Source organism: Oncorhynchus clarkii, chromosome 8, assembly GCF_045791955.1.
Source record: "Oncorhynchus clarkii lewisi isolate Uvic-CL-2024 chromosome 8, UVic_Ocla_1.0, whole genome shotgun sequence".
NCBI lineage: Eukaryota > Metazoa > Chordata > Actinopteri > Salmoniformes > Salmonidae > Oncorhynchus > Oncorhynchus clarkii.
Window position 1 is genome coordinate 13368241 of NC_092154.1, and position 60948 is coordinate 13429188.

At 43.6% G+C, this 60948-nt stretch overlaps 2 protein-coding genes across 2 annotated transcripts; both read left to right on the forward strand.

Annotated features, from left to right (window-relative positions):
• The first annotated feature begins 7762 nt into the window (after positions 1–7762).
• On the forward strand, positions 7763–25894 carry LOC139414964 (apolipoprotein B-100-like). Its single transcript, XM_071162627.1, has 29 exons — positions 7763–7817; positions 9251–9292; positions 9412–9524; positions 9631–9776; positions 9925–10072; positions 10702–10854; positions 11073–11197; positions 11296–11381; positions 11474–11915; positions 12015–12129; positions 12224–12370; positions 12467–12678; positions 12794–12989; positions 13106–13285; positions 13413–13616; positions 13760–13927; positions 14050–14255; positions 14343–14525; positions 14637–14767; positions 14875–15085; positions 15185–15357; positions 15528–15691; positions 17126–17235; positions 17349–17722; positions 17840–23851; positions 23935–24046; positions 24208–24231; positions 24594–24780; positions 24908–25894. Exons 1-29 carry the CDS (start codon positions 7763–7765, stop codon positions 25892–25894), a joined length of 11406 nt encoding a protein of 3801 aa, XP_071018728.1.
• A 14938-nt stretch (positions 25895–40832) lies between these two features.
• LOC139414965 (apolipoprotein B-100-like) lies at positions 40833–56598 on the forward strand. Its single transcript, XM_071162628.1, has 26 exons — positions 40833–41020; positions 41374–41418; positions 42462–42574; positions 42707–42852; positions 43084–43231; positions 43682–43834; positions 44361–44485; positions 44618–44703; positions 44827–45277; positions 45402–45519; positions 45644–45790; positions 46033–46274; positions 46383–46605; positions 46717–46890; positions 46990–47193; positions 47394–47561; positions 47832–48037; positions 48146–48328; positions 48440–48570; positions 48672–48873; positions 48994–49166; positions 49306–49481; positions 49601–49716; positions 49854–50227; positions 50480–55161; positions 55291–56598. Exons 1-26 carry the CDS (start codon positions 40966–40968, stop codon positions 56380–56382), a joined length of 9933 nt encoding a protein of 3310 aa, XP_071018729.1. The 5' UTR covers positions 40833–40965; the 3' UTR covers positions 56383–56598.
• Positions 56599–60948: the final 4350 nt, after the last annotated feature.

Here is a 60948-nt window from a genome sequence, read left to right on the forward strand (position 1 = left end):
TAAGGCAAAATGCCAAGGGGGGTGAATACTTTCGCAAGCCACTGTACACACCCTGGAGGTGTGTTGGGTGATTGTCCTGATGAAAAAAAAATGATAGTCCCACTAAGCGCAAACCAGATGGGATGGTGTATCGCTGCAGAATGTTGTGGTAGCCATGCTGGTTAAGTGTGCCTTGAATTCTAAATAAATCACTGACAGTGTCTCCAGCAAAGCACACCCACATCATCACACCTCCTCCTCCATGCTTCATGGTAGAAACCACACATGCAGAGATCATCCGTTCATCTACTCGGCGTCATACAAAGACACAGCGGTTGGAACCAAAAATCTCAAATTTGGACTCATCAGACCAACGGACAGATTTCCACCGGTCTAATGTCCATTGCTTGTGTTTCTTGGCCCAAGAAAGTCTCTTCTTCTTATTGGTGTCCTTTAGTGGTGGTTTCTTTGCAGAAATTCGACCATGAAAGCCTGATTCACGCAGTCTCCTCTGAACAGTTGATGTTGAGATGTGTCTGTTACTTGAACTCTGTGAAGCATTTATTTGGGTTGCAAACTGAGGTGCAGTTATCACTAATGAACGTATCCTCTGCAGCAGAGGTAACTCTGGGTCTTACTTTCCTGTGGTGGTCCTCATGAGAGCCAGTTTCATCATAGCAGAGGTAACTCTGGGTCTTCCTTTCCCGTGGTGGTCCTCATGAGGGCCAGGTTCATCATAGCAGAGGTAACTCTGGGTCTTCCTTTCCTGTGGCGGTCCTCATGAGAGCCAGTTTCATCATAGCAGAGGTAACTCTGGGTCTTCCTTTCCCGTGGTGGTCCTCATGAGGGCCAGGTTCATCATAGCAGAGGTAACTCTGTGTCTTCCTTTCCCGTGGGGGTCCTCATGAGAGCCAGTTTCATCATAGCAGAGGTAACTCTGGGTCTTCCTTTCCCGTGGTGGTCCTCATGAGGGCCAGGTTCATCATAGCAGAGGTAACTCTGTATCTTCCTTTCCCGTGGGGGTCCTCATGAGAGCCAGTTTCATCATAGCAGAGGTAACTCTGGGTCTTCCTTTCCCGTGGTGGTCCTCATGAGGGCCAGGTTCATCATAGCAGAGGTAACTCTGGGTCTTCCTTTCCTGTGGCGGTCCTCATTAGAGCCAGGTTCATCATAGCAGAGGTAACTCCGTGTCTTCCTTTCCTGTGGCGGTCCTCATTAGAGCAAGTTTCATCATAGCAGAGGTAACTCTGTGTCTTCCTTTCCCGTGGTGGTCCTCATGAGGGCCAGGTTCATCATAGCAGAGGTAACTCTGGGTCTTCCTTTCCTGTGGCGGTCCTCATTAGAGCCAGGTTCATCATAGCAGAGGTAACTCTGGGCCTTCCTTTCCTGTGGCGGTCCTCATTAGAGCCAGGTTCATCATAGCAGAGGTAACTCTGGGCCTTGCTTTCCTGTGGTGGTCCTCATTAGAGCCAGTTTCATCATAGCAGAGGTAACTCTGGGTCTTCCTTTCCCGTGGTGGTCCTCATTAGAGCCAGGTTCATCATAGCAGAGGTAACTCTGGGTCTTCCTTTCCTGTGGTGGTCCTCATTAGAGCCAGGTTCATCATAGCAGAGGTAACTCTGGGTCTTCCTTTCCCGTGGCGGTCCTCATTAGAGCCAGGTTCATCATAGCAGAGGTAACTCTGGGTCTTCCTTTCCCGTGGCGGTCCTCATTAGAGCCAGGTTCATCATAGCAGAGGTAACTCTGGGTCTTCCTTTCCCGTGGCGGTCCTCGTGAGAGCCAGTTTCATCATAGCAGAGGTAACTCTGGGTCTTCCTTTCATGTGGTGGTCCTCATTAGAGCCAGGTTCATCATAGCAGAGGCAACTCTGGGTCTTCCTTTCCCGTGGCGGTCCTCATGAGAGCCAGTTTCATCATAGCAGAGGTAACTCTGGGTCTTCCTTTCCTGTGGTGGTCCTCATTAGAGCCAGTTTCATCATAGCAGAGGTAACTCTGGGTCTTTCCCGTGGTGGTCCTCATTAGAACCAGGTTCATCATAGCATAGGTAACTCTGGGTCTTTCCCGCGGTGGTCCTCATTAGAGCCAGGTTCATCATAGCAGAGGTAACTCTGGGTCTTTCCCGTGGCGGTCCTCATTAGAGCCAGTTTCATCATAGCAGAGGTTACTCTGGGTCTTCCTTTCCTGTGGTGGTCCTCATTAGAGCCAGGTTCATCATAGCAGAGGTAACTCTGGGTCTTCCTTTCCCGTGGTGGTCCTCATGAGGGCCAGGTTCATCATAGCAGAGGTAACTCTGGGTCTTTCCTGTGGAGGTCCTCATTAGAACCAGGTTCATCATAGCAGAGGTAACTCTGGGTCTTTCCTGTGGAGGTCCTCATTAGAACCAGGTTCATCATAGCAGAGGTAACTCTGGGTCTTTCCTGTGGAGGTCCTCATTAGAACCAGGTTCATCATAGCAGAGGTAACTCTGGGTCTTCCTTTCCTGTGGAGGTCCTCATTAGAACCAGGTTCATCATAGCAGAGGTAACTCTGGGTCTTCCTTTCCCGTGGCGGTCCTCATTAGAGCCAGGTTCATCATAGCAGAGGTAACTCTGGGTCTTCCTTTCCTGTGGTGGTCCTCATTAGAGCCAGGTTCATCATAGCAGAGGTAACTCTGGGTCTTCCTTTCCCGTGGTGGTCCTCATGAGGGCCAGGTTCATCATAGCAGAGGTAACTCTGGGTCTTTCCTGTGGAGGTCCTCATTAGAACCAGGTTCATCATAGCAGAGGTAACTCTGGGTCTTTCCTGTGGAGGTCCTCATTAGAACCAGGTTCATCATAGCAGAGGTAACTCTGGGTCTTCCTTTCCTGTGGTGGTCCTCATTAGAACCAGGTTCATCATAGCAGAGGTAACTCTGGGTCTTTCCTGTGGTGGTCCTCATTAGAGCCAGGTTCATCATAGCAGAGGTAACTCTGGGTCTTCCTCTCCTGTGGCGGTCCTCATTAGAGCCAGGTTCATCATAGCAGAGGTAACTCTGGGTCTTTCCTGTGGAGGTCCTCATTAGAACCAGGTTCATCATAGCAGAGGTAACTCTGGGTTTTCCTTTCCTGTGGTGGTCCTCATTAGAACCAGGTTCATCATAGCAGAGGTAACTCTGGGTCTTTCCTGTGGTGGTCCTCATGAGAGCCAGGTTCATCATAGCAGAGGTAACTCTGGGTCTTTCCTGTGGTGGTCCTCATGAGAGCCAGGTTCATCATAGCAGAGGTAACTCTGGGTCTTTCCTGTGGTGGTCCTCATGAGAGCCAGGTTCATCATAGCAGAGGTAACTCTGGGTCTTTCCTGTGGTGGTCCTCATGAGAGCCAGGTTCATCATAGCACTTCATGGTTTTTGTGACTGTACTTTCAAAGTTCTTGAAATTTTCTGGATTGACTGACCTTCATGTCTTAAAGTAATGATGTACTGTCATTTATCTTTGCTTATTTGAGCTGTTCTTGCCATAATATGGACTCGGTCTGTTACCAAATAGGGATATCGTCTGAATACCACCCCTAACTTGTCACAACACAACTGATCGACTCAAACGCATTAAGAAAGAAGGAAATTCCACAAATGAACTTTTAACAAGGCACATATGTTAATTGAAATGTATTCCATATTCTGCGATGTAGAAAATAGTAAAAATAAAGAAAAACCCTGGAATGAGAAGGTGTGTCCAGACTTTTGACTGATTCTGTATGCCATAACTTATTCATTGCTGTGATGTTACACAGCAACACTGTATGTTGCTGTATGTCTGAGACAAAAGCTTTCTCAGGGACAATAACGTTTATCTTATCTTATTAGCAACCAGGTTAATAATGGACATGGTTGACAAAAAAGTACTGTAAAATGCTCAGGTGCATATCTGTGATGTGGACTTGTTGCCATCTAGTGGTTTAAATTTAAATGATGCTCTTTTGAGAAATAAAATATGGAGAGGAATTAAAGGTGCCTCTCAAAGCACAACTGCTTTCCTCATTTCAAGAGACAATATACGTACCACTCTTTGTGACCTGAAAATGTTGGCATCATATTATCAGAAAATTGTTTCCATTTGTTGTGTCTACATCAGTGATACATTAGTTACATTCTGTACAAATTAGCACACATTTAAACATTTCAAAAATTGTTAGTTAATGTTTTCTTATTTGGTGTGCAGTAGCCTAAATCAGAGATATAACGACTGAGAATGAATGGAGACTGTGCGTGCACAGTTGTTATAGACTTGAAAAATGTGTCTACCAAACGGTCTAATAGTGGCTCCGCCTATCTCCACCCAGTAAGTAATGATAATGGGGACACTACCCACTGGGCACAGACGTCAATTCAATGTCTATTCCACATTTGTTCAATGTAATTTCATTGAAATGGCGTGGAAACAACGTTGATTCAACCAGTGTGTGCTCAGTGAGTAGATTTTAACACTGCCATTGATGCACGGTCATGTGTGGCCTAGGCGTACTGTATAGGACCAATTATGAAGAAGAGGGTTGTGATGTGCTGCTGAGTGTCTCAGGGAAGTTAAACTCCTCCATGTACGGAATGAATGAAGTATCACGAGTCGTCTGAAATATTTTATACTTAAACAGCTCAAATGCAATATGTGAAAGAATGGCATTGGCTATGTTAATTTAGAACATTGGAGATGCAGGTAGCCTAGTGGTTAGAGAGTTGGACTAGTAACCGAAAGGTTGCAAGATCAAATCCCCGAGCTGATGAGGTAAAAATCTGTCGCTCTGCCCCTGAACAAGGCAATTATGACATTGAGTTAAAATGATACTATATCATTTTGGGATTATGTATTGCCTAATTTTTGGCTCAATCCCCTTCTAATTAACCCACTGTTCCTAGGTCGTCCTTGAAAATAATAATTTGTTCTTTTTTTTCTAGTTAAACAAAGGAAAAATAAAAATGATTTTCAATAGGTACAGTCTGCCTATCTTAATCCAATGCAGACATTGAGATTTGTAGATGTGAGAACATGTTCCCTGTGCTAAGCAGATATCACATCACACGAGTGCTCAAGACAAAAACAGTGATAAATCAGTGCTCCTTTGAAGAGTTTGTTGATAACGATACACACATGCCCAATTACATCACTTGTTATCAATACACAGGAAATATCAGTATAATACCCTGCAAAGGAATTATTACTTTTTTGGCTCTGAACTCTCATCTCCATATTGAATGAAGAGAGGCTGATTATAGATAATGTAGACCTATAAGCTAGTAGACCTATGTTTGAATTCTCAGTTTGAATTTATATGCAAGTCAGCTTTTTGTTAGTCAAGAAAATGATGCAATAAAGCCTGTTTTTGGACTTCACCCTTGCCTGTAGCTGTGTACCCAGACCCACTTCGCTCCAGTCAGTGGCAGGGGCCAGGCCTTGCTACACTTGCCTAATGCATTAAGTATATTATGTCCATGCATAAGTTCATAGATACATACACAGTGGTGACCTATTTGTTTCTTGTGAATGTGATATCCCTCTGAATATCCTAAGATGGGAGTAATTGATAGTCATAACATGATCTGCTTAATTAACTAATTCAACTAAACAAGTGGAAGTATTTACTCTTCTTAAGCACATAAATATGTTCTAAAATGCAATATCTGAACAAAAAGGAGACAAGTAAATGTGTATCAATAAAATGTTTAGTAATAGGTTATGTATTGCTTTTATATATTATGTCAATGCTACAGTGCCTTGCGAAAGTATTCGGCCCCCTTGAACTTTGCGACCTTTTGCCACATTTCAGGCTTCAAACATAAAGATATAAAACTGTATTTGTTTGTGAAGAATCAACAACAAGTGGGACACAATCATGAAGTGGAACGACATTTATTGGATATTTCAAACTTTTTTAACAAATCAAAAACTGAAAAATTGGGCGTGCAAAATTATTCAGCCCCTTTACTTTCAGTGCAGCAAACTCTCTCCAGAAGTTCAGTGAGGATCTCTGAATGATCCAATGTTGACCTAAATGACTAATGATGATAAATACAATCCACCTGTGTGTAATCAAGTCTCCGTATAAATGCACCTGCACTGTGATAGTCTCAGAGGTCCGTTAAAAGCGCAGAGAGCATCATGAAGAACAAGAAACACACCAGGCATGTCCGAGATACTGTTGTGAAGAAGTTTAAAGCCGGATTTGGATACAAAAAGATTTCCCAAGCTTTAAACATCCCAGGGAGCACTGTGCAAGCAATAATATTGAAATGGAAGGAGTATCAGACCACTGCAAATCTACCAAGACCTGCCGTCCCTCTAAACTTTCAGCTCATACAAGGAGAAGACTGATCAGAGATGCAGCCAAGAGGCCCATGATCACTCTGGATGAACTGCAGAGATCTACAGCTGAGGTGGGAGACTCTGTCCATAGGACAACAATCAGTCGTATATTGCACAAATCTGGCCTTTATGGAAGAGTGGCAAGAAGAAAGCCATTTCTTAAAGATATCCATAAAAAGTGTTGTTTAAAGTTTGCCACAAGCCACCTGGGAGACACACCAAACATGTGGAAGAAGGTGCTCTGGTCAGATGAAACCAAAATTGAGCTTTTTGGCAACAATGCAAAACGTTATGTTTGGCGTAAAAGCAACACAGCTGAACACACCATCCCCACTGTCAAACATGGTGGTGGCAGCATCATGGTTTGGGCCTGCTTTTTTTCAGCAGGGACAGGGAAGATGGTTAAAATTGATGGGAAGATGGATGGAGCCAAATACAGGACCATTCTGGAAGAAAACCTGATGGAGTCTGCAAAAGACCTGAGACTGGGACGGAGATTTGTCTTCCAACAAGACAATGATCCAAAACATAAAGCAAAATCTACAATGGAATGGTTCAAAAATAAACATATCCAGGTGTTAGAATGGCCAAGTCAAAGTCCAGACCTGAATCCAATCGAGAATCTGTGGAAAGAACTGAAAACTGCTGTTCACAAATGCTCTCCATCCAACCAAAAAATTCAGTCTCTCGATGTGCAAAACTGATAGAGACCTACCCCAAGCGACTTACAGCTGTAATCGCAGCAAAAGGTGGCGCTACAAAGTATTAACTTAAGGGGGCTGAATAATTTTGCACGCCCAATTTTTCAGTTTTTGATTTGTTAAAAAAGTTTGAAATATCCAATAAATGTCGTTCCACTTCATGATTGTGTCCCACTTGTTGTTGATTCTTCACAAAAAAATACAGTTTTATATCTTTATGTTTGAAGCCTGAAATGTGGCAAAAGGTCGGAAAGTTCAAGGGGGCCGAATACTTTCGCAAGGCACTGTATGTTGTTTGAATGCATGCTTTTATGACATTGAGTTAAAATTATACTATATCAAAGTTGGGATTATGTATTGCCTAATTATTGTCTCAATCCCCTTCTAACAAGTGAATTGGCATTTTATCAGGAAAAAATATATATAAAATGTGTGAAATAAGATGAAACCTTCGCAATTAATTTACACTGAGAGAAATCACTCGTTTTTGCTGTTTCCTTCAGTGGTCTTCCTAATCTTGGAAAATACGTGTTACTACTGCACAAAAAAATGACTTATTCTGCAAGTTTGTTATCAGTTTTATGAAACTAGTTGCCTTTGTCCCTCCACACATACGTATGGGATGGACTTTGGAGTAGGGGCAGCACTGTCTGTAGCTCCCACTTCCCCTTCCTATAGAATCCCTAGGGTATAAAAGACTAGTGCTGGAGTGGAGAAATCAGTCTCGACGAGGACTCGCCAACGCAAAGGAAAGAGCTTCAACGAACCCATCATGGGGGACACAAAGCTCTCTCTTTTGCTTCTTCTGAGCACCCTTGCCTTAGCCCGTAAGTACCTCTCTGACTGGTCCCTGCTGTGAATAAAAATCTATTTTTACCAGGTAGTAGTTTGTTTCTTGAGTTTACATGTTTGTTATTTTCAGATTTATAGTATATGCTTTAAAAGTTTTAATTTGGGACATTTTTAGTTTTACATATTAAAATACCAAAGAGACATGTATGTAGCTGTTAACTTTTTAAAATATTTAAAATTAACTTTTACCCAGCAGTAGTTGTCACGCTCTGACCTTAGAAAGCCTTTTATTTCTCTGTTTTTGGTTAGGTCAGGGTGTGATTAGGGTGGGCATTCTAGGTTTTCTGTTTCTATGTTTTCTATTTATTATTTTTTTTGCCATGTGTGGTTACCAATCAGAGGCAGCTGTCATTCATTGTCTCTGATTGGGGATCATACTTAGGCAGCCCTTTTTCCCACCTTCTGTTGTGGGATCTTGTCTTTGGTTGTTGCATGTGTTGCACGCCTAGCTTTACGTTCGTTGAGTTGTTTATTGATTTTGGTGGAACATTTAAAATGAAAGAAAATGTACGCCTCCCACGCTGCACCTTGTTCTTCATTTAACAACGAGCGTAACAGTAGTTTGTTTCTTAAGTTTTCATGTTTGTAATTTTCAGATTTTAGGTATTTTCTTTAGAAGTGTTCCATTCGGAAATGTTTTATTTTAAATATTCTAATGCCAAACCAAATTATCGGTAGCTGTTAACTTGAACAACTAGAATTTGTTTATAAAAGTGGGTGTTTTTATCTATGTGCATTTTGCTTTGCACGTGCAATATCTATTATATCATTTTGTTGCAAAATAGTTTTTTTTTTGTAAAATAACACTTGGAACATTACAGAGTGAACTGAAGCATCTCCTCTCGACATTGCACAGTTAATCTCGTAAAATAAGCACTGTCCCTGTTTTGCGAAATTACAAGTTAACTTTCTTCAAAACCACCAAATACATTGACTGTATATCAGCAATACTATTTCTGATGGTGAACCTGAACCATCTAAATAAAATGTAAATGATGAAAGTCCTGTTAAGCTGGTCGATGTAAATCGAGATCTGTCTTTGAGCTTTTTGTCCTCTATTTGTAGTCTGGTTTTCTCACAAAATGTATGATTTAATAAGTGATACTGTGCAAGCAATTTTACAAATATCTTAATTCTGACAGTGCAGACATGCAAATATCACTTTCTGGGATGTAAACAATATACGTTTTTATACGAGTGGGGGCAGTTCCCCCTCACACCCACATGATTTGATAGTACAGTGAGTAGAGGGGACAGGCAGTTGAACAGATACATAACTTCGCCCACACCATTCAAAGAAATTAAAACTGCTTTTTACACACTTAAAAACGATTTCAGTCATGTTGTAATTAATTATCAAACTTCTGTATAATCCTGCTTTGACCAAAATTGCGTTATCCACTCACAGACTCCCAAGACGATGGTGCCGAAGAACATCCAACATGCTTGTGTAAGTACCAACAAATCATTGCTTATCCTACCAATGTGCTGCAGTTTGCTCACTGTTATGGCAACATGACGGATCTTTACTCAAACACATTCAAAATACAATTTCTAATCTCTCCCTAGTGGCAAGAAGGTACAAGAGCCTTCACAAATATGAATACCAGTACGAAGCAGAGTCCCTGAATGCAATTAAAGGAGCTTCCAATCTCATGAATGGACCCAAGTGCTCTTGCAAGGTAGACATCATACCTCAGAGCATTAAGCCTTCACTTCAGTCCATTAATATTGTCCTCACGCAACATCCCAGTAAGCAAGCCGTCTAACCTTTGTCTCCCCCTACAGGTCGAGATTGAAGTTCCTCAGTCTTGCAGCTACATCCTGCGCACCACAGGCTGTAGCTTGAGTGAGGTTGTTGATATGGACGCAGAGGGCAACCCTGTGTTCGGACCTGCCCTCGGATCTGATGCCTTTACTGCTGCCATGGAGAAGTAAGACCCCAAGGCTGTCACAAATGCCCTAACCCAACCCTTGTCCCCAATATTTGTTAAAAATTCCTTGTCCTCTCTTCTATTAAGCACATTGTAATTTTGAGTTAACAACTGGTAACCAACATTTCACTTCTCTCTCCCTGCTCAGACATCCTCTGAAGTTTGTGGTTGAGGGAGTGTATGATGTGAAACTGTACCCTGAGGAGGATGAGTCCGTGACCATCTTGAACATTAAGAGAGGTATCGTCTCTGCTCTTGCCGTGCCCCTGCTGGAAGAGGAGAACAACAAGAAAATGGTATGTTGATCGTCTCAGAAAACACCCTAATCATAACTATACACTTTGTATTACAGTGTAGTTTCAGTGATATGTGCAAGTAATTTCATATTGAGTACTTTATTACTCTACTCTAATGGGTACTTTAGAGTAGCCTAGTGTGTAGAGCATTGGACTAGTAACTGAAAGGTTGCAAGATCAAATCCCCGAGCTGACAAGGTAAAAATCTACCATTCTGCCCCTGAACAAGGCAGTTAACCCACTGTTCCTAGGACGTCATTGAAAATAAGAATTTGTTCTTAACTGACTTACCTAGTTAAATAAAGGAAAAATAAACAGTGTGTACCTTTTTACCCCATATTATTCAATACAATTGGAAACTACCTGGTAAACAATGGTACATATTGGTGCTAGTTTTAGTGAATCCAAGAAAGAAAAATGTCATTATTGTGTAATAAAGCAATAATAAATGAAAGGGTATGCAGTACTGTTGGCACGCCGACATGATGCACTACAAGGTACAAGACTAGCAAAGAAAATTATATTCATGGCTCTGCAGAGAGCAATTTGTCACATTCAGTTTTTCAGAAAACATAAATCAGTATTTATATTTATTCAAATATGTCAAGGATCATTGACTTTTCCCTTAGCCGACCATCCACGGCATGTGCAAGACCAACTACAAAGTCAACGCCATGGAGAACATCGCTACTGACATCTCTCTCAACAGGGACTTGTCCAAATGTGACCACTTCATCCCCCAGAGGGACCACACCAGCCCCCTGGCCCTCATCTCTGGCATGGTAAGACTGCAAGACAGTAAAAGATGCTGGTTAGATTCTGAAATACACCCTAAATCATTTATTAATCCTAATTCACTTTTTAACTCCTTTCCAAAAACCCTTCAAAGTACTTATCTTTCTCTGCTCCAGTAGCTGAAATGAAAACTAATATTACTCCTAATTCACTTTTTAACTCCTTTCCAAGGAAACCTAAACAATAATAATTTCTCCTCCTACAGCACTATCCTCTTGCTCAGCTGATCAGAAGCTCCCAGACCTGCAACTACAAGTTTGACAATGACAAGAAGCACATGATCTCTGGTGCCTGCACTGAGAACCACATCCTGGTGCCTTTCTCTCACAAGTGTGTAAAACATTATGCCTATAATGTTTTATGAAATACACACCTGCAATGTTAAGAGATGTTGCATAAGTCTTTATCATCTCTTTGGCTTTCCACAGGGGAGAGTATGGAGTTACCAACGTTGGCAAGCAGTTCCTGACTCTGCTGGAGGTTTCCACATACAATGAGAGAGTTTTTGACCACAGTAAGTATCCCTTACATTGCATTCTAATTATGAAGATGATTGAAAAAGGATTTCACCCGCTCAGTGTCAAAACTGACTTTATCTTCCTGCAGATGTGGCCAACCTTAAGGGTCTGCCAATGGAGGCTGCTGAGGACAAGAGCGTTGTTCAGGGCAAGGATGCTCCTCTGGCTGTCTTGAGGGAACTGACCACTCTGTCCAACGGTGAGAAGAGAGCCCACCTCTTCCAGCAGCTTGTGAGCATGGTCCGTGGAATGAAGGCTGAGACGCTGAGCCCTGCTATTCCCGAGGCCCTGAAGGTATCCGGACCCCTGACCTACCAGGTTCTGGCCCAGTGCGGTACCTCAGAGTGCAGCAGTGCCATCATGCAGATCCTCAGGACCTTTGACAACTCTGCCTTTGAGGTTGATGCCATCGTGTTCGCTATGGGACTGGTCCCCAACCCCTCTGCCCTCCTGGTCAACGACATGCTGGCTATGGCACGGTACAAGCAGAGCAAGCCTATCCTGTATGCCCTGAGCAATGTTGTCAAGAGGTAAACAGACATTTTAAAGCAACATATTTTCTAAATTGAACTAAGCAGATGCAGACAATGAAATTCTTATGTTGAATTTCACATTGTGTTCCTCATCAGGTTCTACAAGGCCGAGGGCAAAGTGACCCCTGAGATCGAGGCTGTTGCTGAGTTTGCTGTTGCCCAGCTGGGTGACTGCACCGGTGACAAGGAGCAGAACTTCCTGGCCCTGAGGGTGAATGTTCCATCGCTCCCCTTAGCTTTTTCAGATTTACTAAATCAACAATTTGAATCAGAATAATTCATGTTTGCTTCTTTCTGCTCCCCAGGTTATTGGTAACATGGCTGCAGCCATGGGAGCCGCCAGTCCTGCCCTGAAGTCTGCTGTGATCCAGTGTGTAAACGAGCCCGCCACTTCCCTGGAAGTCCAACAGGCTGCCATTCAGGCATTCAAACAGACCCCTGTCCCTGAGGAGGTAACTCACTCTTATCCTATTAGCTTAAAAATATATATATGGAAACCATCAACTCTTCGTTCACTGCAGTACTGTTATACACGTTCTCCTTTACAGGGCAGAGAGGTGCTCATGCAGGTTCTTTTGAATGGTGCTAGCCCCCTGCAGAAGCGTGTTGCTGCCTACCTGGTGCTGATGAAGGACCCCCAGCCTGCTGAACTAGCTCAGCTGGCCGCCGCTCTGCCCATCGAAGAAGACCAGCAGGCCAAGAGCTTTGTCATCTCCCACCTGACTAACATACTGGCATCCACTGCAGCCGAGACACAGGAGTAAGAGAGATATCATCTGCAGTATTTACTGCCTCAGCTAACATAAATATTTTGTTCGGTTGTTCCCTCCTCATCATAAGTTTGACCATGTAATAAATTATTCCATCCATTACAGGCTGAGACAGAACATTCTTGATGCCCTGCAGGGCAATGAGGTTGGAACTGTCATGGATCCCACCAAGTTCTCCCGCAACTACATGATTGGATCTGTGCAAGGAAATATGCTCTTTGAGGGCATCAGCTATCTGCCCAAGGAAGTCATGCTGGAGATGACCCTGAAGGCCTTCGGCTACAATGTGGACATGATGGAGGTAAAAAATACTATTTAATTTGTTTCACTAAGCCTTTTATAGAGATTATGTTTTTTTGCAGAATATACAATTATTTTTCTATCAGTCTCATGGTGAACATTCTCTTCACTTGTAAGGTTGGCATGGAAGGCAAAGGACTTGAGCCAACTGTTGAGGCTTTGTTCGGAGAGAACGGATTCTTCCCTGACACGGTTCTAAAGATCGTCTACTTCGTTTCTGACAAGATGTCCCTGCAGGTCAATGAGGTCATGAAGAGGATGATGCCCACTCTGAAGAAAGACAGAATGAAGAGACAGGTATTTGAAACCATACTATGTTCTTCCTCTTTCCTTACAAAACATTTTAATTAGTGTGATTTTAATCCTAGTTATTTAATTGTAGCATGAGCTAACTGTCTCTTTCCTTGAAAAAAATATTTTGTAGGCTTCCCAGAACATCGTGAGAGAAATCGGCCGCAACCTCAACAGACTGGTCAGGGATCTGAAGGCGCAGGAGTCCCCTGAGGCTATGATTTACCTGAGACTGCTGGGAAATGAACTTGGATACCTGAAGACCAATGAGCTAGAGAAGATGGCCTACTCTGCTGGTCTGATGATTGACAACGTACTCAAGATGTTCCCCACTGATGTATGTACAAGATATGGAAAAAAGCAACACTATCACATCAGATATACATTCATGTTAACTCATCAGGTCAAGAATGACATATCAATGATAAAAAATGTAAACTCAATTTACTATCCAAAATCTGAAATGTACATGTTCCACAGCTGATGAAGGGACTGATGACCAACGCTGACAATGAAGTCTTCGCCCATTACATCTTCATGGATAACGTATTCTTCCTGCCAACTGCCACTGGTGTGCCACTGAAGATTGCCCTGTCTGGTACCTTCACCCCTGGCATCAAGGGAGGACTGCACATTACACCCGACATGGTAAACTTTTATATTTATTTTCACTGATCTGTTTTCTATTTGTAGTAACCCTAATACATGTGACGTCGGTCAGTCTTTTTGCATATCTATATAATATACTTGGACTGATCCCATTCCCACAGAGCGAGGTCTCATTCATGCCCTCTGCTGGAATTGAGTTTGTGGCCCGGGTTGGTTCCCACATTCCTGAGTACCTTCTCTCTGGCCTGGAGATGCATACCAGCCTATACCACGAGAGTGGGCTCAGCGCTAAGCTCGTCATGGCTGACAAACAGGTCAAGCTGACCATCCCTGCTCCTCAGGGTCCTGCCAAGCTCATCAGCATCACGTAAGTGTCAGAGTATCATTCAGATAATACCTGATGACCAATATCTATCAGAGCCTAAACATTTCCTTTCCACGACCCCTTTTATAGCAACAAGCTGTTCGAAGTGACCTCTGCTGGAGTGAAACCCATCCCGTCTCTGGTAGAGGACAGAATCAATGTGTCTGAGTGCACTCCATTCTTAGCTGGTATGAAGTACTGCACCACCCTTCAGTACTCTGATGCTAGCTCCCATGACACTGCACCCTACTTCCCCTTTACCGGAGATAGCAAGTAAGTACTAGTTCTATGCAAATACATTTTAACATGCTCCATTTATGTTTTCCTATTTTCAGGTAGAAATTGATCTTAGCCATAACTTTTGGAAATGAAACAATTATTTAGGCTTGCTGTGGAGCTCCACCCCACTGGGGATGTCACTGAATACACGGCCACCATCGGCTACGAACTCCTCAGGGAGGGAGAAGAAGGTCGTCAGAAAGTTGACACTGTAAAGGTGGTCCTGAAGGCAGAAGGTATAGCTAAGTTACAAAATCCCTCTTTTAGAGTAACACAGTCCCTCCATTTCTAACGTACAACCTTTTCCTTGGTGACTAACTAATTCAGTTTATCCTGGACACAGGTGTAGACCCCACTGAGGCCACAGCCACTGTGAAGTACAACAGGAGGAAGAATGTCCTCACCACCGACATCCAGATCCCTGACTTTGACTTGGAGGCCGGAATCAGACTGGGCGTTGTTGATGGCAACACCAAGGGCAAAGGAATACACTCCATCTCCTTTGACCTCATCAACAAGAACATCCCTCAGCTGTCGCTGGTTGGCCGCGCTAAGTAAACTGACAATGCTACCCCACAAAATACTTCCCTGTTTTGGTTTCTTCTGTTTTTCCTTTCTTCCAAATTCCAAATGACTAATTGTTTTCTTTGCAGAATTGAGGCCATGAAGGATGCTATGCTGCAGGTGCAGCTGCTTGTCCCTTCAATCAAGGCGGACGCCACAGTTACAGCCAACGTGAAGCGTGGTGAGGAACTGGAACTTGAGCTTGAGAGTGACATCAAGCTCCCAGAGACCACCTCAGTGCAAAAGATCACCCTAAAATATGGTAAGCAGGCTTTCAATATCGCCCAGCATTTTTTACGATAAATTGTTTAGCTTCTTGATCAACTTTAACTGCACGTTTCTGAGAGCTTTGCCAGGCTTTAAATGTCAAGTATCCATGGGAAAGTCATTAAAATGTCATTTAATTTACAATGAATTTCTCCTACTTTGTAGATGACGAGAAGATTGTGGCTGAGGTCAAGTCTGACATGAACTCTGAGATCCAGAACATCCTCCCTCATGCCGAAGCATTCCAGAAGATGGTCAGTGATGTTCTTGATCAGCAGGTGGGCCAGACTGACATGAAGCTCCGTCACATCTTCACCAAGTCTGTAGAGGTAAAAAAAAAAAAAAAAAAAAAAATGTCATCTTATGATCACCATTATGTCCTCTCTGAACTTAATATATTACAATATGTACAGTACCAGTCAAAAGTTGACACACCTACTCATTTAAGGGTTTTTCTATATTTTTACAATTTTCTACATTGTAGAATAATAATGAAGACATCAAAACTATGAAATAGTTTGTTTAACACCAAAAAGTGTTAAACAAATCAAAATCTATTTTACATTTCAGATTCTTCAAAGTAGCCACACTTAGCCTTGATGACAGCTTTGCTCACTCATGGCATTTTCTCAACCAGCAGTTCCCACAAATTCTGAGCACTTGTTGGCTGCTTTTCCTTCACTCTGCGGTCCAACTCATCCCAAACCATCTCAATTGGGTTTAAGCCCTGTGATTGTGGAGGCCAGGTCATCCGATGCAGCACTCCATTACTCTCCTTCTTTGTAAAATAGCTGCAGAATGCTGTGGTAGCCATGCTGGTTGTGTGCCTTGAATTGTAAATAAATCCCTGACAGTGTCACCAGCAAAGCACCCCCACACCTCCTCCTCCATGCTTCACGGTGGGAACCACACATGCGTTCACATACTCTGCAACTCATCAGACCAAATGACAGATTTCCACCGGTCTAAAATCCATTTCTCATGTTTCTTGGCCCAAGCAAGTCTCTTCTTATTGGTGTCCTTTAGACCATGAAGGCCTGATTCACTTAGTCGCCTCTGAACAATTGATGTTGAGATATGTCTGTTACTTGAACTCTGTGAAGCATTTATTTGGGTTGCAATTTCTGAGGCTGGTAACTCTAATAAACTTTTCCTCTGCAGCAGAGGTAACTCTGGGTCTTCCTTTCCTATGGTGGTCCTCATGAGGGCCAGTTTCATCACAGTGCTTGATGGTTTTTGCGACTGCTCTTGAAGAAATTTAAAAAGTTCTTGAAATGTTCCGGATTGACTGACCTTCATGCCCTAAAGTAATGATGGACTGCCGTTTCTCTTTGCTTATTTGAGCTGTTCTTGCCATAATATGGACATGGTATTTTACCAAATAGGGCTGTCTTCTTCTGTATACCACCCCTACCTTGTCACAACACAACTGATTGGCTTAAACTCATTAAGGAACAAAATTCGACAAATGAACTTTTAAGGCACAATTGTCAATTGAAATGCATTCCAGGTGACAACCTCATGAAGCTGGCGAATGCCAAGCTGTCAAGGCAAAGGGTTGCAACTTTGAATAATCTCAAATGTAAAATAAATTGTGATTTGTTTAACACTTTTTTAGTACCTACATGATTCCATATGTGTTATTTCATAGTGTTGATGTCTTCACCTCTATTCTGCAATGTAGAAAATAGTAAAAAATAAAGAAAAACCCTGGAATGAGTAGGTGTGTCCAGACATTTGACTGGTACTGTATTCTATTACAGGCAACCAACAACTACCTGGAGAAATATGCTGCTGATATCCCATACATGCAGAACCTGAGAGTCCCTGGGATGCCAGAGATGACTCTGCCTGAGAAACTTTTCCTGAATGCGTAAGTTACATCAATCAACTAGCATGAGAATAATTTCAGTCAATACATTAACTGATTTTTTGAGGGGGGGATTCCATGATTAATTCATGATTACATATAATTGTCTTAAACAGTGAGGCCACAGCTGCTTACCACTTCAACAATGAGCGTATCTTCATCGCCATTCCCCTGCCTCTTGGTGGAAAATCATCTGAGGAGCTGAACTTCCCAGCTGCACTGACCACACCACACCTGGCTCTGCCCCTGCTTGGCCTGGACATTGCATCCATGGAGATCCCGATCCCTGAGCTTTTCATCCCAGAGACCCTTGATGTGTTTGTGCCCCTCTTTGGAAAAGCTCAGCTGTCCACAAAAGTGAAAAGCAACTTCTACAACTTGGAGGGCTCAGTGTCTGCTGGCAAAGATGCTGCTGAGACACCAAGCTATTCTGCCAAGTTTGATGTGACAGGCAGCTGCTCAATGGAACTCCTGTGCATCAAGATTGAAGGTAGTGCTCCACCTCCAGACATTTTCTAATGCCTTTGTAAATAATAGAGAATTACACCATCTGGAACATGTTTAGTTGTGCAATAATCAATCATTGTTCCTTCTGTGTTGTAAATAGGATCTGGATTGCTTGCCACCACTCCTGCTGATTCCATCAAGGCCCATGTGAAGACCTCCGTGAGCCACAAGCTCATTGATGCCAGCATTAGCATAAGGGAAGTTGGCACTGTTACAGACAACAAGATCAATGTGAAATCCAGCAGCAAAATCGAAGCAACAAGCCCCATGGGTCTGAGTGTAAACCTAGAGCACACCGGCCAAGTTGGCTTCAATACTGAAGCGCCAATACTGGCTCCAACACTGAAGATCTCTGGTGATAGCAACTTGGAGGGAACAGTCAAAGCAGGACCTGTCTATGGCACCACAATCACCACCCAGTCTTTTACAATCTTCCCATTCAGACCAGAGGCAAAGATTGATTCTTCCCTGAAAATTGATTCAACCATTCTTATGGCCCAGAACACCATTGCTGCATCGTTTGCCAATGGTGAGCTGTCTGTTGTGTCTAACACGAATGCATTTGAAGACATCCTGACCCATGCTGCTGAACTTGCCTTCAAGGATAACCAGCTGTCCCTGAAATGTGACACCAATGCCCTTGCCCTTGGCATGAAGATCCACAACCAGGCTGAGGCTTCTGCTGGCGTTGAAGTAGTCACAATCAAGATGGAGACCAACGCTGACCACTCTGAGAATCGCATTTACTCTCTTGTCACTGCCTCCCTGAATGTCAATGGCCTGGCTGTGAACAGTGATGCCACTGTAAAGCTGCTTGAGAACAAAGCTGCACACAAAGCTACCCTGACAATGAACAAGGATGGCCTGGCCACAAGCGGAACAACCACCCTGCAGGGCCCGTTCGCCATGGAGAACACCTTCAACGGTGGAATTGATGCCTCCAAGGCAACTCTGTCCATTGAGACCAAGAGTGCATTGAATGACATGAAGGTTGAGAATGCCAACTCATTGACCATCACTCTCTCCACCCTTGCCTTCACCTCAAAGGCTGAGGCCATCGTCAGCGAGAGCACTTCCTATACACATGACATCACCATTGACCTGCAGGACTACACTGCCTCTGTAAATGTGAACAATGACCTGAAACTGCTGGGAGCCAACCTAGTCAACGAGGCTCAGCTGAAGGCAGTGATCTACAAAATTGACTTTACTGGAAGCCTGAAGGGGGCATATGGTGAGGAAGAGCTCAAACACACCTATGAGATCAACTATGCAGACTTGACAGCTAATGCTAAGTGCAGCACTACTGGAAAGCTCCTCGGTGCTCACATGAGCCACAACACTGAGCTTGAAATTGTTGGCCTTGCTGCAAAGGTCCACAATGATGCCCGCTTCAACTCCCAGCCTTTCCGCTTCGACAACACCATCCGTGCCAGCATTATTCCCTTCGACTTCAATCTTGACGCCATCTTCAATGCTGATGGTGACCTGACCTTGTATGGCAAGCAGAGCGCTCAGCTCTATGGAAAATTCCTTCTTAAAGCACAGCCCCTGGCTTTTGCCAGCTCTCATGAATGCAGAGCTTCTGTCACCCAGCATCTGGACAATGGCTTCCCCCTGGAAACCACAATTGACAACAAGATAGACACACTTCTGACTCCCCAGGAGCAAAGGGCCATACTTAGGATGAAGTCAAAGTTGAACAGCCATGCCCTCAATCAAGAAGTGAGTGCCTACAACAATGCTGAAAGGCTTGGACTGGAGCTGTCTGCAACCCTCCTCACCGGCCTCCTGAACACAGCTGCCAGTGAAGACCAGGAATTCACAATCTCTGGGTTCCTGAAGTATGATAAGAACACTGACAGTCACTTGATTAACCTGCCCTTCCTTAAAAGTTTGCCTGCAATCCTGGAAAACATCAAGATCACTATTGTTAACATGGCAGAGGCTATTCAGAATTACATCAATAATGATGAGGTCAAGGCTAAGCTTGAGGCTCTGCCCCATCATGTCAGTGACTTTGTTGCCAAACTGAATCTGGAAGACAAGGCTGTCCAGCTCAAACAGAACCTGATTGCCCTCACCAAGGAGTACCCCATCACTCTGGAATACCTAGAGGTCTCCCTTCTGAACCTCAAGATTACAGTTGAAAAACTGCTGATTGGCCTGGCATACAGTATCCAGGGCATTGTTGCTGCCACCAAGGAGATGATTGCGAGTGGCACCCTGTCTGAAACTGTAATTGAGAGACTCAGCCAGGAGCTGAATGCCATCAATGAGGAGTATAAAATCACTACTATGATCGTAGCTGTCATTGATGCTATCGAAGAGCTGATCAAGCAGATTGACATGCAGAAACTGAAGGACAGCAGCATTTCACTCCTTTACGACATGGATGCCCAGTTTGAAATCAAGGCTAAAATTGAAAACACAGTGAGTGAATTAAAGCAGTTCATTGAGACCTTTGACAGAACCAAAACTGTTGAGGATCTGAGAAACTACATTTCCTCCATCAACTTGGAAGCTCATGTTGAGCAGCTGATGGAACACCTTCCCACTGAAATGATCAGCAAGATGATTGAGTCTGTCAAGGCAGTGATCCAGGAATTGGACATCATTGGCAAATTGAATGTTTTCCACGCCAAGCTGAGAGGTCTGATTGTCAAGTATGAGGTTGACAAGAAAGTTGAAGCAGTCCTGGAGAAGGTTGTGGGTCTAATTAAGCAGTTCAAAATTGTTGAAACAATTCAGGTCCTTGCTAACAACCTGAAGGCCATCGATATCCCAGGGAAGGTAATGCAGATGCTGGAAGAAACCATCAACTACTTGAAAGCTACTGAGATCAAACAGGTGATTGAACAGCTGAATGAATATCTTGACTCTGTTGTCCAGCAGCTGAGGTCATTTGATTACAATGCCTATGTGGATGAAACCAACCAGATGATTGCTGAATATACTGCTCATGTAAACGAGCTGATCAAGGCACTTGAGATCCCACAGAAACTTCAGGCTTCAAGAGAGTTTGTCAACTTTTTTGTGTCATCTGCACTTAACTACATTGAAGATCTGAGGAAAATCAAGGTTGCAGACATGATCAAAACAGTGAAGGACATGGTCGACCATGCCATCCTTAATGACCTTAAGGCAATTTCTGAGAGGCTAAAGCAGAGAATCACCGATATGGACCTTAGAAATTATATCATCTCATACCTGCAGCAGGTGAGCGAACACTACACCAAGGTCATCACTGTCATAAATGAGGTGTACGGCAATGTGATTGAGGTGATCCAGAAGTTTGCTGGTGAACAACAAATTGTCAGCGAGGTCAAGCAGATAATTGAGGGAGTTGTTACTGGACTGAAGACAGCTGAGCTGGACTTCCCTTCATTCACCATCCCTCTCACTGACCTGGTCATACCCTCCATGAAGGTCAACCTGGAGAAGCTTCAGGAGATTGAAATTCCAACACAGTTGGATATCCCTGAGTTCACTATCCTGGGTTTCCACACAGTGCCAGCCACCACCGTTTCCGTTGATGATATCAAGCAGAAGGTCACAGAGCTCATAGATTTTATTGTCAACTTTGAGATCCAGAATCTTAATTTGGATGTTTTCTTCGGAGACCTGACCATGAGCTACCTGCCAACCCTACCTGACATTACCCTCCCAGAGATTACATTCCCAGAGTTCTCCTTCCCTGTCCTACCTAAGGTGGCCGCAGAGAAGCTCCTAGAGATTCCAACTCTCCAGATCCCTAAGATCAAGCTCCCTGCCATTCCCAGTGAGATCAGTGTCCCTTGCTTTGGCAAGCTCTATGGTGAGATCAAAGTCAGCACCCCCATCTACAGCATTAGGACCTCTGCTGAGCTCCAGAACTCTACTGACAGTGAGGAGACTCCTCAGCTCACTGCCTTCCTAACCTCCCAGGCCATATCTCCCATTTTTGAGATATTCAGCTACAACCTGGACTCCACTGCTCGCGTTGCCATCCCCAAGTTTAACCGTGTGATAGTTGCAGAGACCCTTAAGTTTACCCACACTGCACTTGCAGTCGAACACCAGGCATCAGTGACCCTCTACCGCCTTGCAGCCCAGGCCTCAGCTAAGACCACAGTCAAGGCAACCACTGCACACTACACGGCTGACATTGTCAATAATGCCTTCTTTGCCACATTGGGTGGTATGTCTGCATCTGTGGACACTACCTACAACCACCAGATCAATATCCCAATCCTTGGCTTCACCAATGGAGCCTCTGTGACCCAAAAGGCTGTTGCCCGCCTGGAGGACACAACAATCACTCTGACCATTGGAAATGATGGTGCTATCAAGTCCAACTCTCACAAGGGCTTCGCCATCAGTCCCAGCACTACTAAGCTGACAATCTCCGCTGACTCCGACACTGCCCTTCTGAAGATGAAGCAGACCATGAACGCTGATGCAGTCATTCTCAGTCACATCACATTTGAGGCCCGCTCTGAGGCAGAAGGCCCAGCCATCAAGAACAGCCTTCTGGTGGCATCTGGAAATGCCAATTTGGGAGATATGAAGGTCGAACTGAAGGCAAACCATGACACAGAGCTTGTTGGAGATCTCAGTGGAATCCTGTCAAACTCACTCACCGTTAAGATTCATCCTATTGAAGTTGTCTTTGACTTCCAAAACAAGGGAAACACCAAGCTCAGCTTCAACGAGGCACTGATGGCCAAGATTGATCTCCAGAATGACTACTCTGCCATCATCAAGCCTGAAGCTCAACAGATCAACACTGTGGCTCTTGCCCGTTTCAACCAGTACAAATCCTCCTACAACTTCACTATTGACAACAACAAAAAGGAGGCTGGTATATTTGCTACTGTCAACAGTGAGGCTAATCTTGAATTCCTGACAAACCCCTTCAGCATCCCTGAGATTGATCTGCCCTTCATTAACTTGCACATTCCAGCCATCAGCGATCTGAACCTGTATGAGCATACTGGCTTGAAGAACATATTGACCACCACTGAGCAGTCTCTTGATGTTGATTCCAAGATCCTGTACCAGAAGAGTCATTTTCACTCTCTGGGCAACCTGATCACCGAACTCTCCCTGAAGTCACCCATCTTCAATCTGAATGCCAATGCTGGACTTTACACTGAAGACGACCTTGTGTTCCGTCTCAGAGCTACCACAGCCTCCGTTTTTGAGGCTCTTAAGACCAAGCTTGATGGCACCACCAGTTTGACCACCAAAAGAGGACTTAAGCTGGCCACTGCCCTGTCCTTGGAGAATGCCCACATTGAGGGAAACCATGACAGCACTTTCAGCCTAAGCACCGACAACCTGGAAGCTGCGGTGTCTGTGGCTACCATTGCAAAGATTGCCCTGCCCATCTTCAACCTAGAAGCCAATCAGAAACTTGTTGCAGACACCAAGACCAAGCCAAATGCTGCCTCTACATTGAAGCTGAAAGGTGATTTCAACCTACCACTTATCAAAGCAATTGGCAAGGCAGAGGCTGACCACAGCCTGAAGCTAGAGGGAACCCTTGAGTACATATCTGTGGAGTCATCCATCAAGGGCACCATTGATGGCACAATCTTGGAATACAATGCTGTTTTGGGAGCTCTGCACAATGAAGCTAACATCTACCTGAATGCTGATGGCCTACGCTCCACCTCAAAGATCATTGCCAATGCCAAACTCAGCAACGGTGAGACAACTATCCTGGAAATGGATGTGGACGAGAATCTGGCTGTTGAGGCATCCGTGAGCCGTGTGTATGCAGTGCTGAAATTCGCCAGCAACAATGAAGCCAATGTGATTACCTTCAACACCAAAGGAAAGCATGTAGCCCAGGCTACCATTGACTTTGCACCATTGACATCACTGATTGCTGATGTTGAGATTAACATGTCTCAGCCAAGCAACATGGGTGACATTTCCCTTTTTGAGAAGACTGCTGTCGAGCTGACATGTACCAAGCAGAAGATCTCTACCACTGCCAAGATAGCCACCCCTGTGTATACGACAAATCTGGCAGCTGAGTTGAAGGGTGATGCCCCTGTCTTCAAGGCTGAACTGAAGTCATCTGCTACCTCTGTCATCAACTTCCTGGATTACGACGTGGATGGTAAAATTATAAAAATGTCCTCCATAATGTCATTATTTGATGCAATATAATTGTATTTGAGGAAATTGAAACTGCCTCAACAGCTTCCTTCACTGCAAGCTTTGAGAACGAAGCCCTGAGCGTGAATGGCAAGGCTGTCCTTAACCATGCAGACCTGACCATGGACATTCAGAATGTGATTACCCAGGCTATGAGGTAATACTTTTAAACAGGCTGATTTCAATGCATAATACATATTGAAACAAATTATTTAGGCTTGTTAGCACAATGTTAATCAAACCATTACAAACATTTAGCAATTTGAAGATACCTGAATATGTATTAGTATGGTTTGATTTGTCATTTGTGCATTTCAGGAAGAAGCGTCAAGAGGAGGGAAGGTAAATACTCCATGTACCTTCAATTGACATCAATCTAGAACTATTGCATGAGCAAATAAAGTCTACATCTTTTGACCTTCTACTACACACATGTATTACATGAAGTTATAAACTGGATGGTTCGAGCCCGGAATGCTGATTGGCTGAAAGTTGTGGTATATCAGACCATATACCATGGTATGACAAAACATTTATTTGTATTACTCTAATTGCGTTGGTAACCAGTTTATTATAGCAATAAGGCACCTTGGGGGTTTGTGATATATTGGCCATATACCACACCCGACTCGGGCCTTATTGCTTAATTAAACTATGAATGAATAGACAGTAACTGATCACACTGTTTTTCTTCCACTTCTTAGTGTCTCCCGTCACACCCTGAATGTGGACATCACCAGCCCAACCTTCACTGATGTGAACTTCCGCTATGCTGCCCGCAGAGATGGCGTCAGTGCTTCCATCTCTACTCCGTCCACTGGGTTCTTAGGTCTTCAGCTCCAGGGCAGGATCCCATCTCAGCTGAGCACTAGACTCTACAGCCGTTATGCTGTGAGTTTCTTTTCATTTCATTCATCTTAAAATACTCAATACTTGTGTCCCTATACTCAAGTCAAATAAATGTCACCCTATTGTACAGGTAAATTGAAATGTGTTGTGTTTCTCCTATATCTAACAGTCTGCCCCTGAGGATGATGTTGACATCTTGGTCATCAGAGCTACTGCTAAGGATGTCGATAAGATAAAACTACAGGTTGCCTACAACATGAAGGCTCCCCACGACATGCTCCTGGGTCTGAAGGAGAGACTCCCTGCCATCACATCCACCCTGAACAGCTTCTCTAACAAGTATGAGATCTTCGGGCACGTGGAGGGGCTGAAAAGCTCCATCATCAACCTCATTGAGGAAGCCTACACTGCTGCTAACAGCCACGCAGCTGAGCTGAGCCAGCTGTCAATCCTCTTCAGGAACACTGTTTTCCAGTTCCAGAAAACCATCCAGGTCTTCCTGGATGCTGCCATTAAGTTCCTTAGGGAGACAGAGTTCAAGCTCCCTGGCTCTGAGGAAATTACCACCCTGCCTGAGGTCCTCAAGCAGCTGACCACCAGCATTGCCACTATGGTTGAGCAGGCCATCCAGATGCTCATAGACAGCGCAGAGGCCTCCTTCAATGCTCTGGTCGATATGATCAGCGACTTCCAGGTCACTATGCCAATTGGTGATGTGATGACTGGAGCCCAGATTATAGATAACATGAAGCATGCTCTTGCCCAGCTTGTGGGTCTGGTGAAGCATCTGGAGAGCCTTGACATAGTCCTGGAGAAGCTTGGCGAGACCCTGAAGGTCATTGTTGAGAAGGCCCAGGAGTTTGTCGACACTCTGAAGTCTGACTACCTGGATGCCGTCGCTATCTACATCAACGCTCTGTACAATAACCTTGTCGGCGTGATCAAGACCGTCCTGGACCAAGTCAATACTGTGTTGAACATGGAGCAGGTGAACTTAGCAATGGAACACATCGCTGACATGGTTCTGTCTGTGGTTAACCAACTCAACCTCGCCATCACTGGTCTTCTGCAGCAGGCTTCTGAGGAGGCCCAGGCTTTCATCAAAGTTAGCGGTGGAAGGCTTGAGATCGAGCTTCCCTTTCCCTTCCACCAGTGAGATAACCTCACAGACTGAACCCTGAGTCTAACACTACAATGTGTTTAACATTATGCTATTCTGAGGCACAGGGCTGGGAACGTACCTCAAACAAGTATTTCAGCACGTCTTTAAAGCCTTTAGGTAAACATGCAGCTATTATTTGATCATTTTTGTGTAAATGACAATTGGTACACTTACCAACATAAAAATGAAATACTGTTGAGTCCTATTTCCCTATCTGTCTGTACCATACAAGATGCAATATGAGAGTACAAAATAAATAACATTTATACAGCATTATGTTTGATTTATATTTTTCCACCTGCTATGTGTATGTTTTGAGATCCTCAGTATTTTAACAACAAGCATTCCATTAGTGATGCAAATGAGTGATGCGAACCATAGACAGTATTAATATTGATGAGACTGACTTTCTTTCAGTGTTGAGAGATTTTTAGACATAGCCCAAATATAACTTCCAAAATGAGCCAAGTGGAAAGCCTATATGAATAATATAAGATCCCTTGCTGAACTTTAAAACCAACCGATATTATGGAATCACAGGACACAAACTCTGGCTCAAACACATCATTGAGTATCGAATACTTGTACATGGAATGCTATCAAAACTACCCTCCTATTTCAAATACTTTTTTTCATTTCTGATCTGATTGTAATCCTAACCTGTTTATGGATCTCCAAGGGATGCAAAGTACATATTACTGTAACATAGAGCACTACTCAAATGAAGGGCTGATGTATGCTGCTGGTCACCTTAACACGGCACATTTAGTGGCTGTGATGTCTTGCCTTGTTAAGAACAAATTCTCTCCTGTGTAGAACGACATTGAGATAAATATACTCTGGTTGACTAGTCACTAGGGAATCCCTCGGGGAGGAATACATTTCACATTTTCTACAACACCCTTAGGGTATTCAGGCTTCAGAGCAGTAAAGGGTAACATCACGTCAGTAGGTAGCTAGTTTAAGTGTGAACAATTTGGAGGATATGGGCTGTTCTACACTACTGAAATAATTGGGACATAAGTATGTGACTGTGTATAGTGTGCAGCTTTCTTTATTTTTCATAAGTTTGTGTAACTTTTCCGTTCATAAGCACCTCTTTAATTATTTAGTGTGGGCGTCAAAAAGCAAGGAGGACCAAGACACTCTTCTTGTAATTAAAATACCTTTATTGGGGTGGAATGTCCAATGGAACAAAATGTTTACAACTTTTCAGCATGTCTATCTTTCGTCCAGGAGTAATGCAATGATTGAAAAAACAACATGGCTAGTCATGGGAACAAACTACAGAACAAACAGTATTTCAACCATGACTGGTGAGGGAGTGGCTACTCACAACATATTATGGTCATCGGTGGACAATTATCAAAGGCAATATAATTTCAAGGTAGAAATGAAATACTACATATGAATATTAAAAGGTAGACTCAGCAAAATGAGTTTGCCATGAGCAGCACCGCAGATATTGAGATGAGCGAGATGCAAGACTTCACTCTCACACAGTCACACACTGTATCTGCGCATGGGCACGGGTTCGCTTCATGCTGTTCACAGATTGGTATCCACGACACCGAAACAGCAGAGAAGTTGAGCCTCACGCTTCAACGAGAGAAAGAGAGAGAGAGAGAGAGAAAGAAAGAAAGAAAGAAAGAAAGAAAGAAAGAATTAGAGAGAGCATACTTAAATTCACACAGGACACTGGCAAAGACAGGAGAAGTACTCCAGTAATAACAGACTGACCCTAGCCCCCCCGACACATAAACTACTGCAGCATAAATACTGGAGGCTGAGACAGGAGGGGTCAGGAGACACTGTGGCCCCATCCCAATGATACCCCCTGGACAGGGCCAAACAGGCAGGATATAACCCCACCCACTTTGCCAAAGCACAGCCCCCACACCACTAGAGGGATATCTTCAACCAGCAACTTACCATTCTGAGACAAGGTCGAGTATAGCCCACAAAGATCTCCGCCACGGCACAACCCAAGAGGCGGCGCCAACCCAGACAGGAAGATCACGTCAGTGACTCAACAAACTCAAGTAACGCACACCTCCTAGGGACGACATGGAAGAGCACCAGTAAGCCAGTGACTCAGCCCCTGTAATAGGGTTAGAGGCAGAGAATCCCAGTGGAGAGAGGGGAACCGGCCAGGCAGAGATAGCATAGCAAGGGCGGTTCGTTGCTCCAGAGCCTTTCCATTCACCTTCACACTCCTGGGCCAGACTACACTCAATCATATGACCTACTGAAGAGATGAGTCTTCAGTAAAGACTTAAAGGTTGAGACAGAGTCTGCATCTCTCACATGGGTAGTCAGACCATTCCATAAAAATGGAGCTCTATAGGAGAAAGCCCTGCCTCCAGCTGTTTGCTTAGAGATTCTAGAGACAATTAGGAGGCCTGCCTACGGCAGGACCAAATCGGAAAGATAGGTAGGAGCAAACCCATGTAATGCTTTGTAGGTTAGCAGTAAAACCTTGAAATCAGCCCTTGCCTTAACAGGAAGCCAGTGTAAGGAGGCTAGCACTGGAGTAATATGATCAAATATTTGGTTCTAGTCAGGATTCTATCAGACGTATTTAGCACTAACTGAAGTTTATTTAGTGCTTTATCCGGGTAGCCGGAACGTAGAGCATTGCAGTAGTCTAACCTAAAAGTAACAAAAGCATGGATGAATTTTTCTGCATCATTTTTGGACAGAAAGTTTCTGATTTTTGCAATGTTACGTAGATGGAAAAAAGCTGTCCTTGAAACAGTCTTCATATGTTCGTCAAAAGAGAGATCAGGGTCCAGAGTAACGCTGAGGTCCTTCACAGTCTTATTTGAGACGACTGTTCAACCATCAAGATTAATTGTCAGATTCAACAGAAGATCTCTTTGTTTCTTGGGACCTAGAACAAGCATCTCTGTTTTGTTCGAGTTTAAAAGTAGAAAGTTTGCAGCCATCCACTTCCTTATGTCTGAAACACAGGCATCTAGCGAGGGCAATTTTAGGGCTTCACCATGTTTCATTGAAATGTACAGCTGTGTGTCATCCGCATAGCAGTGAAAATTAACATGATGTTTCGATTGACATCCCCAAGAGGTAAAATATATAGTGAAAACAATAGTGGTCCTAAAACGGAACCTTGAGGAACACCGACATTTACAGCTGATTTGTCAGAGGACAAACCATTCACAGAGACAAACTGATATCTTTCTGACAGATAATATCTAAACCAGGCCAGAACTTGTCCGTGTAGACCAATTTGGGTTTCCAATCTCTCCAAAAGAATGTGGTGATCGACGGTATCAAAAGCAACACTAAGGCCTAGGAGCATGAGGACAGATGCAGCGCCTCGGTCTGACACCATTAAAAGGTCATTAACCACTTTCACAAGTGCAGTCTCAGTGCTATGATGGGGTCTAAAACCAGACTGAAGCATTTCGTATACATTGTTTGTCTTCAGGAAGGCAGTGAGTTGCTGTGCAACAGCTTTTTCTAAAGTTTTAGAGAGGAATGGAAAACTTGATATAGGCCAATAGTTTTTTTTATATTTTCTGGGTCAAGGTTTGGCTTTTTCAAGAGAGGCTTTATTACTGCCACTTTTAGTGAATTTGGTACACATCCGATGGATAGAGAGATGTTTATTATGTTCAACATAGAAGGGCCAAGCACAGGAAGCAGCTCTTTCAGTAGTTTAGTTGGAATAGGGTCCAGTATGCAGCTTGAAGGTTTGGAGGCCATGATTATTTTCATCACTGTGTCAAGAGATATAGTACTGTTACTGTAATTTAATGATGCCAATGTATTTTCATTAATTGAAAACCCTTCATCTATTTTATGAGAATTTGTAAGATTCTTGTTTGCATAAAATAGATGGAGACCAGTCTTTTCAATAATAGGTAACAGAATTTATTCTCGGAGCGCGCTGCCACTTCACCACGAGCAACAGTTTATATACAAAACATGACGTCATTTCATTGCTTAACAGAAACCCCTCCTCTCGACCGGGACAAAGTAGGGTGAAAAGTTCATTCTAACTTACTAACATACTCCCAGGTAACTTTTGACCCCTCAACATTATCAATCACCACTTAGCTGACACTTCTAATTAACAGAAAACCTAGGAATACACTCACTGTCTTATCTTAAACACCCCAGAGCTAAGTTTTGTCGGTTCAACCATAGGTTAACGACCTTATCTGTTTACACAGTCCACTTCTTTCTTCCTAGTTGGAATGGTGTTCATTAACTTTAATTACTCCTTGTCTGTGTCACACAATCCCATCGTATGAACTCATATTGTTAATCAGATATAATAAAAAAGAGTATAAGTTTTACTTAGTTACAGTTCCATTTAAAATTATTTGTTCAGTCATTTAATCATAATTTTCCCAACAAGTACTAAAACACTTGAGTGTCTCTCTTGATCCTAGGTCCTGGCAGAGTTGTGCAGACTCAGGACAACTGAGCTTTGGAGGAATACGCAGCCTCATATAAAAAACATCGCTGATATGGCTGACATGCTTTAACAAATGTGGTTTCTACTGACAATTGAGATGTACAAACTATGGCATAAGGGGACGATGAGCGGATATAAGGCAATCCATAATTTCGATTAAGACATTAATGAGCGAGCTAGGACGGACATGGTCAATGTAACTATTTGTTCAGAGCTTTTGAAATGTACAGCGACAGAATTCAGAACATGGGCCGTTCTTACAGTATTCTCTCTGTACACCAAGTCAGAACCGCAGAATAAATAAAGGGCCCATATAAGCAGATGAAATGAAAGCTCTTACAATATTTGATGATGACATTTATCAAAAACAGGCTATAGGCAACATGTGCACCACCAAGTCAGAAAAGTAGTCTAAATTATGATGGGAAAAGGGACCGAATTATTAGGGTGAGGCACATGGGCTACTAACAGCTTACTACACAACATACACTTAGTATTCCTTTCTTGGCTACAGTATACATGTAAGTGGAGCAGCGGGGCGGCAGGTAGCCTACTGGTTAGCGCTTTGGACTGGTAACCGAAAGGTTGCAAGATCAAATCCCCGAGCTGACAATTTAAAAATAATCTGTCGTCCTGCCCCTGAACAAGGCAGTTAACCCAATGTTTCTAGGCCATCATTGAAAATAAGAATTTGTTCTTAACTTACTTGCCTAGTTAAATCAAATATAATATTATGCAGCAGCATACAATACATTTTTGGACTCACCTTGTTGTGCTTTGCTCACTTGAACAGGAAGGTGGCATGGAGGTCCTTCGTGGGCATCAAAGTCTGGCATTATCTGGATTTATGGTGCTTTCAAGACAACTGGGAACTCTGAAAAAAACAAGGTTGAATCAGGACATTAGTGATCTTCAGGTCGGAGCACTAGAAAGAGGAATTCCAAGTCGAGAAAGAGGAATTCCAACCTATTTTCCCAGTCAGAGCTAGTTTTTTTCCACGGGTTCCAAGTTGTCTTGAATTCAATGAAATCTGGGATTTCCCAGTTCTGAGTTTCAAGTAGTTTTCAAAACTAATTATAAGCTTGAAAAAGAGACCCTTAAATCCAGACTTGGACCACACATCCACTCCACTGAATAGCAGGCTAGTGATTGCTTTGCTATGCTTGCAGTTAGACACTTATTCCTTCCAAACAACTTGTTGTTGAATTTGTGATATCCAACTTGTTTTGTAATGTTTATTTCCAATGGCCAATGAGCAGCGATACGTTTTATCTAAAATCTCTCTTCATAATTTCTCTTCATATGACAAGGATGGAAAAGGATTTGCCAGTAGATTGTCGACTTGATTCATCATGATGACTGCTAGCTTGCTAGCTAAGATTATGAAAGTATTATGTTGACATGATCAGTCCAATCACAGCTACTGTAGATATAATGTGATTTGACATCAATTTATCTGTGGCCAATGACCTTGAGCCTTCTAGGATGGGTACTTCTAATGCAACTCTATGGCAGCACCCAAGGGGCTTGAATTTTCGAGCTTTCCATGTAGATTTTGCATTGACGTAGTGTCCCCATGAGTGACAGAACACTGAGCCAATCACGGCGCAGCTAGAGAACATTACCAACCCCTACGCTTAGTATTTTCCGCTGGCTGAAACACACATTTTGGAGCTGCCTTACTCAATAAAGAAAAAAAGAGACCATGTTTGTATGCAGCTTTATTAACTCAATGATTTATATATTTTTTTACATTGCTTGCAAACTGATATTTGACACACATTAATGCCAATATAACATGCAAAACAGGCAAAGCTAAACAAGTGGGGCACTGAATAGACAACAATCAGTTTTTCACCTCTTCCACACTCACTTTTCGGAAATCAAAATTAAAATTTTCATCATATGGATGAACCAGGATGGGAGCAGTGAAGCTGTGTTTGAGGTCCCGGAACGCCCGGTCAGCAGCAGGGGACCACATGAACGGAACCTTGGGAGAAGTAAGTGCTGACAGGGGGGAAGCCAGGGTGCTGTAACCCCGGATAAAGCGGCGATAGAAGTTGGCGAACCCCAGGAAATGTTGCAGCTGCACCCTGGACGAAGATTGAGGACAATCCACCACCGCTCACCTTCCCGGGATCCATCTGGACACTCCCAGCGGGGAGGATGTACTCTAGAAAGGGGATGGTGGAATGATGGAACTCGCACTTCGCTGCCTTAACAAACAGCTGGTTCTCCAGGAGACATTGAAGAACCTGTCGGATGTGGAGCACATGTTCCCTGGGGGGAGCGGGAGAAGACGAGGATGTCATCAATGTAGACGAAGACGAACCGGTTCAACATGTCGCGGAGAACATCACTTACCAGAGCCTGGAACACAGCAGGGGCATTGGTGAGGTCAAATGGCATGACCAAATACTCGTAGTGGCCACTGGCCATGTTGAAGGCAGTCTTCCATTCATCCCCCGCCCGAAGCGTACACATCATGGACAGACTGAAATGGTCCACCCACACCCACGCATCAGCGCCTCTTCAACCTCAGGAGGTTGAAGAAATTTGGCTTAGCACCAAAAACACTCACAAACTTTTACAGATGCACAATCGAGAGCATCCTGTCGGGCTGTATCACTGCCTGGTACGGCAACTGCTCTGCCCACAACCGTAAGGCTCTCCAGAGGGTAGTGAGGTCTGCACAACGCATCACCGGGGGCAAACTACCTGCCCTCCAGGACACCTACACCACCCGATGTCACAGGAAGGCCAAAAAGATCATAGTGGATAACAACCACCCGAGCCACTGCCTGTTCACCCCGCTATCATCCAGAAGGCGAGGTCAGTACAGGTGTATCAAAGCTGGGACCGAGAGACTGAAAAACAGCTTCTATCTCAAGGCCATCAGACTGTTAAACAGCCTCTATCTCAAGGCCATCAGACTGTTAAACAGTTCCATTCACTAGCAAAGTGAACAAAATACACATAAACATAGCTATGTCTCTCTCTCTTTTAACCTTGTTTCTCCTTTTTAAATAAATACATTTGTTAAAAACTGTTCAACTATTGTCTTTCTCTCTACTCACCACATTTTATGCACTGCAGTGCTAGCTAGCTGTAGCTTATGCTTTCAGTACTAGATTCATTCTCTGATCATTTGATTGGAACAAAGAATTAACAAAAAGTATGAAAATGTATGCACTCACTGTAAGTCGGTCTGGATAAAAGCATCTGTTAAATTATTAAAATGTCAAATGTAAATGGACATGTCAGTTCATGCTACAAGACCTCTGATAGGTTGGAGGATGTCTTCCAGAAGTTGTCATAACTACTGGGTAAGTCAATGGAAGGGGGTGAGAACCATGAGTCAATGTACCCAGAGGATGACGGAAAGTAGCTGTCCTCCACCCACACCATGGTGCTACCCAACAGAGTACTGTTGAAGCTACTGTAGACCTTTGTTGCAAAACAGTGGGTTTTTTATCAATTATTTGGTGACGTGAATATATTTAGTATAGTTTTAATTTGGGGAATAAAACCGAAAATATAATTGAAAATGGGGAGGACACATTTCAAGTTTCCATATTTAATCTGAATGAATGCCATACTTTCCTCAGGCCCTAACACTCAGTCTTGAGTATTAAAAGCCTCTCGTTTGTGGGGAGTACAACTCGCTGGTGAAGCTAGAAGGATGCCATCATGCAGGGCAAGCTAGTGATTTAAAATCAGTACTCTATATGGGGACAACCAGTTCAATTTATTGATGTTGATAGTGACAGAAGAATAGAAACTAACTAAATTAATTGTTGCAATGTGCCCTTGTGCACGTTAGTCTGTTGGTAGCTCTGGCAGTTTATGAAACCATTAGGTCAACAGGAGAATAACTTCCATTTGTTCTAATTATTAGCTTTGGTTAAACAGGGCGAAAATGATCTTATCCGTGATGCAACCCGTTGCTAAACGCATGTGCATCTGGTGGACATATGGCAATAGTCATATTGTTTCTGACACCTATATCAGAATCCCATAGTTCTTACCTTTCTGAAAGTACTATGCATGTGTTTGTAGGGCTTATAGTTTTGAATCCGAAATGCACTTTATGAGGGTAGTGTTATGTATGGTACAGCGGTGCTGTACATTAGGGTCTACGACAGTGTGCTGCTTTACGGATGAATGGGTTATGAGAATGAGTGGCATATGTCATTAAGAGAGAGAGTGATGTACAATGTGAAACCGTGCAGATGTGCGTTCTTCTACAGCTAAACTAGATATAATATTGGCAACGACGCCAGCACCATTCCTCGCCTTGAAATAACTGGCTTGATAAGTTAACACTTATCTCGAAGCTATGGACTGTTCCATCACTGACTCCGTACAGAGGGACAGAGGATTTTCAGAGCGCTTGGATCGGCTCCAACATTCTGCTGCAGTCAGCCTCCTACTGAACCACTTTGCCGGGAAAAAGCGAGTGCTTCTCCGACGCTACCGGCTATAGAAAATACATCAATGGCCGGGTGAGTCCATTCAAAGCTACGTGGCTATTCTGAGAGTATATATGAGACACTTCAGGACGAGATCAGCTGATAGAGGGGACGTTATGTGAAAAGACAAGGCGGGAGAAGCAGCTTTTGGAATCAAATAATTTACAAGTCGATGGAGCTATTCAAACAGCACTCCAGGTTGAAGCGGCGTTGGAATGCTCAACAATGCTGACAGACAGCTCTGCAGTATACACTCGGCCCCCAGCCATTCACACAGCAGCTTCAGACCGAGCATGCGCACTACAACGATCACGCGCTGTGCACGCCCTCATACATAGATATGGACACAGACACCAGCATCAGTGATGCCAATTTAGCAATTTTGTTGCTAGATTTAGCAACTTATTTTTTCAAACAGCACGTAGCAACAAATTTAGCTACTTTTAAAAATGTATTTTGAACTTTTAGCAACTTTTGAAAAGTGGCTAAAATGCACACATTTTCCCTCTAAATGACACAAAAACGTTTTTTGAACAGAACTTACAACACCAATCAACATGTCTCAATAAAAATTGTACAGCCAGAAGAACAGAAAAGAGTGGGAGTCTGTACCTGAACAAATGTCAAATCATATTTTTTTGAGTAACGTTGTTGTGTATCTACGTAATGACGCAGTTTTACGCTATCACGCAATGACATCACAACGTCATTTAGCAACTTTTAGCAACAAATCAACCTGCCTCTAGCAACTTACCCTGAAAATTGGTTGGCAACACTGACCAGCATGCCCATACAGCAGGCACACAGACAAACAAACAGAAATGGCTGTGGCAACTGTGGGACTAGCTTCAAACTGCCCAGCCCATGGGAAAACATGCAAGAACTGTTCAAAATACAATCACTTTGCAAAATGTGCCATTCTGCTCTAGCTTTTAGCCACACTCAGAACAGGCACTTATTTTCATCTCACTCTCAACATGAACACACTGAAATACGAACTGTCTCCACCAACCATGTGACATTCAAGACATGTACTGTGCAGCTCGGTGAGGTGGGTTTGCCTTTGCTACTGGATACTAGCACTGTGGTGTCGTTGCTCAACCTTGCCACTTACTACAAGTCTTTCCGTCACCTACCACTCCAACAGCACTCCACTGCCCTGTGTGGGTATGGTAGATCCAAGATAGACATTGCAGATGTAGCCGATGTGAAATTGATAGCTAGTTAGCGGTGGTGCGCGCTAGTGGCGTTTCAATCAGTGACGTCACTTGCTCTGAGACCTTGAAGTAGTGGTTCCCCTTGCTCTGCAAGGGCCGTGGCTTTTGTGGAGCGATGGGTAACGATGCTTCGAGGATGACTGTTGACGTGTGCAGAGCGTCCCTGGTTCGCGCCCAGGTCGGGGCGAGGGGACGGATGTAAAGTCTATACTGTTACACGGGCACCCTTCAGGTCCCAGTGCACTACGGCGCCAAGCATCTACCATCATTCACGTTTCAAAGTGGGGTGTCAACCTCCTGGGCCTCCACCTCTTCACAGGCTTGGGATTCACACTGAGAGATGACAGTGGGCCGGCAATCCACCAAGTTACCTGCACATGGCAACAGAATTGGCCAACTGACCACACAATTTCATGGCTCCAGGGTCTTCACGAAGCTCGACCTGCGTCAGGTTACCTTCAGGTGCCCTTCCACCCAGCCAGCAGAGACCTCACGGCCTTTGTCATACATGCTGGCGTGTTCAGATACACACGCATGCCTTTTAGACTTAGCTCCGTTAGGTGTCTTAGTCAACCTCCAGGTTAATGGACTGAACTGGCTAGTTTGGAGAGTCATTGTTTACCTCTTCTGTTAAAGGGTTAACTTTTCTTTCATGTATCACTCAAGGTTCTTGCCCTATGGACATTTTTATATATGGTACCGGTCCCTGGTTTTGGAAAGGGGGGGAAATGTTATGTATGGTACGACGTGCTGGACGTTATGGCTTACAACAGTGTGCTGCTTTATGGATGAATGGGTTGTGAGAATGAGTGGCACGTGTCATTAAACGAGAGTGATATACAGTGCCTTACAAAAGTATTCATCCCCCTTGGCGGTTTTCCTATTTTGTTGTATTACAACCTGTAATTTAAATGGATTTTTATTTGGATTTCATGTAATGGACATACACAAAATAGTCCATATTGGTGAAGTGAAATGAAAAATATAACTTGTTTAAAAAAAAAACGAAAAGTGGTGCGTACATACACCCCCTTTGCTATGAAGCCCCTAAATAAGATCTGGTGCAACCAATTACCTTCAGAAGTCACATAATTAGTTAAATAAAGTCCACCTATGTGCATTCTAAGTGTCACATGATCTCAGTGTAAGTATATACCTGTTCTGAAAGGCCCCAGAGTCTGCAACACTATTAAGCAAGGAGCACCACCAAGCAAGCGGCACCATGAAGACCAAGGAGCTCTCCAAACAGCTCAGGGACAAAGTTGTGGAGAAGGACAGATCAGGGTTGGGTTATAAAACATTTTCCCAAACTTTGAACATCCCACAGAGCACAATTTAAATCCATTTTTAAAACATGGAAAGAATATGGCACCACCACAAACCTGCCAAGAAAGGGCCACCCACCAAAACTCACGGACCAGGCAAGGAGGGTATTAATCAAGAGGCAACAAAGAGACCAAAGATAACCCTGAAGGAGCTGCAAAGCTCCGCATCGGAGATTGGAGTATCTGTCCATAGAACCACTTTAAGCCGTACACTTCACAGAGCTGGGCTTCTACGGAAGAGTGGCCAGAAAAAAGCCATTGCTTAAAGAAAAAAATAAGCAAACACGTTTGGTGTTCACCAAAAGGCATGTGGGAGACTCCGCAAACAAATGGAAGTAGGTACTTTGGTCAGATGAGACTAAAATTGAGCTTTTTGGCCATCAAGGAAAACAATATGTCTGGCACAAACCCAACACCTCTTATCACCCGAGAACCTCATCCTCACAGTGAAGCATGGTGGTGGCAGCATAATGCTGTGGGGATGTTTTTCATCGGCAGGGACTGGGAAACTGGTCAGAATTGAAGGAATGATGGATAGTGCTAAATACAGGGAAATTCTTGAGGGAAACCTGTTTAAGTCTTCCAGATATTTGAGACTGGGACGGAGGTTCACCTTCCAGCAGGACAATGACCCTAAGCATACTACTAAAGCAACACTCAAGTGGTTTAAGGGGAAACATTTAAATGTCTTGGAGTGGCCTAGTCAAAGCCCAGACCTCAATCCAATTGAGAATCTGTGGTATGACTTAAAGATTGCTGTACACCAGCGGAACCCATCCAATTTGAAGCAGCTGGAGCAGTTTTACCTTGAAGAATGGGCAATAATCCCAGGGGCTAGATGTGCCAAGCTTATAGAGACATACCCCAAGAGACTTGCAGCTATAATTGCTGCAAAAGGTGGCTCTACAAAGTATTGACTTTGGGTGGGTGAAAAGTTATGCACGATCAAGTTTTCAGTTTTTTTGTCATATTTCTTGTTTGTTTCACAATAAAAAATAAAAAAATGTGCATCTTCAAACTGGTAGGCATGTTGTGTAAATCAAGTGACACAAACCCCCAAAAAATCCATTTTAATTCCAGGTTGTAAGGCAACAAAATAGGAAAAATGCCAAGGGGGTGATTACTTTCGCAAGCCAAGGTATAATGTGAAACCGTTCAGATGTGCGTTCTTCTACATCTAAGCTAGATATAACAGACAGCATACAATATTATGGGTCATTTAGAAAATGCCACCAGAGGTCATCAGAGTTTGAGGTTTTAAGAAAGTGATTGAGCCCAATGCTACTTCCTTGTAAAAATGCATGTAGGTACAGTGTGGAAAAAAGTACCCAAAAGTCATACTTGAGTAAAAGTTAAGTCACCCAGAAAAATACTACATGGGTAAATGTCTAAAAGTATTTGTTTTTAAATATACGTAAGTATCAAAAGTAAAAATATAAAATATTTCCAATTCCTTATATTAAGCAAACTGGACAGCAATATTTTCTTGTTTTTTAAATGTATGTATAGCCAGGGGCACACTCCAACACTCATAATTTACAAACGAAACATGTATGTTTAGTGAGTCCATCAGATCAGAGGCAGTAGGGATGTCCAGGGATGTTCTCTTGATAATTGTGTGAATGGACAATTTTCCAGTCCCGCAATGCTTTCAAAATGTAACGATTACTTTTGGGTGTCAGGGAAAATGTATGAAGAAAAAGGGACATTGCTAAAGAAAATAAATGTAGTGAAGTAAAAGTTGTCAAAATTATAAATAGTAAAGTACAGACACCCTAAAAAACAACTTAAGTAATACTTTAAAGTATTTTTACTTAAGTACTTTACACCACTGTGTTGGTAGTTGTGTTGTTGTGTGTTTGTTCTGATGTTGTTTTGTTTGTTTGTTTATTTGTTTTTGGTGGGGGTTTTTTGGGAGGAGGGGTGCTAGGAGAGGGGGGATGAACATTTTTCAAGTGTTGCCACAACAGCAGTTGTGCAAAGTGTTCATGCCAACACAAATGAACGGTATAATACATTTTAATTCAAAATGAGGCCTACAACCCATATTCAACCCTAGTCTGTATGGGACCAACAGTATGTCCCTTCTGTGTGTCCCTTTCTGAGCTCCTTGGTCTATTTTAAACGCTTAATGTAGGCATAAACCTATTGTTAATGTTGCCTAATCACTCATGTAGTCATTGTTCATGCCTAAAGGAGTACCATTAAATAAAAAGGCTTTGTATCAGCACAAACTTGATCGCCTCTAGTTTTCAATTTGCCATAAAATCAACTGTGAAGTAAGTTAATAAACATTGACTTAATGTGTATTTCTTTAAATTTTCAGATGTAATTTAAATTATTTCTATCCCAGTTGATTTAGTCATTGAAGTGTATATAAGTGTGCACACTGAACCACTATGAGAGTCAAAGTTTTCTATGACTACTTTTTCTCTTATCCTGCTTTTTAGAATTATGACTGCTATCTATGAAGCCTTAAATGTTTACTCAAAACATTTTCTGTACATAATAGTGTTCTGCAGTCCTGAGGTTACTCTTTTAAGGACTTATGCAACTTCACATTATGTTCGCTTGCCTGATTATGTTATCTTCTCACTCTAGCCAATATCATTACGCTGACTGAGTGCACTTCTGTGGGAATCCTGATCAAAGAGGTTCATAGATTTCTTTATGGAGGTGAAAGGGGGAACTATGCATCCGTCTCCATCCATTCATACGTTAGTCACACACGATATGTCAGACACCACTGGCCTGATTTTAACTAAACTTGGGTAAATGATGCATCTTGCCATAGAGATCCGGCATTTACAAAATACATTTGATTGGCCCAAGGGGGGCGCTATATTAATCAACTGAAATGTGGTTGTGTTACTGTTGCCTTATCTTAATGTACATATTACAAGGCCTCCGTTTACACGTCTGTCCATTATAAACGTGTACATATGATATTCAGTTGGAAAAATAGCATTCAGGGTCTTGTAGATAGAATTTCAGGGAAGTATAATTAAGCATACAGCAAACAAATGACTAAAATACACATTTATCCATTCAACTAACCTATTTGGGTTCATTCATGTTAGTAGGCATGTTCTGAGTGACTTGCAGGCCACCAATCTCATCTGACCACATTAATCTATACAACACAAATATCAGAACAGGTGTACAGTAAATCCCATGTAACAATGATAAATAATTTGCTACAGTGCTTGAGCACCAGTGACAATGTAAAAAAAAAAATACACAAGTTTATTTTACAACCCCTTACTTCAATCACTTGTTTCTAAAGCATGAAAAACCTTAGTTTATAAATAAAATAAAAATGATAATAATAAAAAGCTAATCTAATACAATCAGAGAGTCCAATCAAGTCCAGTGCTGACAAGTCTTGGGAGTGTTTGTGAAATGAGTTAGGCCTACCTTTGCCCTGCCACAAGGACTGCCTGAACTCTGGAACCAGGGCGGCACTCTGGCAGTTCTGGATCTCTGAAAGAGGGTTGTGAGAACTATAAAAGCAGAGAGCCAAAGCAGAGGAATCAGTCTACTGAAAGAGTGAAGAGACCACTTCTTCTCTCCCGAAGGCTTACAGAGCTTCTTCCAACCCATCATGGGGGATACTAAGCTCTGCCTTCTGCTGCTGCTAGGCACCTATGCCTTGGCCCGTAAGTACAGCGCAATTTACACATTGTTTTTGAGGTCCATTTTTAATACATGCTTTTCATTCTCTACACAACTTTTTGGTAGTTTTGTGCTACAAGCATCCAGTTGTGTTGAAATAGGTCTACATTTAACAAGAGACGATATAACTAATTCTGGGTAGCTTACATACACTTTTTTTAATTGTCATTGACATATAAGCATATATATATATATAATATATATTATATATATATAATGAAAATATGCAGATACTCTGAATACATTTTACAGACAGACAATTGCTGTAATGGATGATGTTCTGTGCACTGGTATTTCAACTTTTTTCCTAATCCTTTTTTATTTTCATTATTCACAGAGCAAGATATTGGGAATTCTGAGGGACAATCTCCAACTTGTCTCTGTAAGTTTTTATTTTTATTTATTTAAATGTTAGATGAAGGTAATCTTCCAGTAGATAATGGTCTCTAGGGGAAAATGGGTTTTCAACTTTCAACAAGTTGCAAAATGTCACCGAGAAGAGAGGAGAAACAACCATGTTGCTTGCTAGCTAGGAATCAAGCTTCAGGGGATTTTGTTTTACCTCAGGATTACAATGAAAATACGTTTTCTTCCAGGCTCCACTAAAAACCATAGTGGAATAAGCACATCTTTATTATAACGTTTACTCCTTGTAGCCTAATCACAACAACTCTAGGGATCATTGCTAAAATTCACCTAGGCCTACTGAACTTGCACTGGTCAGCTGAAATGTGTGACTTTGGACACTTTTGATGATATCGCCATTCACTATCAGGTTGACTTTGCTAGCTAGCTACTGTCTGTAGCTATTTAGTTTCACCTCAGGATTACAATTAAAATAGCTACATGGTGTTCCAGACTAAGATACTAAGCAAGTTGTCAATACAACTCTGATATGGAATTTTTGTGAATTCGCCTATAGACTATACTTAATTTGCAAACATTTAAAAAGAGTGAATGAACAGGATGGGACAAAACTTATGCTTAGCTTTTTCTCTGGTAAAATTCTGATAATTTTCGTACACTAATTCTGACGTCATCAGAACCCAAAACAGGATATCAAACAAAAAAGGAGAGTGATTTTGTGAGAAGTTATCACTGCTTGTTAAAACCATAGAGGAATAGGCAAATCTTTGTTTCAACTCCTTGTAGTCTAGTAATCACAACGGTTCTAGGGAACGTTACTTCACCTAGGTCTACTCAATTTGCACTGGTCTCAGCTGAAATGTGTGACTTTGAACTCAATGATGAGATCATTGATCAGTGTCATGTTGACTTGCCAAATGTCAACACTATCAATTTTATCATACGAAAGGTAGAGTCCAGAACTCCTTATCTCACTAGAGATTAGATGTCTTTCATAACATGTCCCTACGTATTGCTCCCTTTTTCTCATAACTGTAATTTATGCCCCCTTATTTTTAGTGGCAAAGAGGTTCAAGAACTTCAGAAGATTTCTGTACCAGTATGAAGCCGAGACACTTAATGGCGTAAATGGAGCTACCAACCTCAAGAATGGCCCTAAAGTAACCTGCAAGGTACGTGACAGACAGCTGAGCCCAGAGCCCTCCAGCAACTCTTCCGGGCTCTCACTCAACTTCCATTCCTCCCTTACAGAAGGGGACATTAAAAGGACAGTCCTCTGACCGTTCCTTTTCTCCTTCTCACAGGTCGAAATTGATGTGCCCCAAACATGCAGTTTCATCCTGCGCACCCCAGAGTGCTCCCTGAGCGAGGTCGTCCACGTCGACACAGAGGGTTCCGCTGTGTTCGCGCCCGCTGCTGGTGCTGAGGCTTTCCAGGCTGCCATGGCGAAGTACGCTATCACGTCACTCTTATCCCACAGCGATTTACAGACCTTTTCTATTGCTTGATAACCCTTGATGATAGAATAAGAGTATACTTAGTGGCTCTGATGAAAGTTTGACTACCGAAAGATCAACGTAAATAAATAGAAAATTGTGCATTGATCCTGAATGTGCGGAGATTCCTTTTCATTTCAGAATAAGAGTATACGAAATAAGATGATCACTCCTTTATTGTCCAGGAACCCCCTGAAGGTCATGGTTGAGGGACAGACAGGTGTGAAACTCTTCCCTGAGGAGGATGAGACCACCACCATCTTAAACATCAAGAGGGGAATTGTCTCAGCCCTTATCGTGCCTGCCTTGGAGGAAGAGAAGAACAAGGACATGGTAAGAGCTGACCAAGGCAATTTCCTCACCTGCCAGCTCACAGCCAATTAGTCAGTGACGTGACATAACAGTCATCAGGTCCATATAGTCTGGGTCATCAAGGCAATTTGATTTTGTTTGTGAAGTATCAAGATACAAATGACATAATAAACAGATAAGATGCCGCAATCTAGGGTGATAAATACCAAACAACAAGTTGTTACAATGACTACCTAGAATGACTGCACCATAGATAAAGCTGCAGGTCAAAGTCCTTCATAGCTTCATCTCAAAACTTTGTGTGTCCATCTTATTGAGTTGACCATTCTAGATCTATAATCTGTAAATATCCTTCTTGGTACCAGTCATGTGACAAGGAATCACAAAAATCGAAGTATATTGTGTTAACCTAATAATCGAAATGGATGTATGTTCGTCATTTACTTTAACAAAAACTCTCTCAACGTTCAGGCCACCCTTCATGGAGTCTGTGGCACCAACTTCGCTGTCAATTCCAAAGAAGACATCGCCACTGACGTGACCATCACCAGGGACCTGTCCAAATGCGACAGCTTCATTGCCCAGAGGGACCACACCAGCCCCCTGGCTATCATCTCTGGCATGGTTAGAGGGAGGGGAAATGTGCAAAAAGAGAACTTTATGGCCATCATTTACAAAAAAACATTTGGTCATTCTTCGATTAAGCATTGCATTTTAATAGAATATCATATCATAAATTCAGCCACGGGCCAATTTTCTTCTTGAGCGGATGGTCACGGGGCCCGAACATAATTGCAAATCATTTGTAGACTGCAAATTTACCGCAAGATGCCCAAACAGATTAAAATATTTGACTAAAACATCATCATTGCTTACATTTGTACACATTCACATATCTCTCTATTATTGTTGGAAATACTTTGGAGCAGATTTCCCAAATTAAAATCACTTTGAGCTGATTTGCTGGTATTTTTAGTCTTTTATGGCCAACAATTAAAAAATATATAACTAACTTTTTTTACTTAAAAAAAAAAAAATGCTTACTTATTTTACAAATAAAATCACGTCAGTTGGGGAACCTTGATTTACACCATAAACCCATCATGATTATTGTTCCTGACAGTGTTTAATTGTGCTTCCCTGTCAACAGCAATACCCACTGTCCAAGCTGATCAGCAGCACCCAGACTTGCAACTACAAGTTTGACAACCAGAAGAAGCACATGACTGCTGGATCCTGCACGGAGAAGCACATCTTCCTGCCTTTCTCCCACCAGTAAATCCAGGCAACTTCAAATCTGTTTAATCCTATGAATGGAATACTGAGTCTGCAATGATGTTAGCCCAGATTTTACCCAGGGCAGTTTAGAATTCGTCACATGTTCTTCAATCCTCTTCCTAAATGCAGGACTGAGTATGGAGTGTCAACACTGGTCAAACAGACTTTGACTCTCCTGGAGACTAGCAAGATCAACGAAAGAGTTTTCAACCACAGTAAGAATTGACACTGGTCAAAATTTGTATTTTACTCAAATGATAAACAGAATGTGTACTGTACCAGGTAGCCTTTACAGAATGACCTTTAAAACTAAATGTCTTCTATCTTACCCTCTAAAGATGAGGCCAACCTCAAGGGTTTACCCATGGAGGCTGCTGAGGACAAAGCTGCCGTCCAGACAGCAGATGCTGCTCTTGCCACCCTGAGGGAACTGAGCACCCTGTCCGAGACCAACCAGGGCCACCAGCGCGCCAGCACCTTCCAGAGACTCGTGTCTGAGCTCCGGGGACTGAAGGGTGAGGCTATGAGCCCTGCCGTCCCTGAGATGGTGTTCGTATCGGACGCCCTGACCTGGCAGGCCCTGGCCCAGTGCGGTACTCCTGAGTGTAGCAGCGCCATGCTCCAGCACCTCAGGACCTTCGAGCCTGAAGCTATGGAAGTCGACGCCGCCGTCTATGCCCTGGGACTCCTGCCCAACCCCTCCCGCCTCCTTGTCAAAGACATGCTCAGCATGGCTCAGTACAAACAGAGCAAGCCCATCATGTTTGCTTTAGGCAATGTCGTCAGAAAGTAAGTCCAAAATGTATACTCTACTTGGTTATTGACTGATAGACAATGCCTGACGGTTTCAATTTAGTTTAATAAACATTATGGTTCAAATGTTCATTGCCACCCTCTTGTTTTGTGTTACTAGGCTCTACCAGGCTGAGGGCAAAGTCACCCCCGAGATTGCTGCTGTGTCTGAGTTCCTTGTCTCCCTTTTGGGTGCTGATTGTGCTGGAGAAAAGGAGCTGACCTTCCTGACCCTGAGGGTATGTTGTCACCTGTTGCTCAACTAATTAGATTCTTCTTCCCACCTAATCACATGACATGGAAAGCTTGACTTCTTTGACTGCTTATCTGACTCTCTCTCTCTTTATTTGTAATGAACTCCAGATTATTGGCAACATAGGAGAAGCCATGGAGGCCGCCGACGCTACCGTGAAGACCACCCTGCTGAAGTGCATGAGACAGCCCACCACAACCCTGCAGGTCCAGCTCGCTGCCATCCAGGCCTTCAGGCGCATGTCTGTGACCGATGAGGTAAACTATATTCAAACTCCAAAATGAACTTGAAGGACTAAAAAGGAGTGTAGGAGTGCTGATCTAGGATCAGGTCCCCATATAATGTTTTTCATTATGATCTAAATAAATAGACAAGCTGATCCTATATCAGCACTCCTACTCTGAGACATGTGAATAAGGGCCATGCACTGCTATACTGTGGCACACATTCTCCTTTCAAAAATTGACTAATTAGCTGCCATTTTGTTTTTCCTTTCCAGGTGCGCTCTAACCTCCAGAGGGTGAGCTCATACGCTAAGGGTGCCGTACAGAAGAGACTGGCAGCCTACCTGATTCTGATGAGGACACCTGAGGCAAGTGACCTGGAGATGGTGAAGAAAATACTGAAGGCGTCGATGCAGGAGCAGAAACCAGACGTCCAGGAGCAGAATGCGCAAGTCAAGGCCTTCGTGACCTCTCACATCTACAACATCATCCACTCCAATGACCCCGAGACCATAAAGTATGTATAAATTTAATCTGAAACAGACTTTGTCATAATATTATACAAAAAAAGTTAAGTATCTAGTGTTAGTACTGATCTTTAATATTCTGTGATCCTAATCCCCAGGCTGGGCGAAAAGATCCTTGATGTCCTCGCTGACCCTACCATTGCAACCACTCATGGTGACTACACTACTATGTCTCGCAACTACAAGATGGATGCTGCCATGAACAACATGAAGACCAGCATGCAAGGAAACATGATCTTTGATCCCACCAGCCAACTGCCCAAGGAGATCATGCTTGAGACTACCCTAAAGGCTTTCGGCTATAACATGGACATGTGGGAGGTATGTAATAACAGAAAGATGTTTTTATGTCTAGTAACTCATAATAACAGGTTTGTAGTGTGATTTTTGTTATATCCACTCTACATTGCATTGACTGTTTTTTGTCTATAGATTGGCATGGAGGGAAAAGACTTTGAGCCAACCATTGAGGCTCTGTTCGGAAAGAGCGGGTTCTTCCCTGACACCGTATCCAAGGCTATGTACTGGGCTGGAGACAAGATGCCAGACCAGGTGAACGAGGTTCTGAAGAACTTCGCTGCCCCATTGAAGAATGAGAAAACAAAGGTGATTACCACACATCTTGTAAAAAAATATATATTACTCCACTGCATTCAGTTTGTGTTACGATTGTCATTGTTAACTCTTCTCAAATCTTTTCTTCAGGTCCCAGAAAACATCATGAGGGAGATTATCCGCAACTTCAACAAGCTGGCAAAGGATCTGCAGGCTCAGGAGTCCCCTGAAGCCATGGCCTATCTAAGGATCATGGGAACTGAGCTTGGATACATCAAGGGTAGCGAGCTGAAGGGCATTGCCCAATACGCAGCCATGTACGCTGAGATCCTCCTCAAGGACATGCCCACAAAGGTAATTCACATGTTTACATATATGTGTATCTCCAAGTGTGAAGAACCCTCTTGTTTTATTTCCAGCTAAGAACAATTTAATGTTTATAAAAATGTTCAAGAATGTATGACTTGTCGCTTTGGATAACAGCATCTGCTGAATGGTATATTTTACATGTATTTATTGTTATTGTCATTGATTACATTTCTTCCTGGGTTTAGTTCATGCAGAAGATGGTGGCAGGCACTGACAATGAAGTGTTTGCCCATTACATCTTCATGGACAACAAGTTTTCCCTGTCAACTGCCTCTGGCTTCCCTCTGAAGTTCTCTCTGTCCGGTACCTTTGCTCCTGGAGCTAAGGGTGGCCTGCGCTTTCACCGCAACATGGTAAATATCTCACTCACTGTTCTCTGCTATCTTCCTGCACTCAATCAACATTCTTTCACAAGATTCTAATTCCATTTTTTGTTGAGTTTTTAGTAACAGTAGTTTTCATACTATTAATACATTTGTATCGAATTGTTTGTAGACATTTATAAAAATTCTCAAGTATTTGTAATAAACATTTGTAATAATAATATATGAAACATTTATAATAATGAAGGCATTTATACATAAGAGTTTTCTAATGGGCCTCTCACTGCTATCTTTTAACAGCAGGAAGTGTCCTTCATGCCCTCTGTGGGAGTGGAGTTTGTGACCCAGATGGGAGTACACATCCCTGAGTTTACCAGCTCCGTTGTGGAGATGCACACCAACATGTACCACGAAAGCGCCGTCAACGCCAAGATCACCATGGAGCAGAACCAGATCAAGCTGGGTATCCCTGCTCCTCAGGGCTCCACCCAGCTCTTCAGAGTCAGGTACATAAAAAACAACCAAAACAAATTCAAATTTTCAATTGAGTAAATGTATCAAAAGTCACATGATTTGTTATTTATTTTTGTTATTTTGCTTTTCTTCAACAACAGCAACAGAATGCTGACAGTTACCTCTGGTCAGGCTACTCTGATCCCCTCCATGGATGAGGGCAGGACCAACGTCGTGAACTGCAACCCTCTCTTCTCTGGAGTGAAGTACTGCACCACCGTCCGTTACAACTTAGCTGGTGACAACGCTGCTGCTCCTTATTTCCCTCTCAATGGAGAGACTAAGTAAGTACAACATTTGAGGGAGTCTGGATGTGTTTATGGAAGGATATTGCTAATGCACCATGTATGAAGATCAAACTAGCATCATACTGAACAACAGTCTCTCTGTTCTAGGTTTGCTCTTGATATCCAGCCCACTGACGAGGTCTCTGAGTACACCGCCACCTTCGCCTATGACCTCCTTAGTGAGGGAAAGGAGGGACGCCAGAAGGTTGACACCGTGAGGATGACACTTAGAGCGGAGGGTAGGAACATCTGTCCAAGCACTACATTTCCCATGGTTCATACTGTTTGGTGTGAGTCAGTGGTTAAAATCAACTCACTCTCTTCCTCCTTGTTTCCCTAGGTGCTAAACCCACTGAGGCCACCGCCACCATGAAGTACAACAGGAACAGGAACATCCTGACCACCAACGTCCAGATCCCCGACTATGATGTGGAGGCTGGAATCAGGATTGGTCTCACCGACAGCAGAGCCAATGGAAAGTCCATCACCATCGACATCACCAACAAGAACATCCCTCAGCTGTCTCTAATTGGCCGCGCCAAGTAAGTAAACGCAAAAGCCCTCCCCTTTAGCCACATTCATTGGTGCATGTCTTCATAGATCAGCACATGTTGGAAATGAATTGAATCACTAAGAGATTCTGATGGTTTTCTTCCCTCCAGGCTTGAGGCCATGAGCGACAGTATGCTGCAGGTCCAGCTGGTTGTCCCTGCCCTCAAGACTGACGCAGTTATCACTGCCACTATGAAGAGTGCAGAGGAACTCACCCTGGAGCTCAGGAGTGACATCAAGCTCCCCGAGACCACCTCCATTCAGGGAGTCATCTTCAAATACGGTACGCTGATTCTACAAATTCATAATACACCATTGTGTAGGGAGGTCTATCTTTATGTGGTATGTTTATTTGACTAGTATGCAATAGACATAAGGTTCAAAGTTGAATGTACTAATAATACAACATGTTTTCCTTTTAGATGAGAACAAGGTTGAGGTTCAGCTGATGTCCGACATGGGCTCTGAGATCCAAAAGGTCATCCCTCATACCGAAGCCCTCCAGGCATGGCTGAAGCAGCTCTCTGAGGACATCCTGGACAAGCAGGTGGTCAAGACCGACATGAAACTGCGTCAAATCTTCACCGAATCTCTTGAGGTAAGACAACACCCAAATCCCTTTCGTACAGTCTCCTCAATTCTTTTCATGTTTTATTCTTCCATAGAAGTCAAACCAATGGTGGCAGATCAACGCATAACAAAATAGTTTTTTAACAGGCCATCAACATTTGGATGGACAAGATCACCTTTGATGTTCCCATGGTTGAGACACTGAAGGACAACATGCCAGAGCTGGCGATGCCCACAATGCCCGAAAGACTGTTCCTGAAATCGTAAGTACATCTGAAAGCAGTAAACTCTTTTTGGGGTCTATTTTTTATAGAGCCTAGTAATTTTCTATGTGATGTCAGTGTCCAGTATCATAGTCTGATAGTAAAAAACTATTTGCATTATTTCATTCCTTCAACAGTGAGAGCACATTCAAATACCAGTTCAACAAGAACCGTGTTACCATCACCATCCCCATGCCATTCGGAGGAAAGTCATCTGAGGAGCTGAGGATCCCTGCCATGCTGACCACCCCACATCTGTCCGTGCCCCAGGTCGGTTTGGAGCTTGCCTCCAAGAAGGTCCAGGTCCCCACCTTCTCCATCCCCAATGACTACAAGCTCACTGTGCCACTCTTCGGAATGGTTGAAGTGTCTGCTAAGGTGAACAGCAACTACTATAACTGGGAGGGAATGGTCTCCGGTGGCAACAACTCTGTGGAGAGCCCCAGCTACATTGCCAAGTTTAAGGTGGTGGCTGACAGTCCCATTGAACTCCTCGCTTTCACATCTGAAGGTAAACCTTTTCTCTTAACTTTTTTTTAACCATTTTGATTTTTATAACCTTAACAAAAGTTAATTGAACTTCCAAATCAGAAATGTTTAGTAGTTTTACAGATTGCCATATTATCATGTTTGGAAAGGAAGAAACATGTTACATAATAACTTCAAATTAGATTATACAATATAACCTACCTTGAGTCAGTTTGACTGATTTACCTTGTGTGTACTATAGTGACTTCATGTCCCTTGTTTTGTCTCATTACAGGAACTGCCCTCATCACTGACGTGCCAGAAGACTCTCTGAATGCGATTTTGAATGGTTCCCTGAGCCACAAGCTCATTGACACCAGCTTTGAGGTAATGGAAACCGTCAGTGTGTCAGACAAAGTGAGAGCCACAGGCAACCACAAGATTCAGGTCTTCAGCCCTCTGGGTCTGCAGACATCCTTGGACATCACTTCGCAGGCCTCCTTGGCCTCTGACATGCTCATTGGAGATGCTAACATGGATGGTAGTGTAACCCTTGGATCCGTGACTGCCAGCACCACCTATTCCCAGTCTTTCTCTTTCGAACACATGAAGAAAGAAGCCAGAGCCGAGTCCACACTGAGGGTGAACTCCCCAATCCTGGAGATTGTCAACAAGCTCAAGGCCGGCTATGCTAATGAGCAGCTTCTGATTGAGTCCAATACCAACCTGAACAACGACCCCATTAAGCACACCACCAAGTTCAGCATCAGCTACAAAGAGGCCCAGCTGACGATCCAGTCCGACTCTGTGACCAAGGCTGAAGAGAAAATGATCCGCAGCAAAGTGGACTTCACCGCCTCCAGGGATGAAGCCATCATCAGGGTAGAAAACCAGGCTGATGATACTGAGAATCGTGCCTACTCCCTGCTCTCCGGAGCCCTGAACCCCGCCAGCCTAGAGATCAATGCAGACGCTTCCGTCAACGTCCTCGGCAGCCGCGGCTTCCACAAGGCTGCTCTGACGCTGAACAAGGAAGGTCTAGCAACAAGTGCCACCACCACCGCCCAAAGCAGCCCCATAACCTTCGAGAATGTCTTCAATGGTGGAGTCGATACCACCGGGGCCCATGTGTCCATCAACACCAAGGGGGCCTTTGGGGAGACCACCGCCAACCTCAACTTGGAGGGGAAAGTGGCAAGCTCTGAGGTCTACCTAAACAGCATTTTCAAGGGCAATCTCTTTGATGCCAACACCATGAACAGAGTGAACCTGAAGGTGAATGAAGACGGCCTGGCCCTCACCAACAAGCTGGTCGCTGAACTGTTTCAGATGGAGACTGAGAACACACACAGCCTGACTCTCACTCTTAAATCTCTGGCCCTCCGCTCCAAGACCGAGAACTTCTTCAACAAGGAGAACACCTACAAGCACGACATCTCTGTCGACATTCAACGCTTGGGTGTTGCTGTGAACGTGAAAAACGACCTCAAGATCACAGAGATTAACTTTGTCAACGAGGCTATGTTCAAGGTAGAGGATTACAAGATGGAACTGACCGGCAGCCTGAAGGGAATCTCTTCCGAAGAGGCCAATTTCAAGCACACTTATGAGATCAGTTTTGCTGACATGACCACCACTGCTAAGTGCAACACCAATGGAAAATATGCACTCTCTCAGATGACACACACCGCTGACCTCGAGATTGCTGGTCTGTCCACCAAGTTCAACAGCGTAGCTAGCATCAACTCTGAAGCACTGAACTTGGACAGCACTGTCAACGTTGTCGCTGAGCCATTCATGGTTGACATTTCTGCTCTATTCAACTCCAACGGAACTCCGAATATGTTTGGAATTCAGAACATTGAGCTGTTCAACCAGTTCCTGTTGAAGGCAGAGCCCCTGGCTTTCTCCCACTCCCACGAATGCAAGGCCTCCACCAGCCTCCAGCTGGAAAATGGAGACTCTGTCAAGACCAACCTGGACAACAAGATCACCAGTCGTCTGACTCCTCAGGAGCAGTATGCCTCAATGAAGATGACATCCAAACTGAATAACCATGAATTCAACCAAGAGCTTAGCGCCTTGAACAATGCTGAAACGATGGGAATGGAGATGACAGGAGCTGTCTTCACCACCATCTTGAACAAGGCCGGTGAAAACGAGGAATACGCCATCTCTGGTTCCCTGAAGTACGAGAAGAATGTTGACAGCCATTTCATTCTGCTGCCATTTGTTGAGCATCTCCCTGCAGTCATTGAACAAGTCAAAATTGCCACGATGATGACGATGGAAAACAGCAAAGGCCTGCTGCTAGATATTGACACCAAATACGAAATTAGAGCAAAGATCCAGGGGAAAGTGGGTGAACTGAAACAAGTTGTTGAGAGCTTCGACATCAACCTGTTCATTCAGGACCTGAAGAACTTCATCAATTCCATTGAAAGCCACATTCCTACACTGATGGCCAAGATTCCCACTGAAGAAATCATGAATGTCCTGAAGTCAATCAGGGACACTATTATGAGGTGGATCAAGAAAAATGACATCACTGGCAAGATAAATGCTGTTTACACCAAAATTGAAGAGATCCTGTCCAATTACGAGGTTGAAAAGATGGTTGAGAACATCATGGATGAGGTTGTGGAAATCATGAAGTCCTACCAGCTCAGAGAACACATTCAGTCAGCAAGCAATGCTCTTAAGTCTATTGATATCCAAGCCGTGCTGAACAAAATCATGGCACATGTGAATGAGTTTGTAAATGAACTGAATGCCTTTGACTTCAAGCAAATGGTAGACAACATCAGTGTCTATTTCGATAGACTGACAGAGAAGATCAGGTCTTTTGATTATAACACATTCGCCGAGGAGCTGAAACAGAAAGTCATCGAACTGAGCAGGGTCCCCTGTTTCGGAAAACTCAACGGAGAGTTCAGTGTCATCTCACCTGACTACATTATGAGCACCAATGCTGAGTTCCGGAATGCCACAACTAGCGAAGTGACACCAGAGTTCTACGCTATCCTCAGATCTCAGGCCACTTCTACCTTTGATCTGTTCGCCTACACCCTGGATGCCAAAGTTGACATTGCTGTGCCCAAGATGAGCCACCTGTCTGTTTCTGAGAACATCAAGATCGTGCACACGGACTTCTCCGTGGACCACCAAGGAACAGTTGCCTTCTACAGCACATCAGTCCAGGCTTCCTCCAAGACCAATGCCAAGGCCACAACTGAGCCCTACACCGCCGAGCTGGTTAGCAATGCCTTCTTCGACATGGAGAATGGAGTCTCTACCACACTGGAGACTACCTACAACCACAATGTGAACCTCCCATTTCTCAACATCTTCAGCAAGGCTGCCATAACCCAGAAGGCAGTTGCTCTCCTGGAAGGTGGCATTGTCACTCTGACTCTTACCAATGAGGGTAACGGTAAATCTGCCATCCAGGATTACTCCGATGAAGGAACCCACAAGTATGACATGCAGATTGTAATGAACCTCAACACTGTCAAACTGATCTTCACTGGGGTAACCGACACCAACAACCTGAAAATGAAGCAGAATGTGAATGCTGAAGCCAGCATTTTCAGTCACATCATCATTGAAGCCAACACTGAGACCGAAACTCCCTTCATCAAAAGCAGTGTTGCTGAGCTGAAAGCAGAGGCAAAGGTGCAGGATCTGAAAATTGAGGTAACTGCCTACTGCAACACAGAGCTGGTAGGCAAAGTTGAGGGAATTATTTCCAACTCAATCAACTTCATCGCTACACCCTATGAGTTTGTGTTTGACACCAAGAACAAGGAAAACACCAAGATTGCGCTTCCCTTCAAGCTGACTGGAAAGATTGATCTTCAGAATGACTTTGCCTTTACCCTCAACTCTGGAGTGCAGCAGGCTAGCTGGACTGGACTGGCACGATTCAACCAGTACAAATACTCACACTACTTCACAATGGACAACGGTGAGCAGGAAATCCACGTCTTCGCCCAGATCAATGGAGAAGTGAACCTTGATGCGTTGAAGGAGCCCATCTCCATTCCCAAGAGAGCTGTAGAATTCATAGGTAGGACTGAGTTCTCTCTGTGGGAGGACACCGGTCTGAGTGTGCTCTTGACCACACCTCAGCAGACCTTTGACATGGACACCAAGCTCACATACAAGAAGAACCCTGAGATGATCACCATTGGCATTGACATGGAGCCAATCTTCAATGCCATCAACAAGCACACCAGGAGTCTGAACAAGAACATGATCGTTGGAAGGGACAAGGCTGTTGCCATTCTCTCTACCTCATTTGACCAGGCAAAGGCAGAGTACGAGAAATACAACATTGAGCTACCCAAAACTCTCACTGTTCCGGCACACATAGTTCCAGTGCTGAATATTGAAGTGTCTGGTTTCACCATTCCTGTGCCTGACTTCAGTCTCATCACAATGCCTACTATGCATGTTCCATCTGCTCTTAGCAAGCTGACCCTGCCAAAAATCACTCTGCCCAAAATGCAGAGCAACATCATGATCCCTATCTTCGGTGACCTGACCTACGAGTTCTCCATGAAGACAGCTGTGCTGACAGTGAAGGCAAATGCTGCTGTCCTCAATCAGGATGACATCATTGTCCGATTTGACGCTTCCTCCACCTCTGAGTTTGATGCTCTGAAGGCCAAGATTGATGGTAGCGCCACCTTGAACAGGAACACTGGATTGAAACTGGCCTCTATCCTGAATTTGGAAGCGATGTATGTTGAGGGCAGCCATGACAGCACCATCAGCCTCAATAGCGATGGTATGGATGCCTCCATCACAAATACAGCTACCCTCTGGACTCTGGAAGTCAACCAGGAGGTCTTTGGAAATGCCCAGGAAGGCCTCATCATCTCTGTGTCTTCTCCAAATGCCGGACTCCTAGGACTCCAGCTGCAGGCCAAGAAACCACCCCAAGTGAAAGGAAGACTCTACGGCAGATACCCGGTAAGACTCGTGTACATTTCAATGACTTGATAAGTACTGTTTGCAATGTGTTCATGACAGCCATGTAGAGCATGTTACAATACTGTTTCACTCACTTATTTCTGTTTCTGTTTTCATTCTCTCATGCAGTCTGAACCCACCACTGATGTGGAGATCATGGCCCTGAAAATGTCTGTGATCAACTCTGAGAAGCTGAACATTCAGACCACCTGGAATATGGAGGTTCCCACTGAGATGCTCCTGGTAGTGAAGGCGAAGGTGCCTGAGATCATGTCAGCAGTTTGCATGGAGGATATCCTGTCTGCTCCCCAGAAGATAGCCGACAGGCTTGAGGGTAGTATGGAACAGATCACGGATCAGGGCAAGGTCATCTACAAGAGGGCTGCAGAAAACATTGCAGCTATGGATCTTACAGCCATCACAGACAAGCTCTCCAACAGTGTCATTTTCGTCCTCAGGCAGTACCAGAAGAATGTTCAGGTTTTGCTCGATGCTGCCATCAAGTTCCTGAGAGAGACCCAGTTCCAGATGCCTGGACTTGAGGGAAAGATGTCCGGTCTTGAGGCCTACCAGAAACTGAGTAGATTATTTGCTGAATTGGTTGAGGAAGCTATAACGAAGGTTCCAGAATTATTTGCCTACCATGGTGCAGCTCTCCTTGAACAGATCAGAAACATCAAATTCACACTTCCTGGCTCCAGCAACCTGGTCAGCGGGAGAGAAATCCTGGATGACCTGATGGCTGCCATTGAGAAGATTCAGAAGCAGGTGATTATCATTGTGAAGAGAGTCGGAGATGTCCCTCTGGAGGATATTGTGAGCAGGCTGTCTGCATTCCTGCGCTTAACCGTGCAGAAAACCGAAGAGCTCATTGTCTCCCTGAAATCTCAGGATATGGAGAAACTCACCGTGTGGATGAGTGACGTCTTCAGCAAAGCCATCGACTCCCATGCCATGTCTGATATTGCACAGCAGATCGAGGAAGCCAAAAGAATTATCCGAGAATATCGCAACCTCTTTGCTGAAATGTCCATTGAGCAGCTCAATGCTGACATCCAGTCTTGGATTGACTCCGTGATTCAGAGTATTAATGCCATCCACACCAAGGTCACCGAGTTCCTTCAGGACATTACCAGAAATGCTGAGTCTTTTGTGACAGTGAGTGACAAACAGATGGACATTGAAATTCCTATTCCATTCATTGCTCAGCTTAACATGTAAAACATATATGCCCGATTCATTGGCTTTCAACTTGCAAACATAACTGTTATTTTCATGTAGCCTATTCATATTATAATGCATTTCCATTTATTTTTTGTAAGTTACTAATTTAGTTTATTATTCAGCCAACTTGACTGGTTTAATTTTGCTCCCTATGTGTCTTGTTCTTTTTAAAAACTTGAAAGAAAAACATGAATAAAGACCATTTGATGCAAATGACGAGATACATTTTTCTATATCACTCCCCACCCATTCATAACCTTACATCTATCTTGCTCGGCCACGATCAATAACATTAACAGATCAAGCCTATGTTGTCTTGGGTTCTTGGTGGGTCTCTCTGATTTTGGTCAAATACCTTATGAAACAGCTTTTTAATTCAATAAAATGTACTATGATAATACACTGTTATGTATTTAATGTACTTGATCTATTTATAAACATAATTAGCTACAATACAACAACTATATACACTGCTCAAAAAAATAAAGGGAACACTTAAACAACACAATGTAACTCCAAATCAATCACACTTCTGTGAAATCAAACTGTCCACTTAGGAAGCAACACTGATTGACAATAAATGTCACATGCTGTTGTGCAAATGGAATAGACAACAGGTGGAAATTATAGGCATTTAGCAAGACACCCCCAATAAAGGAGTGGATCTGCAGGTGGTGACCAGACCACTTCTCAGTTCCTATGCTTCCTGGCTGATGTTTTGGTCACTTTTGAATGCTGGCGGTGCTTTCACTCTAGTGGTAGCATGAGACGGAGTCTACAACCCACACAAGTGGCTCAGGTAGTGCAGCTCATCCAGGATGGCACATCAATGCGAGCTGTGGCAAAAAGGTTTGCTGTGTCTGTCAGCGTAGTGTCCAGAGCATGGAGGCGCTACCAGGAGACAGGCCAGTACATCAGGAGACGTGGAGGAGGCCGTAGGAGGGCAACAACCCAGCAGCAGGACCGCTACCTCCACCTTTGTGCAAGGAAGAGCAGGAGGAGCACTGCCAGAGCCCTGCAAAATGACCTTCAGCAGGCCACAAATGTGCATGTGTCTGCTCAAACGGTCAGAAACAGACTCCATGAGGGTGGTATGAGGGTCCGACGTCCACAGGTGGGGGTTGTACTTACAGCCCAACACCGTGCAGGACGTTTGGCATTTGCCAGAGAACACCAAGATTGGAAAATTCGCCACTGGCGTCCTGTGCTCTTCACAGATGAAAGCAGGTTCACACTGAGCACATGTGACAGACGTGACAGTCTGGAGACGCCGTGGAGAACGTTCTACTGCCTGCAACATCCTCCAGCATGACCGGTTTGGCGATGGGTCAATCATGGTGTGGGGTGGCATGTCTTTGGGGGGGCCGCACAGCCCTCCATGTGCTCGCCAGAGGTAGCATGACTGCCATTAGGTACCGAGATGAGATCCTCAGACCCCTTGTGAGACCATATGCTGGTGCGGTTGGCCCTGGGTTCCTCCTAATGCAAGACAATGCTAGACCTCATGTGGCTGGAGTGTGTCAGCAGGTCCTGCAAGAGGAAGGCATTGATGCTATGGACTGGCCCGCCCGTTCCCCAGACCTGAATCCAATTGAGCACATCTGGGACATCATGTCACGCTCCCATCCACCAACGTCACGTTGCACCACAGACTGTCCAGGAGTTGGCAGATGCTTTAGTCCAGGTCTGGGAGGAGATCCCGCAGGAGACCATCCGCTACCTCATCAGGAGCATGCCCAGGCATTGTAGGGAGGTCATACAGGCACGTGGAGGCCACACACACTACTGAGCCTCATTTTGACTTGTTTTAAGGACATTACATCAAAGTTGGATCAGCCTGTAGTGTGGTTTTCCACTTTAATTTTGAGGGTGACTCCAAATCCAGACCTCCATGGGTTGATCAATTTTATTTCCATTGATAATTTTTGTGTGATTTTGTTGTCAGCACATTCAACTATGTAAAGAAAAATGTATTTAATAAGAATATTTCATTCATTCAGATCTAGGATGTGTTATTTTAGTGTTCCCTTTATTTTTTTGAGCAGTGTATTTTACTCAAATGTTTTACTTTTACACAGTGCAATATTTCAGTAGCCTTGAAGGAGATGCTGTTGCAGCCAAAAACCAATTGAGTGTTTCCAATGGCCTAGGAGTCATACACTAAATATGAGAAAGAAACTTAATTATTTCTTAATATGAGGGATTATACTAGCCTGACACAAACTTGTTCAAAAGCCAGAAAAATAAGGAATTTATAAAAACTTTTACAACACACTCTCTTAACTATCAAAACATACTGTCCTTCACAGTACTTCACTGAACAATATTAAGATATTTCACTGCATCATCAGATTTGTAACCATCAGATAATGAATAACCTTACAATCTTATGGAATTCCATCATATACATTCTGATGTAACTTTCTTCAACAAACATGCCCACCCTTAAGTTGAATGAAATCCTATGGTCTAAATATAAACTATGGCAGACAAAAATGACGTCATTGCTAGCGTGTCTCTGGAGAGAAGTTTTACTGTAATTTCCACAGTCCTTGGTTATGATACTGGCATGCCCAGTGCTGTAAAGCCAGTGGGTAAAATCCTCAACTCCCTCCTAATGGAACTTCTAAAACTATATCAGCATCTGTCACTATTATAATGGGTGGCAGGTTGCCTCGTGGTTAAGAGCATTGGGCCATTAATCGAAAGGTCGCTGTTTTGAATCCCCTAGCCGACTAGGTGATAAATCTGTCGATGTGCCCTTTAGCAGGGAACTTAAGTCTAATTGCTCCTGTCAGTTGCTCTGGATAAGAGTGTCTGCTCAATGACTAAAATGTCAATGTAAAATGTATTACGACAACCAACTTTGAGCATGAAACACACTGTGATCCATTGGTGTAGTTGTTTAGAATATTATCTGTGTAATTGATATATGGGTTAAATTCTTGCATGCAAGGTCATGAACTGCTGTTCCTGGTACACACACTATTTCATGGGGCTGGATTTAAAAGCATTTGTAATTTTAAACATCTTCACTGGAGCGTTTAAACAGAGTATCAAGTGTAGTGTCCTTTATGTAGTTGGAGATGAAAATAGTGGAGAGTTGCTGTACTGTGGTGTAGGCCTAGCTAGCTCAATGTTAGGCTTTCAATTGAGGGACTATGAGGTCATTAGAGGTCTTTGTTAATAATTATCAATTCTCTGTTATACGTAGTAGCCATAAAGACGACTGATATTAATATCCCAACTTCCCTGTGATTTAAAAGAACAGTCTGATGTTACTCTTTGTCATATAAATGGGAAACCCGTTGGCACATAGGGGGATGGAGATCCATTGATTAGATATTGATGGTCCTGCTGCTGGCAATTGTTCCCTTGAATTCTCTATTGCTTTTCCAATTAAAACTTTCCATTCATTTCATTTTAGGTACTATTCCGAGATACAAAGTGGAGTTTAGTTACTAAACTCAGCAAAAAAAGAAATGTCCTCTCAGTGTCAACTGCATTTATTTTCAGCAAACTTAACATGTGTAAATATTTGTATGAACATAAGATTCAACAATGGAAACATAAACTGAACAAGTTCCACAGACATGTGACTAACATAAATTGAATAATGTGTCCCTGAACAAAGGGGGGGGGGGGGGGGGGGGGGTCAAAATCAATAGTAACAGTCAGTATCTGGTGTGGCCACCAGCTGCATTAAGTACTGCAGTGCATCTCCTCCTCATGGACTGCACCAGATTTGCCAGTTCTTGCTGTGAGATGTTACTCCACTCTTACACCAAGGCACCTGCAAGTTCCCGGACATTTCTGGGGGGAATGGCCCTAGCCCTCACCCTCCGATCCAACAGGTCCCAGACGTGCTCAATGGGATTGAGATCCGGGCTCTTCGCTGGCCATGGCAGAACACTGACATTCCTGTCTTGCAGGAAATCACGCACAGAATGAGCTGTATGGCTGGTGGCATTGTCATGCTGGAGGGTCATGTCAGGATGAGCCTGCAGGAAGGGTACCACATGAGGGAGGAGGATGTCTTCCCTGTAACACACAGCGTTGAGATTGCCTGCAATGACAACAAGAATCAGTCTGATGATGCTGTAACACACTGCCCCAGACCATGACGGACCCTCCACCTCCAAATCGATCCCGCTCCAGAGTACAGGCCTCGGTGTAACGCTCATTCCTTCGATGATAAACATGAATCCGACCATCACCACTGGTGAGACTAAACCGCGACTCGTCAGAGAAGAGCACTTTTTGCCAATCCTGTCTGGTCCAGCGACGGTGGGTTTGTGCCCATAGACGACGTTGTTGATGGTGATGTCTGGTGAGGACCTGCCTCACAACAGGCCTACAAGCCCTCAGTCCAGCCTCTCTCAGCCTATTGCGGACAGTCTGAGCACTGATGGAGGGATTGTGCGTTCCTGGTGTAACTCGGGCAGTTGTTGTTGCCATCCTGTACCTGTCCCGCAGGTGTGATGTTCGGATGTACCGATCCTGTGCAGGTGTTGTTACACGTGGTCTGCCACTGCGAGGACAATCAGCTGTCTCTCCTGTAGC

Excerpts from the sequence above, each read along its gene's own strand:
- LOC139414964 (XM_071162627.1), top strand. The coding sequence starts at position 7,763 with ATGGGGGACACAAAGCTCTCTCTTTTGCTTCTTCTGAGCACCCTTGCC. Across the intron at positions 12,371-12,466 it reads AGACCCCTGTCCCTGAGGAG|GGCAGAGAGGTGCTCATGCA; the intron begins GTAACTCACTCT and ends TCTCCTTTACAG. Across the intron at positions 13,286-13,412 it reads AAGACAGAATGAAGAGACAG|GCTTCCCAGAACATCGTGAG; the intron begins GTATTTGAAACC and ends AATATTTTGTAG.
- LOC139414965 (XM_071162628.1), top strand. The coding sequence starts at position 40,966 with ATGGGGGATACTAAGCTCTGCCTTCTGCTGCTGCTAGGCACCTATGCC. Across the intron at positions 42,853-43,083 it reads TTCCAGGCTGCCATGGCGAA|GAACCCCCTGAAGGTCATGG; the intron begins GTACGCTATCAC and ends TTTATTGTCCAG. Across the intron at positions 45,520-45,643 it reads TGACCTTCCTGACCCTGAGG|ATTATTGGCAACATAGGAGA; the intron begins GTATGTTGTCAC and ends AATGAACTCCAG.